Source organism: Pituophis catenifer, unplaced genomic scaffold (assembly GCF_029215685.1).
Source record: "Pituophis catenifer annectens isolate HBS135680 unplaced genomic scaffold, rPitCat1.0.hap2 SCAF_2, whole genome shotgun sequence".
NCBI classification, from domain to species: domain Eukaryota; kingdom Metazoa; phylum Chordata; class Lepidosauria; order Squamata; family Colubridae; genus Pituophis; species Pituophis catenifer.
Window position 1 is genome coordinate 35772246 of NW_027256882.1, and position 72089 is coordinate 35844334.

Below are 72089 nucleotides of genomic sequence, written 5' to 3' on the forward strand. Positions count from 1 at the left end.
CATCATCATAATCGTTATAATCATATATACATAAACATATATGCGATAATATCAATTGTTATTGAAAAGTATACTATCTTCCATTATAGTATCGATTACATAACCATCAAAATATTTACTGTGTTTCCCCGAAAATAAGACTCTGTCTTATATTTTTTGAACCCTGAAATAAGCACTTGGTCTTATTTTTGGGGAGGTCTTATTCTTTTGGGGCATGTGGAGCAAGACGGGGGTCCTCTTGCCGTCTTACCTGATTTCCAGCTCTGTCTCCTTAACCCTAACAGAGGAAATGGCGGGGACCGGTTTCGCATGTGGTTTAATATTTTTGGGGAGGCCCTTACTTTAGTGCATACGCTCAAAAGCCTGATTGGGCTTATTATCCGGGGAGGTCTTATTTTAGGGGAAACAGGGTACTCATCAGCTTTTCTTTCTCATGTAGTCCATATTTCACATAAATCCATTCTCTAACCTCTGAATCTGTCACTTAACCATTTATAGAATAGTTCCCATGTCATACACAGTCACTCATGCCCTCGTCACCTCTCGCCTTGACTACTGCAATGCTCTCTACATGGGGCTCCCCTTGAGGAGCACCCGGAGGCTCCAACTAGTCCAGAACGCAGCAGCGTGGGTAGTGACGGGAGCAGCATGGCGCTCCCATGTAACACCACTCCTGCGCGAGCTGCACTGGCTCCCAGTGGTCTTCCGGGTGCACTTCAAGGTGTTGGTTATCACCTTTAAAGCGCTCCATGGCATAGGGCCTAGCTATCTTCGAGACCACCTGCTGCCACCGACAACCTCCCATCGACCCGTGCACTCCCACAGAGAGGGCCTCCTCGGGGTGCCATCAGCCAAACAGTGCAGGCTGGTGACCCCCAGGGGGAGGGCCTTCTCTGTGGGGGCACCTACCCTCTGGAATCAATTGCCTCCAGAGATAAGGAGAATCCAAGACCTCAGTGCCTTCCGCCATGCCCTTAAAACCTTCCTTTTCCAGCAAGCCGGGCTGGCCTAATTTTTTAAGTGTTTTTAAGTGTTTTGTTTATTGTTTTTAATTAATGGGGCCAAATTTATATATATATATTTTAACTGTATTTTAATATTTGTACTTGATGTTTTTACTTGGCTGTTCACCGCCCTGAGTCCTCAGGGAGAAGGGCGGTATACAAATTCAAAATAAAATAAAAATAAAATAAAATAAAATAAAATATTCCAAGTCTTCTTTTCCTTTGATTTTTAGGGTTAACCTATCCATTTCTGTTCATTCCAGATTTTTTTTTTTTTATCATAATGTCATCTGTAGGGGTTTCTGGATTTTTCCAGTATTGTGCATATACAATCCTGGCTGCTGTTAGGATATATAAAATTAAATATGTGTTACCCTTATTATAGTTTTCTGGAAGCATGCCCACTCTGCTTCATTTCTTGGTTGCCATTCAAGGGGGAGGGGGAGAGCATGGGAGGGGGGACTCAGGAATGTGGTGCCTTAGCCAGCTAGCCATAACAACTACCAGCCCATGTGAGAACCAAGGTCATGTCATAACCAAGGTCATGGACACCTGTTGAAATTGAGCGGGAACCTACATCAGGACTGATTGGCCCATATGACCTGAGAGACAAAAGGGGGTGGGGAGGTCTCATTCTTTTAACTATCCCTAAGCTTGGGAATAATTTAGAGCTAGCTTCACTGTTCTAAGTACTAATATGATGTACTCAGTGAAGGATCACTTGAACATGAGCAAAGTGTCAGAATCCTGACTTCCCTGAGTTCATTACTCAGAACGATGACAATGTAATTGTCTGGAAACAGTATGGAAGTACTTCCAATATCTCAGGGGCTGCCACAAAGAAGAGGAAGTCAAGTTATTCTCTAAAACACCTGAGGGCAAGACAAGAAGCAATGGGTGGAAACTAATCAAGGAGAGAAGCAACTTAGAACTATGGAGAAATTTCCTGACAGTTAGAACAATTAATTAGTGGAACAACTTGCCTCCAGAAGTTGTGAATGCTCCAACACTGGAAGTTTTGAAGAAGATGTTGGATAACCATTTGTCTGAAGTGTACAGTGTCCTGCCTAAGCAGGGGGTTGGACTAGAAGATCTCCAAGGTCTCTTCCAACTCTGTTATTCTATTCTACTTTGCTCCCTCTCCAGTATGATTTTTTTCAATTTCCTAGTCTAGCATACAGCCCTAGTTTTTTCTGCTAACATCCTGTTCAAGTAGTTTCCATGCTTGGTTCTGACACATCAGTATTTCCATCTTCCGGGGTAGCTAAAGCACTACTAATTTCTTTGGTACTCTCAGAATTGTTCCACTAAGAAAGAACCTGGACTGTCATTAGACCAATGAGAACTGCTTTGTCTGGGATGTCCCCAGATTTTCTGTTTGCAAAACCTGAACCTGGTCTTCTGAAGATCGCATGGTGGTATATACTGTCCTGTTGTCATTTCCCTAATAGGACTGAAAAGACAATGGCTTTTTTCTCTTTCTCCTTTCAGTTTCGATTCAACAGCATGCTTCCTAACACTTCTTGGCTATTGCCCATTGATCATTTTTGACTTCATAAATATTTCTTGATCTATTTTATAACCATGCAACTTAGGCCTTGATCAAGTACAGTAAAAAGATATTTTGAAATACAATCACAACATAACCCAGGTTATGCTTTTGCAGCTCATCAACTCCTACATATAAATCAGTACATCAGATTCATGTTCTTCTATGAAGCAATTGACCATCTGCAGGGTTGATCCAAGCAAGATATGTAACTAACATACTACTTAATTTATGTTTCAAAAAATGTTTTTGGAATGTGTGGGTATAGGAACACAGCCGAGAAGCCAAAGTTCCAGCAGCAATGTTTATTGCAGATAATGATTCAGTAAAACCAACATGCAATTTCCGACTGACAGCCCCTTTTAAAAGAAAACTGTCAGTCTTTAACCAATAACTTTAAAATATGTCCCACATTTGTGTGGCAGAAGAAAAGCCTCTGCTCACACCTGCGCAGACATAACAGTTTTAGAGGAGGTTCCTAGATGCAATGAGTGTTGGTTTCATTAGTGCATACTAATCAGGTGTACTGTATTTAGACCTGTTCAGCACACATCATTGTCCATGGGGTCACCTTCCCAGATTTTCTTTACCCCTTCACCTTCAGCCATTGTTGATATTGCACTAAATTAGCATCATCTTTTGGTTCCCCTACTTACAAGTCAGTACAAGCAGGGGTGAAATCCAGCAGGTTCTGACAGGTTCTGGAGAACCGGTAGCGGAGATTTTGAGTAGTTCGGAGACCCAGAAAATACCACCTCTGGCTGGCCCAAGAGTGGGGTGGGAATGGAGATTTTGCAATATCCATTCCCCCAGGAGTGGGGAGGGAATGTAAATTTTGCAGTATCCTTCCCCTGGAGTGGGGTGGGAATGGAAATTTTGCAGTATCCTTCCCCTGGAGTGGGATGGGAATGGAGATTTTGCAGTATCCTTTGGGGTCCGTAGCTGGGGCAGAACATATCCTTCCCCCAGGAGTGGGGAGGGAATGGGGATTTTGCAATGTCCTTCTCCTGCCACTCCCACCAAGCCACGCTCACAGAACCAGTAGTAAAAAAATTTGAATTTCACCATTGAGTAAAAGGCCATTTTTCTGATTAATTCACTAAAGGCAAGCCAATAGAAATTAAGCAAAACACAAAATAAAATCTAAGGCATCGCAGCACCATCCAGGGAATTTTTAAAGCAAATCTTATCTTTAACCTTGAAGACCAATAATCTTCCCCATTTAGAAAGATAGAGGTAAACATTTCACAGAGTTCTCTGATGAATTTTTTAAAAATAACTTATGGAGATAACCATTCTGGAGTATTCAGCCTTCATGGAAGAAGATTGTCTCATGCACAGTAGAGAGGATAAGAAATTCTAATGTCCCTACTGGCTAGTTAAAAAGTGTTCATATTGCAGGCTTTAGAATCTCAGGAATAAGTTTACAAAGTAGAAGACAAACTTTCCTAAATTCCCATCCTGTCTCTTAAATCAGAACTATGCCCTTGTGTCATGCAAAATTGTTTTTTTTTTCAATTGCACACCTGTTACAACAACAATTCCCAATTCCCCTTCTAATCATCAAAATTATGGTTATTTATTCTATTTTGAACAAAGTTTATGGGATTCCCATCATTACCATTAGTTGTAAACTGACGTGAGGGAAATGGGATATTCAACAACTGAAAATCTGACATGTAACCATCTTGGGCTCTTCTGAAAGCAGGATGTGGTAGAATTGGGCAGGGACTGTGCCAGTCTGAAACTGCAGGTTCATCTACCTTGATTTGAGGCCAAACTGGACCATCTTCACTGCAGTTGTGTGCTCTTTTGTGAGATCTGAGATCCAACTCCCTGCCAAAGACAGAACTATACATGCCAAATGCTGTTGCTGCAAATACAGTTTTTTCTGTTTCAACTCCTGTCCAAATTTCCCTGTGCCACGATGCTGACCAAATGCCCGTTGAACGTGATAACAGAAGAAAAGAAGTTTAATTACTACAAGCCAGGATACTACCTGATTAGTGGAATAACATCAGGAATGATTTCTCAACTCTATCCATATGTTTTCTCCAAGCCGCCAACCCACCGATTGAAAACGTAATTTTCTCCATGTACAGGATTCTGGTGATTTTACATGTTCTAATGTATTTTTTTTCCAGGAATACTTTCCATTCACCAATTCCTCATCTTGGGAAAGGCAGGTCATTGTTGTTTCTCCCAATTTGCTTTAGGAAAAGGCTCCTGGAGCACATGATGGTTTTGCAAAAATTAAGCATGCAAAGTTCCTTTTAAGTTCCTCCACATAAGTCAGCCTCAACGCTGGGCAGCCCTGGCAAAATGCTTCCAAGATGACTTTTGCCTAGGTGGGGTTCTGCTTTTTCCCAAAATTATTACTGTGGAGAGTCAGAAAATAATCTATTTTTATTTATAAATCATAGATATATAGTGGCATATCTCACAATCAAATGACCCAATACCTTTGAGCAGAGGGAGACCTCTTTAGATTATTTCCCACCATCTCCTTTCTTCTATGTCGTACTCTATCCTACCTTTACAATCATTCATTCCATCCTATGCCTTTTACCTGTTTTCTAAGCTTTTGTGACTTCTATTTCATTTTTTGGTGTTTTTTTTTAAAAAGAATACCTTTTGAAAACCAAATTCAGGGAGAACCTTATATGATAAGCTAATGGTTTAGCTACAGTGGATCACATTAAAGATTCCTCAGTAGAGTGCAGTAATTCCAAAGCCATCAATATCCTGTAGCAAAACAATATTTGAGACTAAAGGTGGCTTGTTGAGAAGTAGATCACCTCCACTTGCTCAAGAGCTAATTCAGCATTTGAAACCAGAATTAGTCACCTCCTGGGTGGTATAATGGGAAGAAATAATATAATAGAATGATGACAAATAGCTAGCTATACTTGATAACATCCCCTTTTAGCATTCTGGAGGACTGTGAATTCCTGGCTCTTTTCCCAAACGGGATAAGAATGGAGGATTTTCTTTGTGAGGATATCTGGTTTGGCTTTGAGGGGAAGGGTATTTTCTTTTAACTAATATGGGTTGTTGTGAGACTGCTAGAGTCATAGATGGGCCTGTAAGCCCTGTAAATAAGTAAGCAAATAAAATAAACAAATGTTTGGTTTTTCCAAAGTTTATTTAAACAGATTGAATCAATTTTTCACTTTCTTTTACTAGTTTTCCCAACTGAGTTAGTAAACGTATATGGATGATTTTCCTAACCACCACCACCCAGTCATAATTTGGAGAAAATTATACTTAGGATCAGCTCTGGTGATTTTGGTAGCAAGACTTCTGATCCTGATACACCAAGTTTACTATAACTCTTTGTTTGGTGTTTGGAAGAAGCTCCTATTGGAATCCATTGGAGTGTTCTTCTAATAGAAATCTCCAAAGATGTCTATCACATGCAAAAGGCAAGGGGAAAAAATGATTCAAGGGTTTCCTATTTTTTAACTGAGCGATGAGTGTCTGATTATTGTTCCAGCATTGCACTATATAGATATAAATCTGCAGTAAATTTGGCCTGCCTTTATGAATTGATAAATGAAATCCAAATTAAAGATGATGAACTCTGAATATCTGTTATGTTGCAGTGAGTTGACCAGCTTCTACCACATCCTGCCCTTTCTCTTGACTGTTCGTGAGATCAACCAGAATCCAAAGCTCTTACCCAACATCACCCTGGGTTACAGCATCTATGAGAACTTTTTTAATGCAAGAATGCTGTATGAGGCCATGCTGGATTTGCTGTCTACAGGGCAGGAGAATGTCCCAAACTACAGATGTGGAAGACGAAGGAATCTGCTAGCTGTTCTTGAAGTGATGGATTCTGAACGGTTTGATCATCTTTCTACTGTCTTGAGCATCTATAAAATTCCACAGGTACGAATGTAATAGGGACTTAATAGCAATAGCAATAGCACTTAGACTTATATACCACTTCACAGTGCTTTTACAGCCCTCTCAAAGTGATTTACAGTGTCAGCATATTGCCCCCAACAATCTGGGTCCTCATTTTACCAACCTCAGAAGGATGGAAGGCTGAGTCAACCTTGAGCCTGGTGAGATTTGAACTGTCAAGTTGCAGGTAGCCGGCAGGCAGCAGAAGTAGCCTGCAGTATTGCATTCTAACTACTGTGCCACCACAGCTCCTTAATTCTAGATTAGCTCAGAAAAGAAGTACTCACAAAAACACACAAATAACTTTAAATGCAGAGGGTAGATATTAAAAGACCTGAAAGTCAGAAAGTACTATTTCTTTTACTCCATTCCACAACATGGCTTGGAAACCAAGATTTGGCTTTGGGACTTTTCCTCTTCTACCATTGAAGACTCTTTCTATAAATAGCAAGTAGATGAACTTAGGTCTCTTAGTAGAATGTTCATTAAAGTTGGGGAAAGGATGGAGAAATGTTAAGGCACACAAATGCTTGAAGAAAAGAACAGCTAGAATCTAACCTGTTACAAGAATTGATGTTTGTTGAAAAGCCTATAATAGGTGTACAAAGCAGTGTACTTCTGTCCACTTTGTTAAATGGAAGTGTGAGGGGAGTTTGTCACAAGTATATTAAAATGAGTTGGAGGCCATGGCTGTTGGGAATTTTGTAAAATGGGTACGTCAAACCAGAAGAAAGAGAGTCAAGAATGTATGAGTGTTGAATAACTGAGTTTGAAATTAAAAAAGTTACTGACCAAAACAAAACAGGTGATTTTGGTCATAAAATTATAGAATAAAAAAGATAAAGATCTTTAGACCATAGACCATAGAGATCTTCTAGTCCAATCTCCTGCCCAGAGACTGAATCTTCAGATCAGTGGAGACAAAGGACTGTCCAATTTCTCCTTGAAAATTTCCAGTGATAGAGCTCAAGAAAGTAGGTTAGTGCAGCACTGAATCACTCTCATAGTCAGGAAATTCCTTATTTTTTTTTTAAACAAAAGTATTGGTCTGAGGATCAAATTGCAAAATAAAGATATGAAGGAAAAGTGAATGGGTCAAGAAAGACCCTGGAACAGCTTACAACACATCCAGACAGCAGCATTAACATGCTTCCTTTTGTCCACATGACAACTCAAAGGACGTCACCATAAACTTATTTTCTGCTATCATGAACTAGAGCTTATCACAATGCCAGCATCCTTGGGTTCTTTAGAATGAAGTTATTAAATATGCATCTGCAAATCAGATGTCTGAGTCTATTATTATTAACCAATTAAATGGTTTATTAATACATTTTTGAAATGAGGGGACCTGCATGCTCTCTGAGCTTGGTTGTTTTCTTGCAGACATTTCATTATTCAACGTACTGATGAATGTTACTTAGTTTGGGTAATGAAGCATCTGCAAGAAAACAACCAAGTTCAGAGACCACCAAGGATTCCTCATTTCAATTCTGAGCTACCAATATGCTCCTTTATTGGTAAATCTTTCAAATCACTGATATAAAACTAATGAAATAATATTCAAATACTGTACTAAATTATAAAGCAATCAAATATCTATGAGAAATAAACTCGTTTGTCTATTCATTGAAAGAAAAGTTTCATGAGTGGCATCATATGGATTGGGATTCTGATTGAAAACTGAAATTCTGCATTTAGCCATAACTAGCAATCTGAGTGGGATCTCTCTCTCTCCCTCTCCCGCTCTCTCTCTCTCTCTCTCTGTCTTTCTCTCTCTCTCCCTCTCCCGCTCTCTCTTTCTCTCTGTCTGTCTCTCTCTGGCTCTCTGTCTCTCTCTCTCTTTCTCTCTCTCTCTCTCTCTCTCTCTCTCTCTCTCTCTCTCTCTCTCTGTGTGTGTGTGTGTGTGTCTGTGTCTCTCTCTCTGTGTCTCTCTTTCTCTCGTTCTCTCTCTCTCTCTCTCTGTCTGTCTTTCTCTCTCTGTGTGTGTCTCTCTCTCTGCGTCTCTGTCTCTGTCTCTGTCTCTCTGTCTCTGTCTTTCTCTTTCTCGCTCTCTTGGTGTCTCTGTCTCTGTCTCTCTCTCTCTCACTCTCTCTCTGTAATTGTGTATGTGTGTCCCCCTGGGAAAGCAGGTGAGTTTTCTGTTCAAAAGTATTAAGATGTTCTTATCTACTTGGATCACTTGCTGACTATCTATATGTGGATCACCCATAGAGTGTTAGGGCAAATGTGAGCCTTAGTTGTTGGCAGCAGAATTGCCCCACTGCATCCACTCCATCCCCCAGAATTAGTTGCATGGGTAGGGTTTCACCAGAAGGATGTACTTGCATGAGGGTCATCCATAAGGATCACTGACAAATTAGAGAGAGCTCTCTAGCATCAAAGGGAGTGAACTGGACAAGAGATGAGAACACCAAGGGAGTTCACAAGTTTCATGTAGGTATTGTTTTCTGTAAACTTCTCTCAGCAGTGAGGAAAGGCTCTTACATTTAAACGTCTGATTTTTATCATTAAAAGTGATACAGACTACCAATATCTTCTCTTTCATCTTAGATCAACTATGGTGCTATCAGTCATGTTCCTGAGAAAAATCATTTTCCTTTTTTCTACCGGGTGACCCCCAAAAAAGAACCTCCTAACTCAGCCATTGTCCAGCTGCTCCTTCATTTCCGATGGACGTGGATTGGCCTCTTTTCTCAGGATAATGAAAGAGGAGAAAACTTTAAAAGAAGCTTGGAAACTCTAGCTGTAAAAAACGGGGTTTGCATTGTCCTCTCAGAAACTATCCCTGCAGCAAATATGGATATAAGCTTCGGAAAAATGTTTATGAAAAAAAAAAGGCAAAAGCTTTTTTTTCTTATCAACAGTCAAATAAAAATTATAGTCTGGCAACTGGATTTTCAGGACACAGTAATTCTATCAGGATTAATACAAACCTCTGGAAAGAAGAATGCATTTGTTGGGGGGAAAGTGTGGATTGCAACAACTTTGACAGATATAAGTATAACGATGTTTTACTACACGGTGGATCTCCAACATAAACACGCTTTGTTTTCCTTCCTCACCCAGACGAAGGCAAGGAAACAATATCATGAATTTAATTCATATTCTTCTGCTCTCTTTCAATTTGGAAAGGAAGCCTTCCAGTGTTCCTACACAAAGGCTGTGAAGTCTAAGAAAGTTTGGGAAAGATGCAAAGAAAAAGAGAACTGGGAATTCCCACTCCATGATGTGGTTGCAAGGATGCAGACTGAGGATGCCACGGCTATTTCCAAAGCAATCCAAGCGGTGTCCTTGGTCCTCAATGCGGTCTCTTTCTCCCAACAGAGTAAAAGAAGGATGCATGTTGGAGACCATCAGTCATCCCAGATTGTACAGCCATGGCAAGTAAGACTTGTTCTTCAATTTCTCGATATTAAATTGGAAGTAGAGAGGGGTGATAGATCTTCACGGGATGCTATAATGAAAGCGATACCTCCATATTGTCAGAGCAATTTCCCCATTTACCAATTAAATAAGCATCAGGATGCTTCATCCATCCTCTGCTTTCATCCCCATGATAGCAAATGCTAGTGTTGTCTAGTTGTCAAGCCAAGGAGTTAATCGTAACTTTGTATTTTGGAGTAAAAGTTTCCTGCTTAAAAGATGCCATCACAACAAAAAAAGATGTAAATCAATGTCGGCTCCCAGCATCTTCTGGAGGCAATAAAAAGCTCATCCACATATATCCTCTACTACCACTGATGCCTCAATAGTTAGTCTTTGAGAGAGACAACTTTCAAAGTTGAGAAAGAGGACTGAGAAAAAAAGGAGAGAAAACAAGAAACAGCAGACCATGAGACAATTGATGGAGGCAGAAAAGGAGACCAGTGAGAAATAGGCCATAGAGATAAGGAGCAAAAGAGTGAATAAGAGTGTGAGATACTAAGCCAAATAGCAGCCGGAAGGGAAAAAAATAAAAAACATGTGAACAAGAAAATCCTACAAGAAAGATAATCTAAACATTATCTGTGAAATGAACATATTCCAGAAAAAGTGGGCCAGAAGACCTGTTGTTTCTGGCTTTCAGAGTGGGGCGTGAGGGGAATTTCCCACTAAACAAGCAGTGAGAAAGACTTAATCTAATACACAAGTCATGTTCTGACAGGTTGTTACACTTTAGAGTCTCCTTCATTGCCATTTTTCCTTCCTGCCGCACACTAGTCTATGCATGTTTCCTTCCCCCAGATGTTGTGATCGAAAAGGGAAGGGTGATGGGTGCACTGACAGAGTCACTGAAGAAGATAGCACAATTCATATTAGAATAGAATAACAGAGTTGGAAGGGACCTTGGAGGTCTTCTAGTCCAACCCCCTGCTTAAGTAGGAAACCCTATACCACTTCAGAGAAATGGTTATCCAACATCTTCTTAAAAACTTCCAGTGTTGGCGCATTCACAACTTCTGGAGGCAAGTTGTTCCACTGATTAATTGTTCAAAATGTCATGAAATTTCTCCTTAGTTCTAAGTTGCTTCTCTCCTTGATTAGTTTCCACCCATTGCTTCTTGTCCTGCTCTCAGGTGCTTTGGAGAATAGCTTGACTCCCTCTTTTTTGTGGCAGCCCCTGAGATATTGGAAGACTGCTATCATGTCACCCCTAGTCCTTCTTTTCATTAAACTAGACATACCCAGTTCCTGCAAAAGTTCTTCATATGTTTTAGCCTCCGGCCCCCTAATTATCTTTGTTGCTCTTCTCTGCACTCTTTCTAGAGTCTCCACATCTTTTTTACATCGTAGTGACCAAAACTGGATGCAGTATTCCAAGTGTGGCCTTAGCAAGGCATTATAAAGTGGTATTAACACTTCACGTGATCTTGATTCTATCCCTCTGTTTATGCAGCCTAGAACTGTGTTGGCTTTTTTGGCAGACAGAACAGATGGCCAAACTGATGCCACAAAGTCAAAATGGAGTCAATGATCCAAACAATAAAATTCAGGGCATCAGTGGTTTTGCTGATACAAGGAGGGGTGACAAGAAACCTGTATCTTCTTTAGCACTAATCTCTATGTTCCCAGGTTCTGGGGTCTGTCCTTCCCAACCAAGTTCATTCTGTATTTTATCTCTTTGGATTTGCTTTGTTGCTCCAATTCATAAAACCTCTGATATTTGCACAATGGCCCAAAGGTCATCTCTTGTACCCTTCTCTGTTTTTTGCTAGGCTTGCCATGTTCAGAGCTGTGTCATCTGAAGGCCAGGGAGGGAACTGAAATGGGATGCAATGTGTAAGACATTTACAGTAGATTTGATCTCCAGAAATGAACCATTTCAGAGAATAGGAAACAGAGGGTATGATTTCCTGTTGTCTGAGTTACACACACATATAAACACACATAAGCTGGATCTTTCTAAAAAAAGTAAGGCTGAGCGTCAAAGAATTGAGGCCTTTGAACTATGTTGCTGAAGAAGACTCCTGTGAGTCCCTTGGACTGCAAGGCGATCAAACCGGTCAGTCCTAGAGGAGATCAACCCTGACTGCTCTTTAGAAAGCCAGATCCTGAAGATGAAACTCAAATACTTTGGCCACCTAATGAGAAGGAAGGACTCACTGGAGAAAAGCCTAATGCAGGGAAAGATTGAGGGCAAAAGAAGAAGGGGACGACAGACAATGAGGTGGCTGGATGGAGGCACTGAAGCGGTCAGGGTGAGCCTAAATGGTCACTGGGGGATGGTAGAGGACAGGAAGGCCTGGAGGAATGTTGTCCATGGGGTCGCGAAGGGTCAGACATGACTTCGCAACTAACAACAACAACAAAGCATAAGAGGTCAAAAAAGTCTCATACAGTATCATAGAAAAACTTGGATCTGATGATTTTCAATTAACTCTTGAAAGTTCAGCATTATGTAATTTTGTTTTTAATTGTTGCTGTTAAGATTGTGGTGCTAAACTATAGTTTTGTAGGACAATCTAATGATTCTTTCAAGAAAGTAGAAGATGCAGTATATCTGAAAAAGATCTGGTACTCCATAGAAAAGTAGGGACAGAAGCTTAAAATCTGGAATCATCCTCTTGCAGGCCAAAGAAGTTGAAGTTGAATTATTCAGAGCTTTGCCGGTCCAGAATTATAATCACAGAATCATTGAATAAGGACTCAGTGTGCACATGTGATTTTCTTTGTCATTGCAGCTTCATCAGTTCATGAGAAACTTCCAGCTTCAGAATATTTCCAGGGATGGAGTCTATTTGGATGAAAATGGAGTTCCTGCTGCTGACTTTCATATCATCCACTGGACAGTTTTTCCTAACAAGTCTACTGCTGGGGTGGAAGTTGGGAGTGTAGAAAGAGACGCCTCCTCAGAAATCAAGGTCTCCATCAATCAGAGTGCTATCCAATGGCCAACATCATTTAATAAGGTAGCTGATGCTGCTCGGTTTTGAGTCTTTTATTTACCTCAACATATGAAGACTTTTCTGCTCAGAAATAATTCTCAGTGAGATAACCTCCAGATAAGGGAACCTAAAGTCCCATTAACTCATTAGCTTTCATGTGTCTTTAAGTGTGTTTCGGTACTTATCACAACCCACTATACCACAAATTGTGTTGGGGTCTTTACTGTCTTCATTATTGAACTGCAATATGGCAATATAATTAATAGAATAGTATAGAATTCTTTATTGGCCATGTGTGATTGGACACACAAGGAATTTGTCTTGGTGCATACGCTTTCAGTGTACATAAAAGAAAAAATACGTTTGTCAAGAATCATAAGGTACAACACTTAATGATAGTCATAGGGAACAAATAAGCAATCAAATCATATTAGGAAACAGTCAATACAAATCGTAAGGATACAAGCAACAAGGTTACAGTCATAAGTGGAGGAGATGGGTGATAGGAACAATGAGAAGATTAATAGTTGTGCAGACTTAGTAAATAGTTTGACAGTGTTGAGGGAATTATTTGTTTAGCAAGTTGATGGTGATAATAGCCTATCATACAATCTTACTTTCAATAAGAGAAAATTCAGATGTTAAAGAGAGCAGTCCACTGAATTGCACAAAAGAAAATGCCAGGTTGAGAAAATGATGGGTAAATGGTGGCAGTTAAAAAAAAAAGGCCATTCATAATACAATGTTCAGCTCCAGGAGAGAAACATAGGGACTTTTGCAGAGATAACAAAAGTCAGAGTGTTAGGATGGGGTTGAGGGTTGCTCCCGAACCATGAACCAGCTCACAAGCAAACACAGTAGGACTGAAATAAAAGTAGCAGAGGAGTCTTGTATAAAAATATACTTTACTTCAAAACGTTTAAAAAAACACTGTATCTTTAAAAAAGGCATATTAACAACAAAGTCTTATCTTGGTTAAATGAAGCCAGGCCATCTCCCTAAATTCCTCTCCACAATACCAAAACAGTCCATAGGAAAAAACTAACATGACATTAAACAGCTTCGGTGTCGATACATCATCGAGGTGGTAGAAGGGCAGCAGCGTAAGCTTCACAGCTAAAAGTCACCTGTGAAAAACAATTCAATCAGTAAACGTGGCTTGAAGCTCCTGGGAGGGAAACTGTCCAGCTCTCCCTCCGATCGTAGCTCCAACAGCAGCAACAATTCAGATGTTGGCTTGCGTGCTTCAACTCAGCAAAAGGCAAGCTGAAATTGGAGACTTCAAAGGGCTCCCAGCTATCTCAACTCACAGTTGCAGCTAGCTCCATGGGAGTATCTTTACACAGCTCTTCGGCTCCTTTTCTGCTGCTATCTCTGCTGCAGCCATCAGGGCTCCTTAGTTGAGTTCTCCTCCCTTCTGCAGCTCTGCTCTGGGCTCTGCATCCAGGTGCTTCAGCACTGGCTCTGCATCTAGGCCTAAACTGCATCTAGGCCCAAATAGCAAGCAGAAAGGTCGGTGCTTATATGGGGAGTTAACCTGCAATTAACTAGGGCGGGGAAGGCTTGCAGTTAATTCAAACAGGAGATGGCTTGATTGGATCCATACTGTTTGTGACTGATCAAGTAGCCACAGCAATTTTGAAAACACTCGTGACACAGAGTGTGGGGATTTCCTGCTCAAGCAAAGAGGGAGAGAATGACAGAAGATACATCATTCCCATATGTGCCCTGAGGAGAAACATCTTTTACAATGGAACCACTCTCCTTTGAATGGAGAAAAAGACAAAGGGAATATTTCTGGATTGAAAACAGAGATTGAACCAGAAAGAGAATCACCTTTATTTGCTGCTGGCACACAAAGTCCTTTTTCCATAAGGTTCATGTTAAATGGTGGCTGCAATAGCTAGAAAGGAAAGTAACTGCTGTGCCAACTACTCCTTGGCTGAATTGGCTCACTGTGCTACCTGGTTACCAAAAACCAGTTCCCTGAAATAAAACCAGTGGTGGGATTCAGCCGGTTAGGGCCAGTTTGGGCAAACCGGTACTTAAATTGCTGGCTGGCCCTGGCCTTCCCCACCCCTTCCAGGAGTCCTCATGCAACCCATTTTGGCTCCTAGGTGGCTGCAGGGAGGCCTACTAGGCCCAAAATGGGCACGGGAGGGGGGTGCAGTGCGTGCTCCCTGCAGCCCGTTTTTGCTCCCAGGGGGGTACAGAAGGCTGAAGCGCTGTCTGTCACACCCCCTGGCCATGCCCACCATGGCCACAACCACCTAGCCGGTCATTAGGGCAGAGAACCGGTTGTTAAATTATTTGAATCCCACCAGTGAATAAAACCCACTCCACCCCAATTCATAGGTTGCCCTAAATGATCTTTATGTTTAGATGGTGCCTTCTTCTAGATGTTCAGAAAGTTGTTATCCAGGATATGCCAAACTTGTGAGGAAGGGAGCACCAATTTGCTGCTATGACTGTTCTCTGTGTATGGAAGGAACATTCTCTATGCAAGAAGGTAGGTAGCTCTGGGGGTAAGAGTGAAATTGAGGGTGCAATCAATATACACTCTTGTTTTTCTGGGCAACATTTATTAAAGATGTTTACTTTCCTGCCAGCTGTAGATCTAATTAGGAGCACAGTAACTTCATCATTCTACAAAGCAATAAAAATTAAATTTCTTGACAGAATCCACAGATGTTTCAAGGATTGGGTACCATCCTCCAAGTTTGTGTGATGATGTGGCTATTAAAATATATAATGAAAGGGATTATATCACCCACACTCTATACAATCCCCCCTCCCATTTTCCCGCAGGCCTGAAGGCCCAACAATAAAAGATGGCTTCCAGGTCTGACAATCTTCTTACCTGGTTTCAGGAAAGAAGACAAATTTTATGAGAGTTGATAATCTCATTGGTCCCTCAGTCTTTAAAACAAACAATGATTATTTCTAACTAATGTTGGAACCTACAAATTCTTCAGGGAAGAAATACTGAAATATTTCCAGCCGTAGGCCAGACTTGGTGAGCTAAGAGCCACACTCCATAATGAAAATGGAGTGAAAACATAAACTTTATTCCACTTAAATTAGACATGAATATTTTGAGTTAGTATAATTTGAGTTTGCACAATCAACAACTTTGTTGCACTTCCTAGAACAACCAAGTGAATGAACTTGATATAAGAGCCCTTGTCATTATCAAATATGCAAATAAACAATACAACTGTATATGTTCCAATATAACTGAATTAATTAAAGGCAAAGATCCAGATCCTCTCTCACGTTTAAAAACATATTTTATATAGTGTAGTAGTAGTAGTGATTGATTTCAGTTGTGATTTTCATGATTCTACAGCTGCAGAACTAGATAGGTGATTTTTTTTTCCAGATGCAGCCCATTGTGAAAAGTGTCCAGATGACCAGTATTCCAATAAGAAGCGAGATCAGTGTGTCTCCAAAAGTATAAGCTTCTTATCCTATCAAGAATTATTGGGATTCATTTTGGCTTTCTTTGCCATTGCTTTGTCCCTAACCACTGCCTTTATTCTGGGAATCTTCATGAAATACTGAGATACTCCCATAGTCAAAGCTAACAACCGGGACCTCACCTACACTCTCCTGATCTCCCTCATGCTTTCTTTCTTGACCTCCCTTCTGTTTATTGGTCATCCCAACAAAGTGACTTGCCTTCTTCGACAAGTCACCTTCAGTTTCGTTTTCTCAGTTGCCGTCTCTTCCTTGCTGGCAAAAACTGTTATGGTGGTAGTTGCATTTCTGGCCACAAAGCCAGGAAGCAGGATGAGAAAATGGCTAGGGAAAACTCTGGCCAACTCCATTGTCTTGTGCTGTTCTGGGTTTCAAGTGGGAATCTGCATGATATGGCTAGGAATCTCACCCCCATTCCCAGATTCTGACTTTCATTCCCAAGCAAGATACATCCTGCTGCAATGCAATGAAGGCTCAGTCACCATGTTCTATTCTGTCCTTGGCTATATGGGCTTTTTGGCTGTGATCTGTTTCGTGGTGGCTTTCTTGGCCCGAAAGCTTCCAGGGACTTTCAATGAAGCTAAATGGATCACCTTCAGCATGCTGGTCTTTTGCAGTGTTTGGATCTCCTTTGTCCCCACTTATCTGAGCACCAAAGGGAAATACATGGTGGCCGTGCAGATCTTCTCCATCCTGGCCTCCAGCCTGGGCTTACTGGTCTGCATCTTTGTCCCTAAATGCTACATCATTATTCTAAGATCTGAACTGAACACCAAGGAACATCTAATGCAAAAAAAAGAATGAGGGCTCCCAATTTTTTTGTACTGCTGTTTTATTGCTTATTTGTATTATAACATAATATGCCTTGGTGGTAATCTTCTTTTTAGATATTCAAAACAATCTTTGTCAATGTGGGTTCTGAATTTTAATGGGTTCCTACAGGCAGTCCTCCATTAGCAACTACATATACAACGACTATTCAAATTTGGGATTGTGTTGAACAAGTTACCACTTGTTCCACTTCATGGAACTTATGACTGGTTGTCAAAGTCAGTGGTCCTCAACCATTCCAGCTTGGCAGCCCAGCCTGGCGCAGGGAGGGGTATGTGAGTGGCAGATGCACGTGTGTGTACACAGCTCTATTTCTGCAAGTGGCGCTCATGTGTGCCCTCCACTCACATGAATGGTGCTTGCACTCATGCGTGCAGCCCCACTCACACAAGCAGAGGGCACTTGTGCTCGCACATGAAGCTCCACTTGCATAAGTGCAAGCACCATTTGCTCATGAGAGTGGAACTTCATGTGCGAGCAAAAGCATCCTTTGCTCACGTGAGTGAAGCTTCATGTGCTCATGCTTGCCCATCTCTCCTGCGGACCAATAATGGGAATTCCAGTAAGCCCACGGTGACATGATTACGATCTGGTGCTAGGCAAGTAGTTCTCCCTTACCATGGTTAAAACATCCTGCAGTCACATGATAAACATTAGCAAGTTTCCCTGCTGGCTTTCCATAAGCAAAGTCAATAGGGCAGATGGCAGGGAAGCTTCCAAGTTAGTCTCACCACATTTTCCCCCAAGAAGTTTCACTATGGGATACAAAATCCACAGATCTTGGACTCCATAATGTACACTTGGGATGCAACATCCCATTATTTGCCCAGTTGCACTTGTGCCTCAAAGAAGCACTCCTTCCCCAGCTCACATGCACTTGTATTGTGCCACAGCAACCTGTCCTCAGCCTGCATGCACTCATGCTTCACTTCACCACCTTTTCCCCAGCTGGCACAGTATTCCCATCCCACCTCACTTCGTAGCACTCAACCACTCACCTGCCTGATTACAAGCCACACAGGACTTATGAGTTTCTGCCAGCTTCTTGCAAGAAAGAAGTTGCAAGCTGCTGACGTTTGAATTATTTCCTTAATAACCAACAATTCTCACTTAACAACAGCAATGAATACTGCTAAGATTGCCTTCACTAAGCAATTTAATCACAGGACATAATACATGATGATCACATCACTTAGAGACAGAAAATCTGGCCCAATTGCTATTGTTAAGCAATAACTACCTATAATGAGACTGAGGAAGTAATCTTCAGAATTCATCTTCTTTGAAACAATTGCATTAAAAGCACATGGTGAACTTATATAAGTTGTCACGCAAATGGTGACAACTGGTACAGACAAACTGTCACTGGGAAATTTTCATAATCTAGTTTTTAGATGAGTTGAACATCAGTTGCTAATGATGATGACTATGATGACTCTCAATCATCCAGTTCACGGTTCTCCTAAAGGTGCTTTTTCGAGAGGCAACTGGACTTTCTGGTTTTTCTTTGAAATTTTGCTTCTCACCCAAGAAGATTCTTCAGCTCTGATCTGAATCTGATCTCATAGCCAAAACATCTGTTCTCCTTTGTTATTCTCACAGTAAGCAAGAGAAATCCTACATCCAAGTTAAGCCAAACTGTACATAAATACTGTACATACATGCATGCATACTTCATATACCTGGGAACCAAAGATGTGTGACTCTTGCAAAGGAATGGCAGGATTTTCCTGATGTGTTGTAAGGCAATCTTCTGATGGACATGGTGTGTATGGGACACCACATAATTAGAGAATATATTATATTATATTAGAGTAGAGTAGAATAGAATAGAATAGAATAGAATAGAATAGAATAGAATAGAATAGAATAGAATAGAATAGAATAACAGAGTTGGAAGGGACCTTGGAGGTCTTCTAGTCCAACCCTCTGCTTAGGCAGGAAACCGTATACCATTTTATTCTTGTTGAGTTCATTCTTGTTGAGTGCTGGGTTCTGGACACTTTGATTTGGTAAACAATTGGAGGGAGGAAATGTTTCTTATCTTTGCAGATAACCTAGAAGTGGCTAGGATAGATTCAAAACTACAATGACAGAAATGATAATTAGGACAATCTAGAATCCTGATTTAGCATAATGAGTGAAACCGATCAGTATGTGAATAAAAATACATTGAAATTGCTTTCTTTTTCCAATGCTTTCTCAATATCCAAAGAGAGATAGTGTAGAGGGCAGAGGTAATGGCATTGAGAGACCATTACCACGACAAGGTCAGAGAAAAATAGCACTGACTTATATGATGTAGCTTTCCTAATCTGTAATAAACTGAAAGGTTGACTGACAAAAAGACAAAGACAAAGAAAAGAGACATGCACAAAAATAAATTCATATATTTACTAGCTGTACCCGACCACGCATTGCTGTGGCCCAGTCTGGTGCTTCCGCTGGGCTAAAAGAGCAAAGCAGAAGTTCCAAACTCTCCATGAACATTTGGTGGGCGTGGCCAACTCAATGTCACTCACTTTAATCAGTCACATGACAGACCCCGAGCCACGCCTACCCAGCTGGTGATTAGGGCAGAGAACCGGTTGCTAAAAAACAATGGGAACCACAAAATCCTCCCTCTCTGTCTCCCCCTCTCTCTTTGTATCTCTCTATGTTTCTCCCCCTCCCCCATCTATATCTCTCTATGTCTCTCTCTCTCCCCCTTCTGTATCTCTCTATGTCTCTCTCTCTCTCCCTCTCTCTGTATCTCTATGTTTCTCTCTCCCCCCTGTATCTTTCTGTCTCTCTCCCCCCTCTGTATCTCTCTATGTCTCTCCCTCTCTCCCTCTCTCTGTATCTCTCTATGTCTCCCTCTCCCCGCTCTGTATCTCTCTATGTCTCTCCCTCTCTCCCTCTCTCTGTATCTCTCTATGTCTCCCTCTCCCCCCTCTGTATCTCTCTATGTCTCTCTCTCTCTCCCCCCTCTGTATCTCTCTCTGTGTCTCTCTCTCCCCCTCTCTCTGTATCTCTATGTCTCTCTCTCCCCCCTCTCTGTATATATATATATATTTAATTTGATTTATATGCCGCCCTTCTCTGGAGACTCAGGGCGGCTTACAATGCGTTAAGCATCTCTGTCTCTCTCTCTCCCCCACCCTCTCTCTCTGTCTCTCTCTCTCCCACCCTCTCTTTCTGTATCTCTGTATGTGTCTCTCTCTCCCCCACCCATCTCTCTGTATTTCTCTATGTCTCTCTCTCCCTCTCTCTCTGTTTATCTCTGTCTCTGGCTCGGCCTCTTCTGCATCCCCCGCCATCACCCTTATCTTTTCAGGCCAGGCCTTCGCAGCTCTCTGCACCACAGCAGAAACTCGGGGGGCCCCTCCGTCCTCCTTACACAGATGTTCTCTGGGGGCTCGATGGGGAGACGCATAGCGGGGAAGGGAAGGGAGGGAGGGAGGGGGTGTGGCGGGGGTTCAAGGCTGGTTTGGGGCTTCCTGCCCAAAGGAAGAAAGCGGCAAAGCCAGGAGCCATGCCCCATGGACCCCTGATGCACAGTTCTCCTCCCCTGCCTGCCAAGGGCAGGGGAATGATTAAATCCCCCGCTCTTCCAGGCGAAATGAAGGAGGGCCGGCCATCCTCCCTCCTGCCTGTTTCCGCCCCCCAAAGCCTCCCCAGAGCCCCTTTTCTGCCAGAGGGTGAAATTTTTGTGTAGGCTCCATGAACTGCTAGAGCCCCAAGAGCGGCTGGTGAGAGGGATGGGCAGCAGTGGTGGGCGAGGCTAGTTTGCGGGGTGGCCGGGGGAGGGGGAGGTCAGAGCCAGGCTCGGGTGGGCCCCGGCCAGCCCTAGAAGCACCAGCTGCAAGGACTTCCCGGCGGGGAGCTGGCTGCCTACCTGCCGAGCCTGGTGGCAGGATATGGCCCTTGGGTGTCTTTGCCTTCCAAATGCGCAGTTTCTTGGAAGCAATATGGAGAGTCTAAATATAAGGAGCAGAAATCTGTTGAGCGTAATCAGGACTGGGAGGCTGCCATGTTGGTCCAGCAGATGGCGCTGTTTTTCAATGTTTGTCAATGTCTTTCAATGTTTTCCAATGTTTTTCATGTTTTTACCTGTCACAGGTGTGACATGTATATAATATACATATATAAAAACATGCCCATAGTCGAATGAAATGTTGTGTCAAAATTTGAAAGCAATCGGTGAAGAACTTTCGGAGATGTGCGGTTATGTACAAACGGACATTTACATTTTTATTTATATAGATAGTAAAGGTATAGGTGGGTATAGGTAAAGATTTCCCCTGTCAGTCATGACCAATCCATGAGGCGGTGCTCATCTTTGATTCATAAATAAAGAGCCTTTATCTGAAGATACTTCCATGGTCATGTGGCTGGCATGACTATGCACTGAAGATGCACAAAACATTGTTACTTTCCCACTGAAGTGGTACCTATTTATCTACTTGCATTTACATGCTTTTGAATTGCTAGGTTGGCAGGACATACAGAGAGACACACAGACACTGTATGTACAGTATATGGAAATGGAAATAGAAATGGACATGGATAAAAAACAAGAACCAATTTTAATACTCATAAGCACATCTTCATTGTCACACCATGTCTACATGATTTCCTCTCCAATCATTCAGAGTTGTACATATTTTTCTTTTGATTGAAGACTGTCAACAATAATGATTAATTTATTCAAAGGGATGGAGAAAAAAATTAAAGTCACTCCAATGTTCATGTTGATATTTTATCTATTCTCAATATATAGAATGTTATATGTCTCTCTGTTTTTCTTGATCTCTCCTCTCTCTCCCTCTCTCAGATTATCTATCTATCTATCTATCTATCTATCTATCTATCTATCTATCTCATTTATCTAACTATGAATGATCTTACATCATCAAGCCAGAAGAGATCAATCAAATATATACAGTATTTGAAATTAACTATTTTTTAAAAAACAAAGTCAGAACATCACCCCAGAAAATAAAATATAACACCAGCACACCAACCTATATAGTAATAAAAACACACATCATCATTAGCCATAGCCTTTAATTTAATCCAAAACCATATCAGAACATCTCTGGTAACAGTTTATCTGGCCTGGCCTCAGAAATTTTATTAAGGTAATAATATGAACTCAGATTATGACAATTGAAAGATATGATTATTTCACATAGTTTGAGTTGTTTTAGCAACTTTACTACTAAATTATTGCAATTCAAAATTCTCATGGAATGAAAAAAGGTAAGTGACAACACATAAAACATTACTTCAAAGTATGTGATTTTATGCTGCATGTAAACTGTACAAAAATAAACACCAGCAAAAGGAGACTTAATGATTTTTTATCATCAGATGTTCTTTGGTGTTCATGTCAGGTCTGAGGATAATAATGTAGCATTTGGGGATAAAGATGCAGCCCAGTAAACCCAGGCCAGAGGCCAGGATGGAGAAGATCTGCACGGCTACCATGTATTTCCCCTTGGTGCTCAGGTATGTGGGAACAAAGGAGATCCAAACGCTACAAAAAACCAACATGCTGAAGGTGATCAGTTTGGCTTCATTAAAAGCCCCTGGCAGATTTCGAGCCAGAAATGCCACCAAGAAACAGATGGCAGCCAAAAAACCCATGTAGCCAAGAGCAGAGTAGAACATGGTGACAGAGCCTTCATTGCACTGCAGCAGGATGTGTTCTGGTTGGGAATGAAAGTCAGAATCTGGGAATGGGGGAAAGACTCCCAGCCACATCATACAGAGGCCTACTTGAATACCAGAGCAGGATAAAACAATAGAGTTGGCCAGACTCTTCCCCAGCCATTTCCTCATGCTGCTGCCTGGCTTTGTGGCTAGAAAGGCTACCACCACCATGACAGTCTTGGCCAGCAAGGAAGACACAGCAACTGAGAAAACAACACTGAAAATGGTTTGTCGAAGGAGACAGGTCATTTTCACTGGGCAACCGATAAATAGAAGGGAAGTCAAGAAAGAAAGCAGGAGTGAAACCAGGAGGATGTAGGTGAGTTCACAGTTGTTGGCTTTGACTATGGGAGTGTCTCGGTATTTCATGAAGATTCCCAGAATAAAGGCGGTGGTTAGGGACAAAGCGATGGCAAAGAGAGCCAGGATGAGTCCCAACAATTCTTGATAGGATAAGAAGCTTATATTTTTGGGGACACACTGATCTCGCTTCTTATTGGAATACTGGTCATCTGGACACTTTTCACAATGGGCTGCATCTGAGAAAAAAAATGATTATCATGAATCTGTTTCTGCAGCTGTAGGAGCATGAAAACCACATCAGAAATCAAATACTTCATTTTCAAAGAATAATATAATATTTCTGCCTAGGGATATTCATATTACACAACATTAGTTAAAATAAACAAAACTGTCTTTTTAAAGCTGAAAATGAATGTGATTATCAGTTCTCAAATCTTCTTTCCCAAAACCAAGCAAGAAAGTAACAACTCAATAGAAATCAGCAACCTTTCATTATATATTTTAATGCTCACAACATCATCCAAATTTGGCAATAGTGCCCAATCTTTGTAGTTTGTGGATGCCTTCAAGAAATTTAATGTTTTCTTGCTTCTTGATCAAATACACCAACCCCCCCCCCAAAAAAAATAACAAGATAGAATATTGATTGTATCTTGATTTTTTTTTTTTTTGGAGCCACCTACTGTACCTTCTTGCCCAGTGAATGTTCCTTCCATACACAGAGAACAGTCATAGCAGCAAACTGGGGCTCCCTCTCTCACAAGCTTGGCATAACCTGGGGAGCAACTTTCTGTACATCTTGAATAAGGCACCACCTAAACATAAAAAGAAAATTAGTCAGGGTAATATTTATTTATTTTTATTTATTTTTCAAATTTATATGCCGCTCTTCTCCCATAGGACTCAGGGCAGCTCACAAAATAAAAACAACACAACAATCCAAATAGTAAAACTAGTCAATTTAAAATCCCCAGACAATTAAAAACCCCCACGGTTATTAGTTATTTTTTAAAAAAAACTGTCTTTTTAAAGGCTGAAGATGAATGTGATTATCAGCTCTCAAAACTTGTCCTCTTTCCCAAAACCAAGCAAGAAAGTAACAACTCAATAGAAATCAGCAACCTTTCATTATTTATTTATTTATTTATTTATTTATTTATTTATTTATTTAATTATTTAGTCAGATTTATATGCCGTCCTTCTCCTGTAGGACTTGGGGCGGCTCACAACAATAGAAAAAACCCGACAATAAGTAAAAATTAGATAGTATTAAAACCAAATTAAAAATACCCAAATACCCAAATTAAAATCTGTGGCAGATCAAGGAATTTGCTGAAAAAGCCATGTCTTCAGCTCGGCACGGAAAGTGCGGAGGTCAGGGGCCATCCAGAGCCCGGTGGGTAACCCATTCCAGAGGGTCGGTGCGACCACAGAGAACGCTCTCATCCTGGGGGCCGCCAGCTGACATTGTCTGGCCGACGGCACCCGGAGGTGGGCAGTCCTATGTGAGCGCACTGGGTGGTGGGAGGCCGGTAGGAGGTGGTCCTGCAAGTACCCCGGGCCCATGCCATGAAGGGCTTTATAGGTAAGTACCAGCACCTTGAAGCGGATCCGAAGGGCCACCGGCAGCCAGGGCAGCTCGCGCAGGAGAGGTGTTACATGGGAGTAGCGGGAAGCTCCTGTAACAACCCGTGCGTCCTCATTCTGGACCAGCTGGAGCTTCTGGGTGCACCCCAAGGACAGCCCCATGTAGAGGGCATTGCAGTAATCCAACCGAGAAATGATGAGAGCATGAGTGACTGTACGGAGGGCATCCCTGTCTAGGAAAGTGCGTAACTGGCTCACCAGGCAAACCTGTGCAAAAGCCCCCCTTGTCACGGCCATCAGATGATCCACCAAGGACAGCCATGAGTCAAGGGCGATGCCAAGATTACAAACCCTTTCAGAGGGAGTAAGCAGCTCCCTCCCCATCGGAAGTGATGGGGATGCTAGATCATGAGATAACAGTAACCACAGCCACTCAATCTTGGAGGGGTTGAGTCTGAGCCTGTTCCTGCCCATCCAGACCCGTACTGCCTCCAGGCACTTATACATCACAGAGAGAGCATCCCTGAATTGATCCGGGGTGGAGATGTACAGTTGGGTATCATCAGCATATTGATGATACCTCACCCCAAAGCTGCAAATAATCTCACCCAGCGGTTTCATGTAGATATTAAAGAGCAGGGGGGAGAGAACCGACCCCTGCAGCACCCCACAAATGAGGGGCCTCGGGGAGGATCTCTGATCCCCCGTCCAAACAAACTGCGTATGGTCCGAGAGGTAGGAGGAGAACCACTGTAGAACAGTGCCCCCCACCCCCAATCCCCCAGAGCCGTCGCAGTAGGATACCATGGTCGATGGTATTGAAAGCCACTGAGAGGTCAAGTAGCACCAGAATGGAGGAATAACTCCCATCCTGGGCCTGTCAGAGATCATTCACCAGGGCAACCAATGCCATTTCCGTGCTGTGTCCGCACCTGAAACCTGATTGGTACGGGTCCAGATAATATATGAATATATATTATATTACTAATATATGAATTAAACGGATTTACTGAAATCAACTGGCTTCCAGAAGTTCAAGAGCACATTGAGCAAAATCAGTCAAGAAGTAGTGGCATGAACTTTAATTACTCTATTTGCAAGGGCAAGTGAAAGGTCATCCTCTTTCTCTATCAATCTCCATTGTAGATCCCAAAACAGACTCATTGCCTCATTCTTTTTTCCAAAGGAAAGTAGTTCCATTGCAAAAGGTTTTTCTCCTTAGGGCATGTATGAGAATGCTATAACAGGAAATCTCCAAAATCTAGGTTCCTCTAGAGTCCGTATCTTTCTCTCCTACAACTGATTATTATATCATCATCTTTAAATGACTTTTTAAGCAACCCTCACTTTCCTTGCCACATTCTTAATAATATCTTTCTCTTATGCAATTCAGAGGGCTAAACCCTTCTTTTTCTGGATTTTTCTCCCAAAGGTGCTTTTTCAAAAGACAACTGATCTTTGTTTTCCCTTGAAGACATTTTGCTTCCCATTCCAGAAACTTCTTCACTTTTGACTGAATGGTGAAGTATGGAAGGATTTATATTCTTTCCAGTCATCTGGTCGTTAGCAGTCTTTCTGAAAGTTGTTGAGGCCGCTTAGAATTTATCTCTGCCCTCAGGGTCACGTGAATTGTGCAAATGGGTGCGGAACCTTCCTGCAATTGCTGAATCTATATCCTATTTACAACATAGTCTTTTCAGCAGTTCCAAATCTTTCCATCCTCCAACATTCAGTCAGAACTGAAGAAGCTTCTTGGATGAGAAGTGAAACTTCTTGAAGGGAAAACAAAGTCCAGGTGCCTTTTGAAAAAGCACCTTTGGCACAACCGTGACCTGGATGACTGAGAATCTCCATAGACATTCTGGATTATCTCTTACTGTAAACAAGATAATTTGATGTACTATAAATTATGGCAACATTTTCCAGTTTAATAATGTAGATTGCAAATTCCGCAATACAATGCAGCATGTTCCAGTATGTGATAGATTATTTGTAAAACCTCTAAAGTAAAATGATATCTAATAAATTAATGAGGCTTTATGTTCTCTTATTTGGAATTTATCTCAATTGGTCTCAATAAGAATTATTTCTGAGCAGATGGAGATAAATAGATGAGCAAAATCCAAGCAGCCTCAACTACTTTGTTAAATAAAGTTGGCCATTGGACAGCATTTTGATTGACAGAAATCTTGACTTCTGAGGAGGCTTGTCTTTCTATATTCCCAATTTTCACCGCCACATGTGATTTGTTCAAAATGGATGTCCACTGCATGATGTCAAAGTCACCAACAGGAACCCCATTTTCATCAAAAGAAATCCCATCTCTTGAAATATTGTGATGTTGGAAATTTCTCAGGAACCTATGAAGCTGCAGAAACATAGAAAAAACATGACAATTTGAGCCTTTATTCAATTTTTTTCTTGCCAATAATCTGGATTGGAGGTACTCTGAATAAATCAACCTTTTCAAATCACCACTGCAGTCTGAAACAGATCAATTCAGCATTTCATGGGAAACTTCTTTCAGACATTCTCCAGGAATTTACAGCTCTTTTTCAAATATTTATCTCACTTACCTTGAAAACATGGTGTTGTGGTCCGCCAGCAGCCTGGGGAGCTGGCAGGTGAGTCAGACAGCGATGAGTCTGAGGAAGAAAATGGGCCAGTCTTGGAGGCTGGGGAAGGCCCTGATGAGGGCTTTGCGTTGGAGGCAGAGATGAGGCCAGGGCCATCTGGGAGTGAGGTGAGGACTCCAGAGCCTCCATAGACTGATAGTAGTGAGGCAGAGGAACAAGAGGAGCCTGTTCCTAATGCACACATGAGAAGAGCTGCCAGAAGGCAAGAGCAGCTCAAGCAAAGATGACAACTCGGGAGTAGGGCCAAGAGATTATTGGCCCCTTCCATAAGGCTTAAAACAGACCAGCAAAGGCATTTGGGCTTTGCCGGAAAACAACATTGGTAGCTTCGTCTTCTTCATCTACATCTTGCATTTATTTTCTCCGAGCGATTGCGTGCCCCGGTCCCCTTAGCTCTTCCCGTTCCCCAGGCTGTTTAGAGTCTCAGCGCCCGAGTCTCCGGCTGATGTTATGTAATGCCAGGTCTGTAGTAAATAAAGCCCCCCTCATTTGCGATCTTATTCAGGAGGGGGGAGCGGACCTGGCAGGTATCACGGAGACCTGGTTGGGCCATGAGGGGGGAGTTCCCCTCGTGGAGATGTGCCCATCAGGCTTCCGTGCATTTCATCAGCCGAGAGCTCAGGGCAGGGGCGGGGGGGGGTGGCGGTCATTTTAAAAGAAGGTCTTGATCTGAGGGAGACCACTGTACCTCAGATAGCCGGATGTGAGTCCCTTTTTGTGAAGTGGGGTCGTGGGGTGCAGATGGGTCTGTTGATCACGTACCTGACTCCCTGCCACGTGGCAACGACCCTGCCCGAACTCCTCAATGTTATAGCCGAGGTGGCGGCTGATACCCCCAGACTTGTGGTCATGGGGGATTTCAACCTGCCATCTATCGGTGAGACATCTGAGGTAGCTCGGGAGTTCATGGCTTCCATGACAGCCATGGACCTGACCCAAGTAATTCACGGCCCTACTCATATGGGGGGACACACTCTGGACTTAGTTTTTATCTCTGGTCAGTGGTTGAGTGGCCTTGATATAGGGGATGTAGATATTGAACCCTTGTCATGGTCTGACCACTCGCTCCTCCGACTTGACTTTCTGACCGCCGTACCCCGTCGCAGGGAGGCGGAACCGACCAGGTGGTTCCGCCCCAGGCGCCTGATGGACCCTGATAGGTTCCAGATGGAGCTTGGGCCATTTCCTGAGACTCTAGCTCATGACTCGGCTGATGACCTGGTGGCCGCCTGGGATAGTGCGGCTGCTGGGGCTTTGGACCGGGTTGTGCCTTTGCGGCCTCTGACCCGGCACCGAACTCACTTAGCTCCTTGGTTCTCCGAGGAGCTGAGGGAGATGAAGCGCCGGAAAAGACGCCTAGAGAGCGGTTGGAGGGCCAGTCGTTCCGAGTCTGACTTGACACTGGTAAGGTCTCATATTAAGACCTACCTAGTGGCGATAAAAGCGGCGAAATCTAGCTATTTTGCCGCTCTTATCGCGTCATCAGATAACCGCCCAGCCGCCCTGTTTAGGGTGACCCGCTCCCTCCTCCATCTGGGAGCGCGGGAGGACCCCTTGCAGGGCCGAGCTGAGGATTTTGTACAGTATCTGGATGATAAAATAACTCAGATTCGGGAAGACTTGGCCGCCGACTGGGTTAGTTCAGACGAGATGACTGAGGCAGGCCTTGAGAGTGTTATCTGGGAGGAGTTCGATCCTGTGGCTCCCGAGGACGTGGACAGGATCTTGGGGCAGCTGAACGCAACCACATGTTTATTGGACCCGTGTCCCTCCTGGTTGGTGCTGGCTTCCCGGGAGGTTACACGAGGCTGGCTCCAGGGGATTATTAACGCTTCTTTGAGTGAGGGTGTCCTGCCGCCCGCCTTGAAAGAGGCGGTGGTGAGGCCTCTCCTCAAGAAGCCATCCCTGGATCCGGCTGTTTTGGCTAACTATCGTCCAGTCTCCAACCTTCGCTTTATTGCGAAGGTTGTTGAGAGTGTGGTGGCGCGACAGCTTCCCCAGTACCTGGATGAAGCTGTCTATCTGGATCCGCTCCAGTCCGGCTTCAGACCTGGGTACAGCACGGAAACGGCATTGGTCGCATTGGTGGATGATCTCTGGAGGGCCCGGGATAGGGGTTCTTCCTCTATCCTGGTCCTATTAGACCTCTCAGCGGCTTTTGATACCATCGACCATGGTATCATGTTGCGCCGGCTGGAGGGATTGGGAGTGGGGGGCACCGTTTTGCGGTGGTTCTCCTCCTATCTCTCCGACCGGTCGCAATCCGTGTTGACAGGGGGGCAGCGGTCGACCCCAAGGCACCTTGTTTGTGGGGTGCCGCAAGGGTCGGTCCTCTCGCCCCTCCTGTTCAACATTTATGTGAATCCGCTGGGTGAGATCATCCGTGGTTTTGGGGTGGAGTTCCATCAGTACGCTGATGATACTCAGCTGTACATTTCCACCCCAGACCATCCCAATGATGCCTTGGAAGTGATGTCCCAGTGCCTGGAGGCCGTGCGGGTCTGGATGGGGAGAAACAGGCTTCGACTCAACCCTTCCAAGACCGAGTGGCTGTGGCTGCCGGCGTCGCTGGTTATTGGGGGCGAATCATTGGCCCCCACGGAGAGGGCCCGCAACTTGGGTGTCCTCCTGGATGCGCGGCTGTCTTTAGAAGGGCATATGACAGCCGTGGCCAGGGGGGCTTTTTGTCAGGTTCGCCTGATACACCAGTTGCGCCCCTTTCTGGACCGGGACTCCCTACGCACGGTCACTCAAGCACTCATCACTTCTCGTCTGGACTATTGTAACGCTCTCTACATGGGGCTCCCCTTGGGGTACACCCGGAGGCTCCAACTGGTGCAGAATGCGGCTGCGCGGGGGATTATGGGAGCGACGGGGCGCTCCCATGTGACTCCTCTCCCGCGCGAGCTGCATTGGCTTCCGGTGGACTTCCGGGTGCGCTTCAAGGTGTTGGTGATCACCTTTAAAGCGCTCCATGGCTTAGGGCCAGGGTACTTACGGGACCGCCTTCTGCCACCAATAGCCTCCCACCGGCCGGTTCGCTCCCACAAAGAGGGCCTCCTCAGGGTGCCGTTGGCCAGACAATGCCGGCTGACGACCCCCAGGAGGAGAGCCTTCTCTGTGGTGGCACCTACCCTATGGAACAATCTACCCCCAGAGATACGAGTGATCTCCGACCTTCGGATTTTTCGTCGGGCCCTAAAAACTCATTTTTTCCAGTTAGCCGGTCTGTCTTGATTTTAGGGTTAGTTTTAAAATTTTAATATTGATTTTAATTGACAAGTTTTAAATTATGGGCCAGATTTATAAATTATTTTAACTCTATTTTTAAACTGTGATGTTTTGTATAGATGTTTTTATCTTGGCTGTTCACCGCCCTGAGTCCGAAAGGAGAAGGGCAGTATAGAAATTTGAATAAATAAATAAATAAATAAATATTTTTGTATCTGTGACTTCTGAATGTTTGCCAAGAAAGGCCTCTGGCAGTTTGCCTAATTGGATCAAGGTTTGCAATAGGACTGAGGAATTTGTGTTGGGAGGAATTTGCTTTAATTTAGTTGAATGATGCTGGGAATGAAGTAATTCTCAGCTGTTTGAATAAAGTTTATTTATTTTTTCATTGACTGATTTTCCTACTACTTACTTGGGCCTGGGTCACAATACATGGTATAGATAACACCACCACCATCAGGTGGCTTTGTAACTGTCTGACAAATTATATTCAACATGTAATCCTCTGGGGAACCTCATCCACATGGAGGGAAGTAAGCAATGGGGTACCCCAGGCTTCCATTTTAGGCCCAGCACTCTTCAATATCTTCAAAAAAGATCGAGGCAAGGGAATTGAAGGGGAACTCATCAAATTTGCAGATGACACTAAACTGGCAGGAATAGCCAACACTCCAGAAGAGAAGCTCAAGATCCAAAAAGATCTTGACAAATTGAACATGGGCCCCTACATAACAACATGAAATTCAACATAGATAAAAGTAAGGTTTTACATTTAGGCAAGGAAAACCAACATTATAGGTATAGACTATGTGAAACGTAGCTTAATGCCAGTAACTGTGAGAAGGATCTTGGAGTCCTAGTGGACAATTACTTAAATTGACAGAGTCCCTTGGGAGTTGGGCAGCATAAAAATGCGACAAATAAATAAATAAATAAAAATATGAGCCAGCAATGTGTGGCAGCAGACAAAAATGCCAATGCAATCCTAGGCTGCGTTAATAAAGGGATAGAATCAAAATCACCTGAAGTTCTAATATCGCTTTACAAAGCCTTAGTAAGACCACATTTAGAATACTGCATCCAGTTCTGATCAACACAATATACAAAAGATATTGAAACTCTGGAAAGACTGTAGAGATGAGCAACAAAAATGATTAGGTGGCTGGAGGCTAAAACATAACAAGAACAGTTACAGGAATTTGGTATGTCTAGTCTAAGGAAAAGACGGACTGGGGAGAAATGATATCACTTTTCTAATATTTAAGGGGTTCCTACAAAGATGAGGGGGTCAAAACATTTCCTAAAGCACCAATAGGCAAGACAAGAAACAATGCTTGGAAACTAACGAAGGAGAGAAGCAACCTAGAACTAAAGAGAAATTTCCTAACGGTGAGAGCAATCAACCAATGGAATAGCTTGCCTTCAGAAGTTGTGAGTGCTTTCAAAAAGAGATCTGGGCAACCATTTGTCTGAAATGGTATAGGGCCTTTTTCTCTTCGTATGCCAAAAGTGCTCGCACACGTGATAGCATGTGTATGTGCTGGCACCCATAATGCAATGCATGACCCCACTGCACATGCGTGCACGACCCCCCACCATGCCCCCCAGACATGCGCATGAGCATGCACCCCTCGCCCCCTGCGGATGCATGTAAGGGATGGGATTCAAAAATGTTAGTAACCTGCACCACAGGTGGGGGGGGCATTTTTGCCCTCCCCAGGCTCCGGAGGCTTTCCTCAAGCCTCTGGAAGGGTGAAAACAGCCTCCCCTGGATTCCAAAAGCCCTCTGGAGGCTGGAAACGGGCCAGTTTTTGGACTTCTGGTACTTCCGGTAGGCCTTTTTTTCACCCTCCCCAGGCTCCGGAGGCTTTCCTTGAGCCTCTGGGAGGGTTGAAATGGCCTCCCCTGGGCTCCAGACAGCCTCCAGGGCTAGAAAAGGGGCCATTTCCACACTTCCAGAAAGCATGTACCACACCTCCCCTGTGTTCCTCCCACCCCCTACACTCAACCCCATCCCCCATTCATGCGCACACAATCCCCACATCCTGCGCATCCCAAAAATCAGGTGGCCGGCAGGAGGCCATCATGGGTACAGGATCTCCTGCTTGATTAGTGGGTTGGACTAGAAAACCTCTGAGGTCCTTTCAAAATCTTTTATGTTCTATGTTTTGCTGCTTCACCATCACAGCCCCATCTGAGGCAAGACCATTTGCAGATATGGGAAAACTTGCAATGGGAAAAGGTGGAGAATACAATTTTGCCATCAGTCCTGATCAAGATGAAGTTATCGGAGTGTAACTTTGGGCTAGGAATGTAACAAAAGTTGCATAGTGATGTTATCTCTTTCAAAGAATAGCTACGGAAGCACATCCATTAGTTCAGGAGATGTTTTGTTGTCCTCAAAAGATGCTTTGATTTATATCTTGTTGCTATGTTAGAAACTTTTAGCCAGCAAAATTCAATCTTAATTCAGAACAAACCATCCAGCTGAACTCCTTAGCTTGGAGACTAGATCACTTTTTGATCGCAATAAAAGGTTGAGGATTGCTGGAATATTCTGATGCTTGTTTAGTTTTGAAAATTACGTTGTCATCATAGAGCTATTTCTGTCACAAAAGCATCCCAAACTAGCACAGGTTTTTTAACTTTGGAAGATTTTTCTCTATCATCTCTCTCTAACTCACTGTCAGGGTTCCAAGTATTATGGCCATAGCAGACAGGACTCTGAGGCAAGCAGGTTCCTCAAATATTAGTTTTATTGGACATATCTCATAGGCATAGGGTGGTGAAAACTGACTCTAAATCTTCACTAAAATGTGGATAGAAAGGGAATATTTTTCAATATAATAGTGGCAAAATTAAAAGTTAGAAACGGGAGGGAAACTAGAGAGAGGGGAATTAATGGAATACACATCTTTATATAATAAGGTGAAGTAATAATAAGAGGGGAAATCAGAACGTGTACGATGGTACTATTAAAAATGTTTGAATTATATGGTGATTGGCATAAAAATAACATATTGAAATGTTTAATGATTAAATAATGGAAGATTATAATTTAACATGAATGTAAGCCTGTTAAATATAATAAATATGATTATTAATATTTTATTTGTAGTAAAAGAAATGACACTTAATAATAACATATTGAAATATGGAATAACTAATAGTGTAAGATTATAATTCAACAAAAATATGTGTACTATTACCAGAACTATATAAACAAGGGGTCACCAACATTTAGGACCTCAGGGACCACTAAAGTCATAATTTTAAATCCCACAGACCACTAATATGAATTAGTGACAGGATGGAGTCCTTCAGGCACTTAGCTTGGCTGCTTGTTAGTGGAGAGAAGTGCCCGGGGTCAACCCTAGCTCTGCTGTCCATTGCAGCTAAGAATCTCAAATACGGCCAAGAATTAATGTTTTTCTTGTGGCCAGCCTGGGCATTTGATCAGCCCCCTGCAAACTCTGTCTCTCAAGAAGCCCATCTAAAGTTTGCGTGCCACTCACAGAAGCGGCTGGTTTCCAAGGGAGGGAGGGAAGGGCTGGAGCTACTAAACAGGTGACCAAGCTAAGTGTCTGAAGGATCTCATCCCATCAGTGAATGGGATTAATTGCTTTGGCGGGCCGCAGAGGCCATAGTTTGAGGATCCCTAATTTAGTGCAATATAAAAAAATGCAAAAAATTTTCTGTGGACCACAAAAATTTTCTCACGGAGAACTGGTGGTCCAAGGACCACCAGTTGGTGATTGCTGATATAAACTATATAAATTATAGTAAATATGATGAATATTACTTTATTTGTAGTAAAATGTAAATCACTCAGGTGCCACACTGTTCACACATTGATATGTTTGTAAAAAATTAAAAAGAAATAAATAAAAAACTTGAAAAAAAGGAAAAAAAAACATTTAGAGTGGGTTTAATGCCAGGGTTCCGAATAATACACCCATAGCAAACAGGACTCTGAGGCAAGCAGGTTCCTCAAATATCAGTTTTATTGGACAAATCATATAGGCATAGGCTGGTGAAAACTGACTCTAAATGTTCCCACAGTTTTCACCTAATTAAAACTAAAAGTTTTTCTCCTCTTTCCAAACAATTAGTCACATGGTCCAATCAAGGTGCCATCCGGTTGCCTGGTGACTTCACTCATCCTCTTGCCAGCCATCGGTGGAAATGTTCTTGGTTCCCAGGAGAAAATATTTTATTTTGGCTACAAAACTCCAGCTATCTCTATTTCCCCCTCCCTATCCCTCAGCTCCAGTGTGGCAACATTGAAACATCAAAATGGCCTCGGTCAGGTCAGCTTCAGGGTTGACACTCACTCTCAAATACCACAAACTGGGCAACTGCTCTTTGGAATATCTCACCCCTTTCTACATCTAATTTAATATTGAGGAATTGGAAGGGGAGAATCAATGGAACTCCAAAGGAGAAGACTTACCTGCCATGCCTGTACAATCTGGGATGGTTGATGGTCTCCATCTTGCATTCTCCTCTTACTCCGCTGGGAGGAGGAGGCAGCACTGAGGACCCAGGCCACAATTTGAATTATTTGGGAAATACTGGAGGAGTCCTGAGACAGGATTGATGCAATCACATCATGGGGTGGGAATTCCCAATTCTCTTTTTCTCTGCATTTTTTCCAAACTTTCTTAGATAACACAGGACTTGAATAAGAACATTGGAACACTTCCTTTCCATATGATAAGAACATAGATGCATAAGAACTAATGTCATTATACTGAGTCCTTCTCTTTGTCTGGATGAGGAAGGAAAACAAAGCATATTTATTTTGGAGATCAACCCAGAGGTAAAAAATACCTACACTTGAAGCTGTCAAAGTTGTTGCAATCCACACCCTTCCCACAATGGATTTATTAGTCGTATCAATCATTTGTATTATTTTTGCTAACATCCCTGAGGCTTGAAAATCCAGTTGGCATACTATAATTTTTATTTGACTCTTGATAAGAGAAATGAACATTTTTCTTTTTTCTTGCATGAGAGTTTCTCCAGCACTTGTCTTCAAATTTGGTTCTGGGACGGTTCCTGAGAGGACAACGCATATCCCATTTTTTAGAGCAAGAACTTCCAAGCTTCTTTTGAATTTTTCTCCTCTTTCATTGTCCTGAGAAAGGAGGCCGATCCACGTCCATTGGAACTGCAGGAGCAGCTGAACGATTGCTGAGTAAGGAGGTTCTTGGTTTGGGGTCATCCGATATGAAAAAGGAAAATGATGATTTTGCTCAGCCATCTGGTTGATGACACTATAGTTGATCTAAGATGAAAGAAACAGTATTGGTAGTTTGTACCAGTTTTAATGATAAAAGTCAGATGGTAAATCTAAGGACCTTTCCACACTGCTGAGAGACACTTCAAATGATAACTGCACGAATTTTGCTAGTTCCCTTGATGTTCTGTCCTGTTGTCTTGTATGCTCCCTTTGAAACCAAGGAGCTCTGAATTATCTGTGGGTGATGTTCATTGGTGGTCCTCACAGAGCACACCCTTCTGGTCACATTAGAACTCTGTGGGTTACCCATCCACTCAGTCAATTAGTCAATCAGAATAGAGCTGGAAAGTCTTGTAGTCCAACCACGTGTGTGTGTGTGTGTGTGTGTGTGTGTGTGTGTGTGTGTTTCTGTGAGCGCATGCTTTGTGTATGTATGCAGCATTCAAAATACACCAATTTCAAGCTGTACAGCTTATCTTCTAAGGCAGCCCCAGTAAGTAAAACAGCTGAAGTGCAGAAATCCACCATGCCATGCAATCAGTTGATTTGAGAAAAATGGAAATATAGGACAGGATAGGGCGGGTGCGGCTGAGGAGGGACAACTGATCGCTGGATCTACCGATTTGCTTGAACTGGTCCAAACCGGCAGCAGCCCACCACTTTATGTATACATATATACTTTGTGAATTTAGAATTATTTCAAGTGGCATGCATAGCCATATCAGTGGGCACGTGAGCTCAGCTCCGGCGCGCATGCACCACTGGCAAGCTGATTTTCGGACCTCCTGGGATCACCAGAAGTAGGGAAAAAGGCTGTTTCCTGCTTCCGGAGGAACTCAGTTGGTGGTGGGGAAGGCCCCTTTTTTGCTGTCCCCACCTCCAGAACCTTTCTAGGAGTCTGGGGAGAGTGAAAATGGCCTCCCCCAGGAGGCCCTCTGGAGGCCAGAAACGGCCCTTTGTCAACTTCCGGTGGGACACCCTACCCCACCCCACTCCTGGCACACGATGGCAAAGTTCTGGACTACCCGCACCCTATGGGCCTTCCGGAAAGCGGTGAAGTCCTGGCTTTTCCAGCAGGCCTGGGGCCATTGATCTCGCCTTTGTAATCTTGCAAGATCCTGCCATGAATTGTGTGCATGGGCTTTTAATGTTTTTAAATGTTTTTATAATGTTTTTTAATAATTTTTCTATGTTCATTGTTCGCATTATTTTTGCTGTAAGCCACCCAGAGTCCCTTATGAGTTGGGCGGCATAGAAATGAGAAAAATTAAATTAAATTAAATTAAATTAAATTAAATTAAATTAAATTAAATTAAATTAAATTAAATTAAATTAAATTAAATTAAATTAAAAAGGTTAGCCATCACTGGTATATAGAGACAGACACACACATATACATACACACATCAGGGGTGGGTTTTTCTTACCTTTACTACTGGTTCGCAACGGGATCGTGAGTGCGTGCTTGCTTCGCTCGCGCACGCGCCTTGCTTCTGCACATGCGCAGATCACTTCTCATGACATCAGGGCCAGTGGGCGGAGCTGACTGACACACACCCATATACATACATATACGTGTATGTGTGTGTATATTTATATGTAGCATATACCTACATGTTTGTGGATATGTGTGTGTGTGTGTGTGTGTGTGTGTGTGTGTGTGTGTGTGTAAGTCTTGGTGTATTCGGGTCTTTTCCTGTGTAAGATTGAGAGTATTTTGGCAACATTTCGGCAGAATCTTATCTTCCATCAACAGGCCTATGCAAGGGTTCTTTAACAGCAACAGCCGTTTCTCAGGCAACACAGCTGGGATCGTCAGAGGCTTTTCAAAGCATTTTTTAAAAAACCTCTCTGACGATCCCAGCTGAGTTGCCTGATCGTCAGATTTTTTTTAAAAGCCTATCTGACGATCAGGCAACTCAGCTGGGATCATCAGAGAGGCTTTTAAAGCATTTTTTTCTGCAACCTCTTCAGTGGAAGAGGTGGTTAAAAAAATGCTTTGAAAAGCCTCTGACGATCCCAGCTGTGTTGCCTGATCGGCAGAGGCTTTTCAAAGCATTTCTTTTACCACCTCTTCCACTGAAGAGGTTGCAGAAAAAAATGCTTTGAAAAGCCTCTGACATCCCATCAGAGGCTTTTTTTTTTACTTTTAAAAGAATTTTTTCAGCAGAAGAAGTTGTAGAAAAAAAATGTTTTTAAAAGTCTAAAAAAGCCTCTGGTGATCGTGCGGCTCAGCTGGGCATAGTGGGGGGGGGGCACAGGGATTTTTTCTACTGGTTCTCCGAACCACCCGCCGCCATCGCTACTGGATCAGGTGATCCGGTCCGAACTGGGAGCATTTCACCCCTGACACATACACACACACAAACACACACACACACATATACTTTGTGAATTAAAAATTCTTTCAGCTTTTCTAATATTTACTCTCTGACTTTCAATTTATTTGGAGAAATATATACAAGTGCTGCCTTCTAGGCAAATCTGAACATTTTACAACACAGAATTTATTTCATTTGGCTTTATACCTGTGGAAATTTATAGATGCTCAAAACATTGGAAATATGATCAAAGAGTTCAGAATCCATCTCTTCAAGAATCGCCAGCAGGTTCTTTTCCCTTCCACATCTGTAGTTTGGGATGTTCTCCTGCCCTGTAGACAGCACATCCAGCATGGCCTCATATGTCATTCTTGCACTGAAAAAGTTCTCATAGATGTTGTAGCCCAGGGTGATGTTGGGTAAGAGCCTTGAATTCTGGTTGACTTCACGAACAGCCAATAAGAAGGGCAGAATGTAGTAGAAGTTGTTTGTACTGCAACATAAGAAATTTCATCATCTTTTTTTTGCTCTATATCAACAAGTTATGTGATCAACTTAAAAGCAATTTAGTTTGTATTTTCATGAAGATAATCAACTTCTCATTATTCATGTCAAAGTTCTGATGGATGTCCTAATTAAATCATGAGCCTTGAGCCAAGCTTCAAAAGAAATCCAATTATTTATTAGGAGTTTCATGTCGGCACGTTCCCAAGTGAAGCCATCTCTGATGCCACATAAGTTACGCCCCAATCATGATCCTGTTTCCTCCTTCCCCCCAGGGTGTGTCATCAATCATATTCGTCAATGGAGCAATTTTGCCGGTTGTAGAGATTACTCTTCTCCAGCTGCTGTGGTAACCCTAGAATACCGACTTGAGAGAGATCAGTTGTTGTGGCTCCATCCTTCGAGCCTATCTTCTCGGAGGAAGAAGGCTCCAAACATGAAGGAGAGGAGACAGCCAGGCCTCCCTCTCCAGGACCCTCCTCTCTGGCAATGCCTCAGGTGTCTCCCGAAGGAGAAGAGATTGGTCAGGAGCCAGGTGTTTCCAAGCCGTCGGATAGTGACGAAGAAACATTGTGGTTGGACCCACGCCAGCGTCGGAGAGACAAGCATGCACAGCAGAAAAGGAGGTGTGCCAGAGATTAAGCTGAGTCACTGGACCACACCCCACAGGCTATAAAAAGGAGTGTGGTGGCCATTTGGACTCTGTGACGGACAAAGATAAATCTCTGGCGAGTCACTTTGCACCTTTGGACACAACGCCTATTTGCTGTGGATTTAATTACAAACTGGACTATTCAAACTGTGTGTATTTTTGTCTGTGTTATTGGAGTAAAAGATCTTGGCAGGCAGCTACGGAGTTGCTGCCAAGTTCCTTATCACTGACGTTGAGTGTTTGAAGAGTTTATTTAACCCTCGGCTGGCTGGTTGGGTGCGTGTGTGGGACGGGGGCAGAACATCAGTCTGGGGTGTTCATCTGTCTTTGGCTGCCGTGCTGTTTTGTCGGTTTCCCAACCACCTTGCCTATGGCAACTTGAGAGCAGGCCAGGGATACTTTGCGAGTTGACATTTCAATTAAATTATGTCAGGATCAAAGAAATCCTATCAAAATCACCAGAACTGATTCTGCCTATCATTTTTCCACATTACGACTTGGGAGGAAAAAATGAGGAAAATTATTCTTATAGTTCAGTAGTCGGGTAAGGAAAACAGTTACAATAGTAAGAAACCTCCAGACCTTCTTCTACTCAAAAAGAAAGTGTGAAGGTTTCTTACTATTGTAACTGTTTCAATCTGCTTAGAATAAACTTTTTGCAAAACCAAAGCATTTATTTTATTTACTTACCTATTTACAAAGCTAATATATCACTCATATCAATTCACAAAAATCCATAAAATGTAATTAAAATCATACCACTCAGGTGTGAACTAAATCATATCACTGAAGAATATACAGTAGAGGTGACAAATAGATTTAAGGAATTAGATCTGACAGAGACAGAGTGCCTGAAGAACTATGAACGGAGGTTCACAACATTGTACAAGAGGTAGCAACTAAAACCACCCCAAAGAAAAATTAATGCAAGAAAGCAAAATGGCTGTCAGAGGAAGCTTTGCAAATAGCTGAGGAAAGAAGGGAAGCGAAAGCCAAGGGAGAAAGAGAATGATAAACCCAATTGAATGCAGAATTCCAGAGAATAGCTAGAAGAGATAAGAATACCTTCTTAAATGAACAGGGCAAAGAAATAGAAGAAAAGACCAGAGATCTCTTCAAGAAAATTGGAGATATGAAGGAAATGTTTCATTCAAAGATGGGCATGATAAAGGAGCAAAATGGCAGGGACCTAACAGATTAAGAAGAGGTGGCAAAATTACACAGAAGAACTATACAAGATCGATATCTTCCCAGTCCTCAAGAATGCTAATAAGGGATGCTACCAAGTGTACATGTATAGGTTGTGCTCATATGATATGATTTGTTCCTTTTATATTTATTTTATTTTATTTATTTATTTATTTGATTTGATTTGATTTATATACCGCCCTACTCCCGAAGGACTCAGGGCAGTGAACAGGCATAAGATAAAACACATAAAATACAAAAATTTAAGAGCAGAAATAAAATCGAATTAAAACAATTTAGCCAAAGACAAATTTAAAACCCCAAATTTAAGAACAGATTAAAATTTACTTTTTAAAAGGGAAAAAGGGAAAGGTTAGGCCAGACCAGCCTGATGGAATAAAAAGGTCTTGAGAGCGTGGCGGAAGGTACACAGATCTGGGATCCTCCCTATCTCCGGGGGGAGCTCATTCCAGATAGTGGTGCCCCCACAGAGAAGGCTCTCCCCCTGGGGGGCCGCCAGCCAACATTGTTTGGCCGACGGCACCTGGAGGAGTCCCTCTCTGTGAGAGCGTACTGGCTGGCGGGAGGCCGTTGGCGGCAGCAGACGGTCCCGTAAATAACCAGGTCCTAAGTCATCGAGTGCTCTAAAGGTGGTAACCAAAACCTTGAAGTCCACCGGGAGCCAGTGCAGTTCGCGCAGGAGAGGTGTTACATGGGAGTGCCACATCACTCCCATAACCACCCGCGCAGCCACACTCTGCACCAGTTGGAGTCTCCGGGTGCTCCTCATGGGGAGCCCCATGTAGAGAGCATTACAGTAGTCCAGGCGGGAAGTGATGAGGGCATGAGTGGCCGTGTTTAAGGAGTCCCGATCCAGAAAGGGATGCAACTGGTGAATCAGTGAACCTGATGGAAAATCCTCCCAGTCATGGCCATCAAATGCTCTTCTAAAGACAGCCGTCAATCCAGGAGGACGCCCAAGTTGCGAGCCCTCTCCGTGGGGGCCAGCGATTCAAATAGTCAGTGATGGCACCAACTGACTATATCAGGACGTTGGAAACCACAGCCACTCAGTCTTGGACGGGTTGAGCCTGAGCCTGTTTCTCCGCATCCAGATTCACACAGCCTCCAGGCACTGGGACATCACTTCAAGGGCATCGTTGGGGTGGTCCGGGGTGGAGATGAACAGCTGAGTATCATCAGTGTACTGGTGGTACTTCACCCGAAAACCACGGATGATCTCGCCCAGCGGCTTTACATAAATGTTGAACAGAAGGGGCGAGAGGACCAGCCCTTGTGGCACCCCACATATGAGGCACCTCAGGGTCGACCTCTGCCCCCCTGCCAACACAGACTGCGACCGGTTGGAGAGAAAGGAGGAGAACCACTGCAACACAGTGCCCCCCACCCCTAACTCTTCCAACCGGTGCAGCATGATACTATGGTCGATGGTATCAAAAGCCGCTGAGAGATCTAATAGGACCAGGAGAGAGGAGCAACTCCTGTCATGAGCCCTCCAGAGGTCATCAATCAACACGACCAATGCTGTTTCCGTGCTGTACCCAGGCCTGAAGCCCGACTGGAACGGATCCAGATATGCTGTTTCATCCAGGTGCTGGAGGAGCTGTCGCGCAACCACACTCTCAACAACTTTCACCACAAAGCAAAGATTGGAGACTGGACGATAATTAGACAACACTGCCAGGTCCAGGGAAGGCTTCATGAGGAGAGGCCTCACCACCACCTCTTTCAAGGTGGCGGGGAAGTCACCCTCACCCAATGAAGCATTTATAATCTCTTGGAGACAGCCTCGTGTCACCTCCCGGGAAGCCAGCACTAACCAGGAGGGACATGGGTCCAACAAACATGTGGTCACGTTCAGTCTACCCAGAATCCTGTCCATGTCATCAGGAGTCACAGGATCAAACTCATCCCAGATAACATTCTCAAGACCTGCCCCAGTCATCCCCCCTGAATCTACCCAGTCAGAGTCCAGATCTTCCCGAATCTGAGTGATTTTGTCATGCAGATACTGTACAAAAGCCTCAGCTCTACCCTTCAAGGGGTCCTCCCATGCTCCCTGGTGGAGCAAGGAGCAGGTCACCCTAAACAGGGTGGCCGGGCGATTATCTGATGATGCAATAAGAGCAGCAAAATAATTACACTTTGCTGCTTTTATTGCCACTAGGTCATTCTTAATATGAGATCTTACCAGTGTCCGGTCAGATTCAGAAAGGCTGGCCCTCCAACTGCTCTCTAGGCATCTTTTCTGGCACTTCATCTCCCTCAGCTCCTCAGTAAACCAAGGAGCCAGATGAGATCGGTGCTGGGTCAGAGGCTGCAAAGGCACGACCCGATCCAGAGCTCCAGTGGCCGTCCTATCCCAGGTGGCCACTAGGTCTCCAGTTGAGGCGTGTGCCAGAGCCTCAGGGAATGGCCCAAGCTCCATCTGGAACCTGTCAGGTTCCATCAGGCAGCTGGGGTGGAACCATCTTACCGGCTCCGCCTCCCTGCGGCAGGGTGCAGTGGTTCAAAGATCAAGGCGAAGGAGAGAGTGATCTGACCATGACAAGGGCTCGGTGACTATATCCCCTATCTCAAGATCACTCAACCACTGTCCAGAGACAAAAACCAGGTCCAGCGTGTTTCCCCCCATGTGGGTAGGGCCATGAATTAGCTGGGTCAGGTCCATAGCTGTCATGGAAGCCATGTACTCCTGAGCCACATCAGACGTCTCACCCACGGATGGTAGGTTAAAATCCCCCATGACCATAAGTCTAGGGGTATCAACCACCACTGCAGTGATGACGTTGAGTAGCTCAGGCAGGGCTGCTGCCATGTGGCAGGGAGCCAGGTACGTGATCAGCAAACTCATCTTTACCCCATGACCCCACTTCACAAGGAGGGACTCACAGCCAGCCGTCTGAGGAACAGTGGCCTCCCTCGGTCTAAGACCTTCTTTAATGATAACTGCTACCCCCCACCCCTCCCCTGTGACTTTGGCTGATGAAATGTGTGGAAACCTGGTGGGCACATTTCAACGAGGGGAACCCCCCCTTCCTGGCCCAACCAGGTCTCCGTAATACCTGCCAGGTCTGCTCCCCCCTCCTGAACAAGATCACAAATGAGGGGAGCCATATTTACTACAGATCTGGCATTGCACAGCATCAGCCGAAGGCCCGGGCCCTGAGGGTCTGTGCAACCTGGAGAATGGGTGGAGCCTTGGGGGCCAGAGCACGCTACCACTCGTAGACAGCGATATGGCCCCCTGCTCCCACCGTTTCTGCCCCTCCCACTCACAGGATTGATGTTAGAAACACTATCCGGATAAGCTCTGACCCCACCCCTTGACTCCGGGCCCCCTGGAAAGGAATAACTGTTGGATTCAAGTGCTAGATTAGCAAGTGGTATTACCTATCTGAAGATGGGTATCTCTTTAGCAAGTCTTCTTTAGACCAAGATATTTGCTGCAAAATACTTGTGGCTTCCATAAGAAAGCCTAAGCGCCAAAGAATTGAGGCCTTTGAACTATGGTGCTGGAGAAGACTCCTGCGAGTCGCTTGGACTGCAAGGCAATCAAACCAGTCAGTCCTAGAGGAGATCAACCCTGACTGCTCTTTAGAAGGTCAGATCCTGAAGATGAAACTCAAATACTTTGGCCACCTAATGAGAAGGAAGGACTCACTGGAGAAGAGCCTAATGCTGGGAACGATTGAGGGAAAAAGAAGAACGGGAGGCAGAGAATGAGGTGGCTGGATGGAGTCACTGAAGTAGTCGACGTGAGCATAAATAAACTATGGGGGATAGTAGGGGACAGGAAGGCCTGGAGGAACGTTGTCCATAGGGTCACAATGGGCTGGACACAACTTTGCAACAACAATATTCATGGCTTTAGATTTATTGTCCTCTATTCTACAGTTAACTACAGTTAATGTGATTCCTCTGTGACTAAACATTAACTTATCCCATAAAGTCTCTCCCCTCCTTGAATTTGGTTTTTAAAAAGTATTCCTTTTATTTAAACCAAAAGGAAAAGGGAAGCCACAAAAGTGGCAAAAGTTTTAAAGGGTGGAAAGAAAGAGCGGAGAGGGTGGTAGGAATTATAGAGTAAATGTAAGGAAGGGGAAGAAACAGTGGGGAGAAATACCCCCACATTCAATCACTTTATTGGGAGTTACTGTTTAAATATTGTTAATAAATAAATAAAATAGATATGAATAAATAGGTTGCTGACTCTCCACAGTCCCAAGGTAATCATTTTGAAACTAGGCAGAACCCATCCAGGCAAGATTCATTGTGGGACAGTGTTTTCAGTGTCCAGTGTTGCCCAGTGTTGAGACTGACACTTGTGGAAGAACTTAAAAAGAAACTTTGCCAACTCAGGTTTTACAAAATCATCAGGTTCCCTAAGAGCCTTTTCTCTAAAGCAAATTGGGATGAGCAATAATGACTTGCCTTTCTCAAGGTGAGGAATAGGGGAAAGGAAATCATTCCTAGAAAAGACATTGGAGGTATGTGGTTGGAGAAGATGACACAGAAACATATCAGTTTAAAACCTGAACTATTCCTGTTGGGGATTCTACCAGAAGTTTATAATAAAGAAAATATTTACTTGATTATTCATGTATTAATTGCAGCTAGAATTGTATTTGCACAAAACGGAAAAGTGAAGTGATCCCTACGGATGAAAATATGATTAAGAAAATATTAGAATGTGCAGAAATGAATAGATTAACACTTGCAATCAAAGGAAAAGAAGAATCTGATTATTACAATATATGGGAGTTATTCTATCAATGGTTAGAGAATAAATATGAAAGCAATGTATTATAAAGGCAAATAAATTAAGAAGAGAAATGTTATAAGAGTAGGTATGTTAAATATTAGTAGTAATGTAAGAATAGACGCAAATAACAAATATGGTGGTAAATTTAATTTAAAAAATTATATATATACAATGTATATATAAAAACAAAAGACATTGGAGCAGGTAAAATCAATCACCAGAACCCTTGGACGAGCTGACAATTACCTTTCCAGTTGGTGGGTTGGAGTCTTGGAGAATGAAAACTGGGACAATATAGATATGATTCCAGACATTATTCCCGTAATCCAGTAGTCTCCTGGCTTGTAGTAATGGAACCACTCCTTTTCTTCTATTATCACCTTAAATGGACATTTCATCAGCATATTGGCACAGGGAATTTGAGACAGAAACTGAAGCAGAAAAAGCTGTATATGCAGCAGCAGCAACATTTGACATACAGTATACTGCAGGAGATCCTTCCTAGAGTTTTTTCTTCAGCACAGAGCTAAATCTCAGAGATCACAAAAAGACCACAAGTACAGTGAAGAAGGTCCAGTTTGCCCCCAGATTTGGAAGAGCTATCTGCAATTTCAGACTGCTACAGTATTTGCCCAGCTTTTCCTCAAACTCTGATCTCATCACAGGAGGCTGTTACAAATCAGATTATCACATGCTGTCTATCCTATTTGTTGTCACATTGATTGGCAACTAATTGTGGTGGTGGAAATCTCATGAACCTTGTTCAAAGGAGAATAAATAATCATGATTTTAATAATTAAAAGGGGAATTGGGAACGAGCCTTGGCCATAAAAGTGTGCCGTTAGAGAAAAGAGTTTTCTTTGACTCAGGAGAATAATCCTAATTTGAGAGTTGAGAAAGGAACAATTCAGGGAAGTTTGATTGTTTTTAGTCTCCAAACTTATTCTTGAGATTCTAAAGATTAAAATGTGGAAAAACAGTTCAACACTCTTGAAGTAGGCAGTGGGCCATTATAATTCCTTCTTATTTTTTCTGGTGTGGATGAGGCCATCTTCTTCAATGAAGGTTTGATACTCCAGAATTGTTAACTCCAGTTTATGACATATTGAACAACCTATTGTTGTTGATGATGAGCCACGGTGATTCAGTGGTTAAGTGCAGTACTGCAGGCTACTTCTGCTGATCACTGGCTGCCAGCAGTTTGGCAGATTGAATCTCACCAGGCTCAAGGTTGACTCAAACTTCCATTCTTTCCAGTTTGGTAAAATGTGGACCCAGATTGTTGAGGGCAAATATGCTGACTCTGTAAACTGCTTAGAGAGGGCTGTAAAGCACTATGAAGCAGTATATATGTCTATTACTATTGGAGGCCCCTGTTAAATGTCTTGTATCTTTCAAAATATAGAAGAGAGTATCAGTCTTCATGGATACAAAGAAGATCTCGTCCAAATTCCCTGGGGCATTAATCTAAAACAATGGCCCATTACTGACTTCTTCACGATAGCAATAGCAATAGCAGACTTATATAACACTTCACAGTGGTTTTACAGCCCTGTCTAAGCAGATTACAGAGTCAGCCTATTGCCCCCAACAATCTGGGTCCTCGTTTGACTGACCTCGGAAGGACGGAAGGCTGAGTCAACCTTGAACCGGTGAGAATCAAACTGCCAAATTGCGGGTAGCCAGAAGGCAGCAGAATAGCCTGCAATACTGAATTCTGACCACTGTGCTTTCTCCTCCTCCTGATGTGGTGACATTTGCTGTCTCTTACATAAGGTATCTAGTAGGGAACCAAGAGATGATCCTATATGAGTACATTTCCACAATGGCTGAAGGTGAAGGGCTAAATAAAATTTGAGGACCTGAGCCCAGGGTCTTTGCTATAGGGCAGTGGTGGTGAACCTTTTACTCATCGAGTGACAAAACATGAAAAAACATGTTTAATGAATAGAATAGAATAGAGTAGAGTAGAGTAGAGTAGAGTAGAGTAGAATAGAACAGAACAGAACAGAACAGAGTAGAGTAGAGTAGAGTAGAGTAGAGTAGAGCAGAGCAGAACAGAACAGAACAGAACAGAACAGAACAGAACAGAACAGAATAGAATAGAAGAGTTGGAAGGGACCTTGGAGGTCTTCTAGTCCAACTCTCTGCTTAGGCAGGTAACCGTATACCATTTTATTCTTGTTGAGTTCATTCTTGTTGAGTGCTGGGTTCTGGACACTTCGATTTGGTAAACAATTGGAGAGAGGAAATGTTTCTCATTTTTGCAGATAACCTAAAGTGGCTAGATAGATTCGACACTACAATGACAGAAATCACAGACCATTACCAAGACAACGTCAGATAAAAGCAGTACTGAATTATATGATATAGCTTTCCTAATCTGTAATACACTGAAGGGCTGACTGACAAAAAGACAAAGACAAAGAAGACACATGCACAAAAACAAATTTATATATTTATAGGTAAAGGTTTAGGTGGATATAGGTAAAGATTTCCCCTATCAGTCATGACCAACCCAAGGGGTGGTGCTCATCTTTGATTCACAAAATGAAGAGCCTTTATCTGAAGTTGCTTCCATGGTCATTTGGCTGGCATGACTATGCACTGAAGATGCACAAAACATTGTTGCTTTCCCACTGAAGTGGTACCTATTTATCTACTTGCATTTACATGCTTTTGAAGGGTTAGGTTGGCAGGACACACACAGAGACACACAGACACTGTATGTGTATGTACACTGTATATACACTGTACACTGTATGTAGAAATGGATATGGATATGGATAAAAAGAGGAATCAATTTTAATACTCATAAGCACATCTTCATTGTCACAGCATGTCTACATGATTTCTCCCCCAAATCATTCAGAGTTGTACATATTTTTCTTTTGATTGAAGACTGTCAAAAACAATAATTTGTCTCATTGATTTATTCAAAGGGATGGAGAAAAAAAATTAAAGTTGCTTCAATGTTCATATTGATATTTTATCTGTTCTTAATATGTAAAATATTATCTGTCTCTCTATTGTTCTCTTTCTTGATCTCTCCCATCCATATCTATCTATCTATCTATCTATCTATCTATCTATCTATCTATCTATCTATCTATCTATCATCTCATTTATCTAAGTATGAATGATTTTACATTATCAAGCCAGAAGAGATCAATCAAATATATACAGTATTTGAAATTAACTATTTTTTAAAACAAAGTCAGAACATCACCGCAGAAAATAAAATATAACACCAGCACACCAACCTATATAGTAACAAAAACAAATGTCATCATTAGCCATAGTCTTTAATTTAATCTAAAACCATATCAGAACATCTCTGGTCACAGTTTATCTGGCCTTTTTTCAGAAATTTTATTTATGTCATAAGCAGATTAGAACAATTGAAGGATATGATTATTTCAGATAGTTTGAGTTGTTTTAGCAACTTTACTACTCAATTATTATAATTCAAAATTCACATGGAATGAAGAAAGATAAGCAACAACACATAAAACATTACTTCAAAGTATGTGATTTTATGCTGCATGTAAACTGTAGAAAAATAAATACCAACTCAAGGAGACTTAATGATTTTTTATCCTCAGATGTTCTTTGGTGTTCAAGGCAGGTCTCAGGATAATAATGTAGCATTTGGGGATAAAGATGCAGCCCAGTAAACCCAGACCAGAGGCCAGGATGGAGAAGATCTGCACGGCAACCATGTATTTCCCCTTGGTGCTCAGATAGGTGGGAACAAAGGAGATCCAAACACTACAAAAAACCAACATGCTGAAGGTGATCAGTTTGGCTTCATTAAAAGCCCCTGGCAGATTTCGAGCCAGAAATGCCACCAAGAAACAGATGGCAGCCAAAAAACCCATGTAGCCAAGAGCAGAGTAGAACATGGTGACAGAGCCTTCATTGCACTGCAGCAGGATGTGTTCTGGTTGGGAATGAAAGTCAGAATCTGGGAATGGGGGAAAGACTCCCAGCCACATCATACAGAGGCCAACTTGAATACCAGAGCAGGATAAAACAATAGAGTTGGCCAGACTCTTCCCCAGCCATTTCCTCATGGTGCTGCCTGGCTTTGTGGCCAGAAAGGCCACCACCACCATGACAGTCTTGGCCAGCAAGGAAGACACAGCAACTGAGAAAACAATACTGAAAATGGTTTGTCGAAGGAGACAGGTCATTTTCACGGGGCAACCGATGAATAGAAGGGAAGTCAAGAAAGAAAGCAGGAGTGAAACCAGGAGGATGTAGGTGAGTTCACAGTTGTTGGCTTTGACTATGGGAGTGTCTCGGTATTTCATGAAGATTCCCAGAATAAAGGTGGTGGTTAGGGACAAAGCGATGGCAAAGAGAGCCAGGATGAGTCCCAACAATTCTTCATAGGATAAGAAGCTTATATTTTTGGGGACACACTGATCTCGCTTCTTATTGGAATACTGGTCATCTGGACACTTTTCACAATGGGCTGCATCTGAGAAAAAAAATGGTTAGCATGAATCTGTTTCTGCAGCTGTAGGAGCACGAAAACTGCATCAGAAATCAAATACTTCATTTTCAAGGAATAATATAATATTTCTCCCCAGGGATATCCATACGATACTACATTAGTTAACACTCTTTTTAAAGGCTGAAGATGAATGTGATTATCAGTTCTCAAAACTTCTTTCCTAAAACAAAGCAAGAAAGTAACAACTCAATAGAAATCAGCAACCTTTCATTATTTATTTTAATGCTCAAATCATCATCCAAATTTGGCAATAGTGCCCAATATTTGAAGTTATTATTATTATTTTATTATTATTATTATTTGTTCAACTTGTATGCCACCTTTCTTCAAAGACTCAAGGCGGCTTACAATGCATTTAAAAAGTTTGTGGATGCCTTTAAGAAATGTAATGTTTTTCTTACTTATTTATCAAACACTCCCCCAAAAAACAACATAGTATATTTATTGTATCTTGATTTTTTTTTTGGAGCCACCTACTGTACCTTCTTGCCCAGAGAATGTTCCTTCCATACACAGAGAACAGTCGTAGCAGCAAACTGGGGCTCCCTCTCTCACAAGCTTGGCATAACCTGGGGAGCAACTTTCTGTACATCTTGAATAAGGCACCATCTAAACATAAACAGAAAAATTAGTCAGGGTAATATATGAATTAGAAGGATTTACTGAAATCAAGTGGCTTCCAGAAGCTCAGGAGCACATTGAGCAAAATCAGTCAAGAAGTAATGGCATGAACTTTAATTACTCTACTTGCAAGGGGCAAATGAAAGGTCATTCTCTTTAGTTTCAGAGCTTTAGAACAATTATCCTAAGACCCGCCGAGGCTCCTTCCTTGTTGCTCACACAGCAAATACTGTTTCAGTTTCCGAACAGCCCTCAACTCTCTCACACACCAACAGGACACTATCCAGATGAATACGGATAGATGCTGGTAGCCAGAGGCAGATTTTTTTTTCTTATTTCCTCCTCCAAAATTAAGGTTCATCTTATACTCTGAAAAATACGGTATATATTTTTTCTCCTTCTTTGCTTTCTCAGGAAATCTCCAATATCTAGCTTTCTTTAGAGTCCCTATCTTTCTCTCCTACAACTGATCATTGTATCATCATATGTAAATGAGTTTTTTAGCAACCCTCATTTCCTTCACCACATTCTTAGTGATATCTTTTTCTTATGCAATTCAGTGGACTAAATCCTTCATATTCTGGATTTTTCTCCCAAAGGTGCTTTTTCAAAAGACCACTAATCTTTGTTTTCCCTTGAAGATGTTCCACTTCTCATTCCAGAAGCTTCTTCAGTTCTGACTGAATGGTGAAGTATGGAAGGATTTATATTCCTTACAGTCATCTGGTCGTTAGCAGTCTTTCTGAAAGTTGTTGAGGCCACTTAGAATTTATCTGTGCCCCCATGAATAGTGCAAATGGGTGTGGAATCTTCCTGCAATTGCTGAATCTATATCCTGTTTACAACACAGTCTTCTCAGCAATTCCAAGTCTTTCCATCCTCCACCATTCAGTCAGAACTGAAGAAGCTTCTTAGATGAGAAGTGAAACATCTTCAAGGGATAACAAAGTCCAGGTGCCTTTTGAAAAAGCACCTTTGGCACAACCATGACCTGGATGACTGAGAATCTCCATAGACATTCTGGATTTTCTCTTACTGAAAACAAGATAATTTGATGTACTATAAATTATGGCAACCTATCCCAGTTTAATAATGTAGATTGCAAATTCCGCAATACAATGCAGCAGGTTACAGTGTGTGATAGATTATTGTAAAATCTCTAAAGTAAAATGATATCTAATAAATTAATGAGGCTTTAAATTCTCTTATTTGGAAGTTATCTCAATTGGTCTCAATAAGAATTATTTCTGAGCAGATGGAGATAAATAGAAGAGCAAAATCCAAGCAGCCTCAACTACTTTGTTAAATAAAGTTGGCCATTGGACGGCACTTTGATTGACAGAAATCTTGACTTCCGAGGAGGCTTGTTTTTCTACATTCCCAATTTTCATCCCCGCAACTGATTTGTTCAAAACGGATGTCCACTGCATGATATCAAAGTCACCAACAGGAACTCCATTTTCATCAAAAGAAATCCCATCTCTGGAAATATTGTGATGTTGGAAATTTCTCAGGAACCTATGAAGCTGCAGAAACATAGAAAAAAATCCATTACAGTTTGAGCTTTTATTCAATTTCTTTTTCTTGTTATTATTCTGGATTGGAGGTACTCTGAATATTTCAACCTCTTCAAATCATCACTGCAGTCTGAAACAGATTGATTCAACATTTCATGGGAAGCTTCTTTCAGTCATACTCCAGGAATTTACAGCTCTTTTTCAAATACCATATATTTCGGAGTATAAGATGCACATTTTCATAAGATGAAAATGTCTATGCATCTTATAGACCAAATATTGCTGAAGCCTCACCCACCTGGCTATTTTTGGTCTCCACACACCCCATTTTCAGCCTTTATTCAGCGTTTTTGCGGCCTATTTTGGCCCATTTTCGACCTTTCTTCAGGCTCTTTTTGAGGCTTCTTTCAGCCTGCTTTAAATGCTTCTTGGGGGGATGAAAAAAGCCTCAAAAACGGGACAAGAAAAGCCCCCAAAATAGGCTGGAAAAAGGCTGGAAAAGAGCCAAAAAAAGGGCCAAAAAAAAAAAAAAGAAAGAAGAAGAACTGCACAGGGGCCAAAAACTTTTTTTTTCCTTTTCTAAATTAATGTGCGTCTTATAGTAAGGTGACCAGATTTTAACATTGGTAAAGAGGGACATTGTGGGCGTGGCTTATTTTGTGGGCGTGGCTAGCTGGTCATGTGACCGGGTGGGCGTGGCTAGCTGGTCATGTGACCGGGTGGCCATGGCTATGTGTATAGGGTAAGGTGAACAGATTTTAACATTGGTAAGAGGGACACCATTGTGGGCGTGGCTTATTGTGTGGGCATGGCTTGGAGGCCATGTGACTGGGTGGGCGTGGCTAGCTGGTCATGTGACCGGGTGGCCATGGCTATGTGTATAGGGACTACTCAGAGGGCTGGAAAGTCATTTCTGACAGGTCCTCACACTTTTGACTGGTCCTCACACTTATGACCATCCTCACATTTATGCCCATGCAGCATTCTTAACAACCATGTCACTCATTTCACAACTGCTTCTCTTCACCATGATGACAAGATAGGGCAAAAATGTAAAATGTGAGGACAGTCGTAAGTTCGAGGACTGGTCAAAAGTGCGAGGACCAGTCAAAAATAACTTTTTCAGCCCTCTGAGTAGTCCATATGCACAAAAGGACTAACCAGAGGGCTGAAAAAAGTCATTTCTGACAGGTCCTCACACTTTTGACTGGTCCTCACACTTATGACCATCCTCACATTTATACCCGTGCAGCATTCTTAACAACCATGTCACTCATTTCACAACTGCTTCTCTTCACCATGATGACAAAATAGGGCAAAAATGTAAAATGTGAGGACAGTCGTAAGTTCGAGGACTGGTCAAAAGTGCGAGGACCAGTCAAAAATAACTTTTTCAGCCCTCTGAGTAGTCCATATGCATAAAAGGATACAGTAATTGAGAGGGATGAAGGAAGGGAAGGGAAATTAGAGTAGGAGTGACGGTTAAGAGAGGGAGGAAGAGAGGAGGAGAAGGAGAAAGGAAGAGGAAGTAGGGAGGAGAAGAAGAGGGGGGGAAGAGAAAGTAAGAAGGAAAGAAAAGAGAGGTGGTAGGTTTGAGGAGAAAGATTGCTGTACAATAAAAAAGATGAAAGGGAAGAAAGCCAACCCCAAACAAATATAAAGATATTAAGATAAAGAATGAATTGTTAAACTTTAAAGAATAAAAGAGAACAAATATGAATAAATAGCAATAATTAGAAACACACATACATACAATGTATTTTCTTTGAACAGAATATTTGGCTGGTTCACAAATTTAAACAGTGTTTAGTCATTTCAATTAAATTTACAATTTCTATATTTCCTTTTTGCCATATTTATTCCTCATCTATTTTTTTAAAAAAACAATATTACCCTTCATCCTCATCTCTAATCTTAATCAAATTCAATTTTTCCCTTCTATTCTATTTTATACCCCTTCCCATTGTCATCTATTTTTATATCCATCCTCACATTGGTTAATTATGTAATTATGTAATACAGTTGTTTAATACAAATTCAACATTTTAATATAAATCAATTAGTTATCTAACTATCTTTTTTGTATATTAATCAATATGAACATGAATATTCCAATTATTTCCATGCAATCCAATTTCTTACAAATCAATTAATTATACTTACCAATAATAATAAACCAAATAATTTCCCCCATATATTCCTCCAAACCACAACTTAACCATTTCTGCTTTCAACATAGTATACAATTAATAATATCTCAATTATTACAATTCCCTAGTTAAAAAGAGCTTTTTTTTCTTTTGTGTTTTAAAATCTTGAACTCTCCTCTTTTGCCCTAAATAATTTTCCATTGTTTGCACTTACCTTTTTTGGTGAGGAAATGGAAAATAAATCTGCTGCCTAATTTTCCAACGTTGCAAGCAAACCGCAAAGCCAACAGCCTGTTTTACTTTCACTTTCGTTTTGAGCTTGGTTTGCACAAAGAGAAAAAAAAACCTGCTGAGCAATTTAGCAAGAGCAGAGCCCTGTGCAAATCAGCTGAGAGGGGGAAGCCGAGCTAATTAACATAGGGCGGCCCTTTGAAGCCCCGCGGCAAGAGTTTAAACAGGTTTTTTCCCTCCAGCCATCAGCGGGGATTCAGGAGGCAGCCGGGAACCAGGAGGCAGAATGAAAAATCGGGACTTTTTTAAAACGCCGCGGGACGCAGGACAAATTGCTCAAAAGCGGGACTGTCCCGCCAAAAGCGGGACGTCTGGTCACCTTATCTTATAGTCCAAAAAATATGGTATTTATCTCACATTCTTGAAAACATAATATAGATAACATCACCAACAGGTGGCTTTGTAACTGTGTGACAAATTATATTCAACATTTAGTCCTCTGGGGATCCTCATCCACATGGAGAGAAAGAAGTATTGGGGTACCCCACGCTTCCATTTTAGGCCCAGCACTCATCAACATCTTCAAACAAGATCTAGGTGAGGGAATTGAAGGGGAATTGATCAAATTTGAAGATGACACTAAGCTGGCAGCTTGTCTTTTGCCCCCAAAAGACAAGCTCAAAATCCAAAAAGATCTTGACAAATTGAACATGGGCCCCTAACTAACCAAATGAAATTCAACATAGATAAAAGTAAGGTTTTACACTTAGGCAGGGAAAACCAACAGTGTAGGTACAGACTATTTGAAACTTGGCTTATTGCCAGTAACTGTGAGAAGGATCTTGGAGTCCTAGTGAACAATTACTTAAATATGAGCCAACAATGTGGGCAGCAGACAAAAATGCCAATGCAATCCTAGGCTGCGTTAATAAAGAGATAGAATTAAGATTACATGAAGTTCTAATATCACTTTACAAAGCCTTAGTAAGACCACATTTAGAATACTGCATCCAGTTCTAGTCAACACTATGTACAAAAGATATTGAAACTCTGGAAAGGCTGTAGAGATGAGCAACAAAAATGATTAGGGGGCTGGAGGCTAAAACTTAAAAAGGACAGTTACTGGAATTTGGTATGTCTAGTCCAGTGGTGTATTGCCCCCAGTTTGCACTAGTTCTATAGAACCGGTAGTAAAATTGGCAGGAGGCTCCGCCCACCGACCCCAACATCATCAAAACACTTCTGTGCATGCATGGACCTATGCTACAGTTCAATCTTGTTACAGGAGAGATAATTATGGGATATATGTGATGGAACAGAGTTTTGATAAAATATTATTGGGAGAGGACCATAAATACATAACCAAAATGTATGCACAATTGCTTGAGCGAATGATAGGAGAGGAGGTTGTAAAAGACACTATGATTGCCTGGGGGAGGAATTTTGGGTACTCGATTCTTTTAGATAAATGGCAACAAATGTGGGGGGAAAATATTAAAATGACTATGGCAACGTCTTTCAAGGAAAATGCATATAAAATGTTGAAATAGGTGGCACCTCCCACCAGCAAGAATTGCTAAAATGTTTCTGGGTGCATCAGAGTTATGTTGGAAATGTGGGAAAACCAGAGATACGTATTTCCATCAATGGTGGACTTCTATAATGGCAAAGAAGTATTGGAGAAGGATTAAGAATTGGATTAAGGAAATTACTAATGTGGACCTCCAATGGAAACCTGAGATATATTTACTAGGTATTCGCCCAGAGGGGCTGAGTAAGAAAAAAATGTTATCTCACTCTACATATTTTAGTCGCAGCTAGAATAGTGTTTGCCCAACAGTGGAAAGAAAAAGAGATACCGGCTAGTGCCCAAATGATAAATAAAGTATTAGAGTGCGCTGAGGTGGACAGAATGATGTACATGTTGAAAGAAAAAGAGGATTCTGAATTTTTTCAAAGTTGGGACAGTTGGTATCAGTGGTTGAATAAAAGGATTGAGATGAAATGAGGGCCTAAGTCAATATGAGGAGAGATATACTTATCTAGATTGAAAGATAATTGTATGAAAACCATATTTGGGGATTACTTACTCCATTCTGTGTTGTGGGCATAATTACTTATTAATGAGGGCAGGAATATTATCTGCCGGGATAGACGTGTTTGTATGTTTAGTGTTATGAATGGGGGAGGGAGGGAGGGGAATGTATGGTTTTTCTTTTTATGTATAATCAATGTTTTTGTCTTATGTTGACTTTAACTTGGAAAAAATAATAAAATTCATTTTTTTTAAAAAAGAAGCTTCTGCGTATGTGTAGAAGAGCGCACTCGAGCGAGTGAAGTAAGCGCATGCATGCGGCCCCACTGCGAACCGGTAGTAAAGGTAAGTAGAACCCACCCCTGGTCTAGTCTAAGGAAATGAAGGATTGGGGAGAAATGATACCACTTTTCTAATATTTGAGGGGCTCAAATATTAACATCTTTGATATTAATGAAGGGGTCAAAACATTTCCCAAAGCACCAATAGGCAAGACAAGAAACAATGGTTGGAAACTAACGAATAAGAGAAGCAACCTAGAACTAAAGAGAAATTTCCTAACGGTGAGGGCAATCAACCAATGGAAGAGCTTGCCTTCAGAAGTTGTGAGTGCTCCATCATCAGAGGCTTTCAAAAAGAGACATGGGCAACCATATGTCTGAAATGGTATAGGGTCTCCTGCTTGATTGGTGGGTTGAACTAGAAAAGCTTCTGAGTTCCCTTCAAACTCTGACTATTCTATGTTTTATGTTCTATATTTTCTTGCTTCACTATCACAGCCCATCTGAGGCAAGATTATTTGCAGATAAGGGAAAGCTTGTAATGGGAGAAGATGGAGAATACAATTTTGCCATCAGTCCTGGTCAAGATGAAATTAGAGGAGTTTAACTTTGGGCTAGGAATGTGACAAAAGTTGCATAGTGATGTTATCTCTTTCAAAGAATAGCTATGGAAGCATATCCATTAGTTCAGGAGATGTGTGGATGAACCTTTTGTTGCCCCCAGAAGATCCTTTGATTTATACCTTGTTGCTATGTTAGAAACTTTTAGCCAACAAAATTCAGTCTTAATCCAGAACAAAAAATCCATCTGAACTCCTTAGGTTGGAGATCACTTTGTGATCACAATAAAAGGTTGAGGATTGCTTGAATATTCTGATGCTTGTTTAGTTTTGAAAATTACGCTGTCACCATAGAGCTATTTCTATCACCAAAGCATCCCAAAGTAGCACAGGTTGTTTAACTTTGGAAGATTTTTCTCTATCATCTCTCTCTAACTCACTGTCAGGGTTCCAAGTATTATGGCCATAGCAGACAGGACTCTGAGGCAAGCAGGTTCCTCAAATATCAGTTTTATTGGACATATCTCATAGGCATAGGATGGTGAAAACTGACTCTAAATCTTCACTAAAATGTAGATAGAAAGGGAATATTTTTCAATATAATAGTGGGAAAATTAAAAGTTAGAAAGGGGACGGAAACTAGAGAGAGGGGAATTAATGGAATAGACATCTTTATATAATAAGGTGAAGTAATAATAAGAGGGGAAATCAGAATGTGAACGATGGTACTATTAAGAATGTTTGAATGATATGGTGATTGGCATAAAAATAACATATTGAAATATTGAATAATTAAATAATGGAAGATTATAATTTAACATAAATATATGTATTACTCTTAGAACCATATAAGCCTGTTAAAAGTAACAAATATGATTATTAATATTTTATTTGTAGTAAAAGGAATGACACTCAGAATATGGTGATTGGCATAAAAACAACATACAGAAATATGGAATAGCTAATAATGTGAAATTATAATTCAACAAAAATATGTGTACTATTTGATTTGTACCAAAATGTAAGTCACTCAGGTTCCACACTGTTCACACATTGATATGTTTCTAAAAAATTAAAAAATAAAAAACTTGAAAAAAGGAAAAAACATTTAGAGACTGTTTAATGTCAGGGTTCCAAGTAATACGCCCATAGCAAACAGGACTCTGAGGCAAGCAGTTTCATCAAATATCAGTTTTATTAGACATACTGTATCATATAAGCATAGGCTGGTGAAAGCTGACTCTAAATGTTCCCACAGTTTTCACCTAATTAAAAGTAAAAGTTTTCCTCCTCTTTCCAATCAATCAGTCACATGGTCCAATCAAGGTGTCATCCGGTTGCCTGGTGACTTCACTCATCCTCCCTCTGGCCATCGGTGGGAATGTCCTTGGTTCCCAGGAGAAAATATTTTATTTTGGCTACAAAACCCCAGCTATCTCTATTCCCCCCTCCCTCTCTATCCCTCAGCTCCAATGTGGCAGCACTGAAGCCTCCAAGATGGCCTCGGTCAGATCTGCTTCACGATTGAGACACACTCTCAAATTCCACAAACTGGGCAACTGCTCTTTGGAATATCTCACCCCTTTCTACATCTAATTTAATTTTGAGGAATTAGAAGGGGAGAATCAATGGAACCTCAAGGGAGAAGACTTACCTGCCATGGCTGTACAATCTGGGATGGTTGATTGTCTCCAACTTGCATTCTCCTATTATTCCATTGGGAGGAAGAGGCAGCACTGAGGACCCAGGCCACAATTTGAATTATTTGGGAAATACTGGAGGAATCCAGAGACAGTATTCTTGCAATCACATCATGGGGTGGGAATTCCCAATTCTCTTTTTCTCTGCATTTTTTCCAAACTTTCTTAGATAACACAGGACTTGAATAAGAACATTGGAACGCTTCCTTTCCATACAATATGACCGTAGATGCATAAGAGTTAATGTCATCATACTGAGTCCTTCTCTTTGTCTGGATGAGGAAGGAAAACAAAGCATATTTATTTTGGAGATCAACCAAGAGATCAAAAGTACTTACACTTAAAGCTGTCAAAGTTGTTGCAATCCACACCCTTCCCACAATGGATGTATCCATCGTTTGTATTATTACTGCTAAGATTCCCGAGGCCTGAAAATCCAGTTGGCATACTATAATTTTTATTTGACTCTTGATTAGAGAAAGAAATGTTTTCCTTTTTTCTTGCATGAGAGCTTCTCCAGCACTTATATGCATATTTCCTTCTGGGACGGTTCCTGAGAGAACAATGCAAATCCCATTTTTTAGAGCAAGAACTTCCAAGCGTCTTTTGAATTTTTCTCCTCTTTCATTGTCCTGAGAAAGGACGCCGATCCACGTCCATTGGAACTGCAGGAGCAGCTGGATGATTGCTGAGTCAGGAGGTTCTTGGTTTGGGGTCATCCGATATGAAAAAGGAAAACGATGATTTTGCTCAGCCATCTGGTTGATGACACTGTAGTTGATCTAAGATGAAAGAAAAGGTATTGGTAGTTTGTACCAGTTTTAATGATAAAAGTCAGGTGGTAAATCTAAGGACCTTTCCACACTGCTGAGAGACACTTCAAATGATAACTGCATGAATTTTGCTAGTTCCCTTGATGTTCTGTCCTGTTGTCTTGTATGCTCCCTTTGAAACCAGGGAGCTCTGAATTATCTGTGGGTGATGTTCATTGGTGGTCATCATAGAGTACACCCTTCTGGTCAAATTATAACTCTGTGGGTCACCCATCCTCTCAATCAATTAATCAATCAGAATAGAGTTGGAAAGTCTTCTAGCCCAACCACATATGTGTTTGTGTGTCTGTGTTTCTGTGAGCATGTGCTTTGTGTGCTTGTGCAGCATTCAAAATACACCAATTTTACAGCTTACCTTCTAGGGCACAGTAAGTAAAACAGCTGAGGCACGGAAATCCACCATGCCACGCAAATCATCTGAGCTGAGAAACGTGGAATTATAGGACAGGATAGAATGGGGGAGGTGACATGGACAGGGACAAATGATTTCCAGAACTATTGGTTCGCTAGAACTGGCCTGAACCGGCAGCAGCCCAGCACTGAATGTATATAAAGACACACACACATACACACACACACATACATATACATGTGTGTGTATCTATGTGTGTGTGTGTATATAGCATATACATACATGTGTGTGTATACACATACACACACAGACACACAAACATATATATGTATATACACACAGACATACTTTGTGAATTAAAAAAATATTTAATCTCTTCTAATATTTATTCTCTGACTTTCAATTTATTTGGAGAAATATATACAACTGCTGCCTTCTAGGCAAATCTGAACATTTTACAACACAGAATTAATTTCATTTGGCTTTATACCTGTGGAAATTTATAGATGCTCAAGACATTGGAAATATGATCAAAGAGTTCAGAATCCATCTCTTCAAGAATTGCCAGCAGGTTCTTTTGTCTACCACATCTGTAGTTTGGGATGTTCTCCTGTCCTGTAGACAGCACATCCAGCATGGCCTCATATGTCATTCTTGCACTGAAAAAGTTCTGATAGATGTTATAGCCCAGGGTGATGTTGGGTAAGAGCCTTGAATTCTGGTTGACTTCATGAACAGCCAACAAGAAGGGCAGAATGTAGTAGAAGTTGTTCTCACTGCAACATAAGAAATTTCATCATTTTTTTTTGCTCTACATCAATGATTCATTTGATCAACTTAAAAGCAATTGCGTTCTTTTTGCCGATGATGTAAAATTACTCAATTCTACAGATCGGTTGTTTTGCAAAGTGTCCAATCTTCAAGAAAATTGGAGATATGAAGGGAATGTTTCATGCAAAGATGGGCATGATAAAGGACCAAAATGGCAGGGACCAAACAGAGGCAGAAGAGATTAAGAAGAGGTGGCAAAATTATACAGAAGAATTATACAAGATCCATATCTTCCCAGTCCTCAAGAATGCTAATAAGGGATGCTACCAGGTGTAGATGTATAGGTTGTGATCATACGATATGATTTCTTCCTGTTATATCACCCTGGAGAGGACTAACAGTTGGATTCAAGTGCTAGATTAGCAAGTGGTATTACCTATCTGAAGATGGATATCTCTTCACCAAGTCTTCTTTAGACCTAGAGATTAGCTGCAAAATATTCATGGCTTCCATAAGAAAGGCTAAGTGCCAAAGAATTGAGGCCTTTGAACTATGGTGCTGGAGAAGACTCCTGCGAGTCCCTTGGACTGCAAGGCAATCAAACTGGTCAGTCCTAGAGGAGATCAACCCTGACTGCTCTTTAGAAGGCCAAATCCTGAAGATGAAACTCAAATACTTTGGCCACCTAATGGGAAGGAAGGACTCACTGGGGAAGAACCTAATGCTGGGAACAATTGAGGGCAAGAGAAGAAGGGGACAGCAGAGAATGAGGTGGCTGGATGGAGTCACTGAAGCAGTAGGAGTGAGATTAAATGGACTCTGGGGAATGGTAGAGGACAGGAAGGCCTGGAGGAACTTTGTCCATGGGGTTGCAATGGGCTGGACACGACTTTGCAACAACAACTTTCATGGCTTTAGAAGTGGTCAGCTGACGCCGCGGCAGCACGGACGGGGATTTCTGAGTTCCCGAAACCCCCGCCGACAGCCTGATTTCAGACAATCCTTCCGGGACCCCGCAGTTTAGTTTTGACTGCAGTAGTGGATTGCACATCCCTGTGATCTCAGGGGTACCACAGATCTCCTGATTGATCCAAGGAAAGCTCTTTTTCTGGTGTTGGGGTAACAGCCATTAATGGCTGCCAAGGCTGGGGCAGCTTGAAGAGCGAAAGTGACAGCGTATCGGATCAGTGAGAGCTTTCAATTTCTAAATAATACAGAGAACACCCCAAAGGGAAATGGTTTTGAAGATTGCATCTAGGATGAAATAAGTGGTGAATCTAAAGAAGGGGATTTTTTTTTCTTTTTACCCTATTTGGCTATTTAGCTAAAGGAGTTAATTGCTTAATTGCTTCACTTTCACTATTGACTGATACCAGGACTGAATTGAAAGAGAGAAGTTTAGTAGGACTTGCAATCTTTGTCTGCTTTTTTTCTTTAAAGAGAAGAATTGATGGATATTGGCTGGAATATTTGAATGGATTTGAAATTTTTCTTTCTTTTCTTTCTTTTAAAACTTGCAAAATCTTTTTTTTCCCTTTTTCTTATTTTTATTTTTTATCTTTTTGGACTTTTATTTTTTATTTTTCTTTTTTATCCTTTCTTGCTTTTGGATCCCTTTTTTTGCTTTTTCTGTTTTTCTTTTTTTTTCTCTTTTCCTTTTTAACATTTAAAGGATTATGGTTTGGAAGAACCAGAAGAGCTTGATTTGACCAATTTTTTTGTCTTTTTTCTGTTCTTGTTTTTTCCTCTTTTACTTTTTCTCCCCTCCCTCCCCTCTTTTTTGGATTTTTTTTCTTTTCCCCCCCTCCTTTTTCCCTTTTTTTCCTTCACTTGATTGGATTACAAAATGAGCAGAAAAGTAGCAACAGTGAGATCTGCTGCAACTACACCCGCATCATCACCATCTAGTGGGCAAAGATCTATTCAGACAATGTTGCAACAAGAAAAAGACAAAGATAAAGAATCGCCAATACAAACAATTTTACAAACAGTACAAAGAATGGAACAACAACTGACTAAAGTGGAACAACAAGTATCTAAGATAGACGAAAAAGTCCAAAGGATGGAACAACAGCTACTTAAGACAGATGAAAAAGTGGACAATATCCAGCAAACAATGGTGAATTATGAAGAGAGACTGTCAAAATTAGAGAAGAAGGAAGATCAAAAAGAAGAGAAAATGAAAGAAATTGAGATAGATTGAGAGATGTGGAGCTAGAAGCAAGTGGACTAATCGGATGGGAAATAGACAAAGCAGAATTTTATTTAAGATTTCAAAATGTGGAAGAAGAAAAGGAGAAAACCTTGCAGATGTGATGATTGGGTTACTGGCTGAAGCCTTAGAAACTACTAAAGAGAAGATGTTGGAAGGAGTTGACGAGATTTACCGAGTTTACACTAGATACGCAATACGTAATAAACTCCCAAGAGAGGTACATATAAGATTCACTAAGAAATCAATTAAAGCACAAATTCTCCAGGCAGCAAGAGAAAAAACTTTGAAATACAAAGAAAAAGAAGTGGTGGTTTTGAGACAAACACCAAAGAAAGTTAGAGAGCTGAGAAGAGAGTACCAGTTTTTGATGAAAATTTTGATGCAAAAAGGAATTAACTACAGATGGTTGACCCCAGAAGGACTAACTTTTGTATGGCAACTTCAACGATACAGACTGAACACAATTGATAAAGCGAGAGCTTTCTATGATCAATTTCTTAGAGAAAAAGAAATGGAAATGCAATTCGAAACCCAACCTGTAGCTCCAATAAAATTTACAGAGGAAGAATTGGCAATGCTCGAGTCAACAGAGGGAGCAGTTGGGGGAGTTATTCAACAAAAGGAACAATGTGAAGTAAGATTTACTAGAGCAATAAAACCTACATAAAAAGTATGAATATGGAAGAAAGGAAAGTAATTTCAATAAATATAAATGGACTTAATTTGGCTATTAAAAGAAAGAAAGTATTCCACAAATTAGAGAAACTAAAAGCTAATTTGCTTACAAGAAGTACATATTAAAAAACAACACAAATACTTATTGACACACCTAAAGAGACATCGATACAAAACCGCTGGGATACAATGAAGGCATATGCCAGAGGACTAATCATAGACTACACAAGGAAAAGGAATGCAAAAAAGGGCTAACTTCGAAATAATTAACCAATGATTACAAAACGTTCGAAAAGGAACTCCAGAAAGATCCACATAAGAATGATATTAAAATCAAAATGGATACAATAAAGCATAAAATGGATCTACTGGAGAAAGAAGAATTGGCTCAAAAAATAAGAAGTGCCAAACAAAACTACTTTGAAAATGCAAATAAACCAGGCAGATGGTTACCTTATAAATTGAAAAAGGAAAGAGAATCGAGGAAAATAACACACCTAGTCGATGCACAAGGGCAAAGTAAATTTGGACATAAAGAGATGGGGAAGATAATACAAGAGTTTTACAGACAACTATATAAAAGAGAGACGATAGAGGAGGAAAAAGTGCTAAAGTATCTACAAGAAGCAAAACTACCTCAGATTTGTAAAGACGTGGAGGAGACGTTGGAAAGAAACATAACGATGATGGAGTTAACAGAAGCAATCAAGAAGCAAAAGAATGGTAAGGCGCCAGGGCCAGACGGTCTATCAGTTGAATATTACAGGACGCTACAAGAATCTTTGACCCTTCCACTATTGGAGGTGATGAATGAAGTGATGACAAAGAAGGTAATACCTAAATCATGGACTGAGATGTATATTACATTGATTCACAAAGAAGACACAGACCTACAACAAATCAAAAACTATAGGCCTATATCCTTGCTAAACTCAGATTACAAAATTTTTGCATTAATATTGGCAGAAAGGCTTAAGAGATATTTGAACAACTTTATACATGTGGATAAAAATGGATTCTTACCAAAAAGACAAATTAGAGATAACATAAGAATAATTTTGGACCCTTTAGACTATTATGAAGCACATCCTGAAAAACAGATGGCTTTGGTATTTTTAGATGCACAAAAAGCTTTTGATAATGTTAATTTGCGATTTATGATACTCCAAATGGAAAAGATGGGCTTTGGTAGGAAATTTATACAGGCAATTGAAGCTATTTATTTTAAACAGACGGCAAAAATAATGATAAATGGAGAATTGACTGATCCTATTGAAATAGAAAAAGGCACTAGACAAGGATGCCCGCTGTCCCCATTGTTGTTTATAATGACTTTAGAAGATTTAAATAGACGCATCAGAGAAGAACAAGAGATAAAAGGCATGAAAATCGAAAAAGAAGAATATAAACGTCAAGCCTTTGCAGATGATTTGGTTTTTATCATTGAAGAACCATTAACAACAATAAATAAATTGATATAAACTGTTGGAGAATTTGGGAAAGTAGCTGGCTTGAAAATTAATAAAGATAAAATGAAGATAATGACTAGAAATATGTTGAAAAAGCAAAAAGAAGAACCGATGGAGGTTTCAAAAATGCAGGTTACAAATAAAGTAAAATATTTGGGGATATATTTAACATTAAGGTGTAGTGCACTTAAAGAAAATAACTATAACAAGCTTAAACAACAGATAGGGCAAGACTTGGTGAAATGGGGTAATTTGCAGTTATCTTTGATTGGTAGGATCTCAACTATCAAGATGAATATTTTACCTAGAATTTTGTACCTATTTCAGACAATTCCTATCAAGTTGGGTAAGGAATTTTTTGTAGATTTAAATAAAATGATACTGAAATATATTTGGCAAGGGAAAAAGGCGAGAATAAAATTAAAACTGTTACAAGATGCTAAAGCTAGGGGTAGTTTTGGTTTGCCTAATTTTGAACTGTATTATCAAGCAGCAAGTTTAATGTGGCTTAAAGAATGGATAACTTTGAGAAATACCAGATTATTGAATTTGGAGGGACATGTTTTGTTGATGGGGTGGCACGCCTTTTTATAGTACAAAGGCACAAAAATACAAGGGTATTTTAGAAGACATCAGATATGTGAAGCTTTATGGTTGAATTGGGAGAAGGTCAAAAAACATCATTATTTGAAGATTCCAATCTAAGAACCATATAAGCCTGTTAAATTAAGATAAATTAAAAAAAATTCTTTTTATATGGAAATAACCTTGGGATTTATAGAGATATTTTGAAGAGAGGAGGGAGCACAAAAGGATGCAAACCGATCGATATACTGTCTGTAACTGTTTGGAATGATGATGTTTTTATGTTTTATTTTGTTTTAAAATAAAAAAAAATGATTGGGAAAAAAATTCATGGCTTTAGAGTTATTGTCCTATATTTTACAGTTAACTACAGTTAATGTGATTCCTCTGCGACTAAACATTAACTTATCACATAAAGTCTCTCCCATCCTTGAATTTGGTTTTTAAAAAGTATCCCTTTTATTTAAACCAAAAGGAACAGGGAAGCCACAAAAGTGGCAAAAGTGTTAAAGGGTGGAAAGAAAGAGCGGAGAGGGTGATAGGAATTATAGAGTAAATGAAAGGAAGGGAAAGAATAGAAGGGCGGAAATACCAGAGATCTCACTTTGTTCTAAGGTATCATTCAATCACTTTATTGGAAGTTACTGTTTAATTATTGTTAATAAATAAAGAAAATAAATATGAATAAACAAGTTGCTGATTCTCCACAGTACCAAGGTAGTCATTTTGAAAGCAGGCAGAACCCCATCCAGGCAAGATTCATCGTGGGACAGTGTTGGCAGTGCCCAGTGTTACCCAGTGTTAAGGCTGACACTTGTGGAAGAACTTACAAAGAAACTTTGCAAACTCAGGTTTTACAAAATCATCAGGTTCCCCAGGAGCCTTTCCTCTAAAGCAAATTGGGATGAGCAATAATGACTTGCCTTTCTCAAGGTGAGGAATAGGGGAAAGGAAATCATTCCTAGAAAAGACATTGGAGGTATGTGGTTGGAGAAGATGAACTAGCAACATATTGATTTAAAACCTGGACTATTCCAGTTGTGGATAATACCAGAAGCTTATAGTAAAGAAAATGTATACTTGATAATTCATATAATAACTGCAGCTAGAATTGTATTTGCACAAAATTGGAAAAGTGAAGAGATCCCTACGGATGAAAATATGATTAAGAAAATATTAGAATGTGCAGAAATGAATAGATAAACACTTGCAATCAAAGGAAAGGAAACATCTGATTATTATAATATATAGGAGTTATTCTATCAATGGGTGGAGAATAAATATGAAAGCAAAGTATTATAAAGACAAATAAGTTAAGAAGAGAAATGTTATAATAGTAGGTATGTTAAATATTAGTAGTAATATAAGAATAGATGCAAATAATGAATATGGTGGTAAATTTTAATTGTCATGACACAAAAATATGTACTCAGACAATACATTGTTTACTGAAAGAGCGATTCTTTGTATTAAAAGAAAATTAATTTTATATATATATATATATATTGTATATATAAAAAGAAAAGACATTGGAGCTGGTAAAATCAATCACCAGAATCCTTGGACGAGCTGACAATTACCTTTTCAGTTGGTGGGTTGGAGGCTTTGAGAATGAAAATTGGTACAATAGAGATACCATTCCACACATTATTCCCGTAATCCAGTAGTCTCCTGGCTTGTAGTAATGGAATGCCTCCTTTTCTTCTATTATCACCTTAAATGGACATTTCATCAGCATATTGGCACAGGGAATTTGACACAGAAACTGAAGCAGAAAAAGCTGGATATGCAGCAGCAGCAGCATTTGACATCCAGTATACTGCAGGAGATCCTTCCTAGAGTTCTTTCTTCAGCACAGAGTTAAATCTCAGAGATCACAGAAAGACCACAACTACAGTGAAGAAAGTCCAGTTTGCCCCCAGATTTGGAAGAGTTATCTGCAATTTCAGACTGCTACAGTATTTGCCCAGCTTTACCCCAACCTCTGATCTCATCACAGGAGGCTGTTACAAATCAGATTATCACATGCTGTTTATTCCATTTGTTGTCACATTGATTGGCCACTAATTGTGGTGGTGGAAATCTCATGAACCTTGTCCAAAGGAGAATAAATAATCATGATTTTAATAATTAGAAGGGGAATTGGGAACGAGCCTTGGCCATAAAAGTGTGCCATTGGAGAAAAGAGTTTTCTTTGACTCAGGAGAATAATCCTTTTTTTTTTTTCGTTTTAAAAACAAACTTTATTAGATTTAAAAAAATAAAATTGTATAAAACATTCACAACTTTAAAATACAATCAACAATATCAACAAACAACAAACAAATTCTATATAATGTATATAAGGACACATATATACAAAAACTTATTTTCCCTTTTTTTCCTTAATGACGGTTTATAATTATTACTTTTAATTTCTTACTAGATTTTGACTTTACCTTCTTTTCCATTGGTTTATCCCATATCTGTCCCATATCTTAAAATACTGTGAGTCTTCCTTATCTTTCAATTTCAACGTTAGTCTATCCATTTCTGCACATGTGTAATTTTTTTGAATTATTTGCTGCTCTGTTGGCAATTGATCTGTTTTCCAGACCTAGCTGCCATAATTATATGTAATATTAGGTACTATTTTTTCCTTTCTAATGTTTGGTTTAAGCATTCCTAGCAAAAAAATTTCTGGTTCTAATTCAATATCCTCCGCAATTATTTCTGATATCCAAATTTTTATTTTTATCCAATATTTCTTAATTTTTGGGCAAAGCCACCAGACATGAAAGAAGGTTCCCTGTGCTTGCTTGCATTTCCAACATGTTGGATTAAGATTTGCATACATCCTCGCCAGTCTCGCAGGGGCTAGATACCATCTGTACCACATCTTGTAGTGGTTCTCCTTATATGCTACGGATTTTGTTATTCTATAGTTGGTTTCCCATACCCTTTCCCATTCTTCCAATTGTATATTTTTGCCAATATTCCTTGCCCAAGCTATCATTTGTCCTTTAACTAAATTTTCTGCTAGGTCGAATTCTAATTTTTATTTTATTTTTATTTTATTTTGAATTTGTATACCGCCCTTCTCCCTGAGGACTCAGGGCGGTGAACAGCCAAGTAAAAACATCAAGTACAAATATTAAAATACAGTTAAAATATACATATATAAATTTGGCCCCATTAATTAAAAACAATAAACAAAACACTTAAAAACACTTAAAAAATTAGGCCAGCCCGGCTTGCTGGAAAAGGAAGGTTTTAAGGGCACGGCAGAAGGCACCGAGGTCTTGGATTCTCCTTATCTCTGGAGGCAATTGATTCCAGAGGGTAGGTGCCCCCACAGAGAAGGCTCTCCCCCTGGGGGTCACCAGCCTGCACTGTTTGGCTGATGGCACCCCGAGGAGGCCCTCTCTGTGGGAGCGCACGGGTCGATGGGAGATCGTCGGTGGCAGCAGGTGGTCTCGAAGATAGCTAGGCCCTATGCCATGGAGCGCTTTAAAGGTGATAACCAACACCTTGAAGCGCACCCGGAAGACCACCGGGAGCCAGTGCAGCTCGCGCAGGAGCGGTGTTACATGGGAGCGCCAGGCTGCTCCCGTCACTACCCGCGCTGCTGCATTCTGGACCAGTTGGAGCCTCCGGGTGCTCCTCAAGGGGAGCCCCATGTAGAGAGCATTGCAGTAGTCAAGGCGAGAGGTGACGAGGGCATGAGTGACTGTGCACAGGGAATCCCGATCAAGAAAGGGCCGCAACTGGCGGATCAGGCGAACCTGACAAAAGGTCCCCCTGGTTACAGCCGTCAGATGTTCCTCCAAGGACAGCTGCCTATCCAGGAGGACTCCCAGATTGCGAGCCCTCTCTGTGGGGGCCAACGACTCGCCCCCAATAGTCAGTGATGGAGTCAACTTACTATATCGGGATGCCGGGAGCCACAGCCACTCAGTCTTGGAAGGGTTGAGCCTGAGCCTGTTCCTCCCCATCCAGATCCGCACAGCCTCCAGGCACTGGGACATCACTTCAAGGACATCGTTGGGGTGGCCTGGGGTGGAGATGTACAGCTGGGCGTCATCAGCGTACTGGTGGTATCTCACCCCAAAGCCACGGATGATCTCGCCCAGCGGCTTCACATAAATGTTGAACAGGAGGGGCGAGAGGACCGACCCCTGAGGCACTCCACATATTAGAGGCCTTGAGGTCGACCTCTTCCCCCCTGCCAACACGAACTGCGACCGGTCGGAGAGAAAGGAGGAGAACCACCGTAATACGGTGCCCGCCATCCCCAACTCTTCCAACCGGTGCAGCATGATACCATGGTCGATGGTATCAAAAGCCGCTGAGAGGTCTAACAGGACCAGAACAGAGGAACAACCCCTGTCCCGAGCCCTCCAGAGATCATCAACCAACGCGACCAATGCCGTTTCCGTGCTGTGTCCAGGCCTGAAACCCGACTGGAACGGATCTAGATAGGATGTTTCCTCCAAGAATTGTGGAAACTGTCGCGCGACCACACTCTCAACAACCTTCGCCAGGAAGCGAAGGTTGGAGACAGGACGATAGTTGGCCAATATTGCCGGATCCAGGGACGGCTTCTTGAGGAGAGGCCTCACCACCGCTTCTTTCAAGGCGGCGGGGAAGTGACCCTCACTCAACGAAGCGTTGATAACACCCTGGAGCCAGCCTCGTGTAACCTCCCGGGAGGCTAGTACCAACCAGGAGGGACACGGGTCCAGTAAACATGTGGCCGCACTAAGTCTCCCCAAAATCCTGTCCACATCATCCGGAGTCACAGCATCAAACTCCTCCCAGGTAACATTCTCAAGACTATTCCTCGTCACCCTGCCCTGATCTACCCAGTCAGAGTCCAAATCTCCCCGGATCTGAGCGATTTTGTCATACAGGTCCGAAATCCTCCGCCCTGCCTTCCAAGGGATCCTCCCGTGCTCCCGGATGGAGCAGGGAGCGGGTTACCCTGAACAGGGCGGCCGGACGATTCCCTGATGACGCAATAGAGGTGGAAAAGTAGTTAAACTTTGCCGTCTTTATCGCCACTAGGTAGGTCTTAATATGCGACCTTACCAGTGTTCGGTCAGATTCAGCGAGACTGGCCCTCCAACCGCTCTCTAGGCGTCTTTTCCGGCGTTTCATCTCCCTCAGCTATTTGTAAATCTTTGAAATCAAATTTCCATCTTTAGTTCCTAATAATTTGTCTAGTAGGTTGGGATTTATGTCGATTCCTCCTTCCTCATTGTCTTTATTGTATCTAGTTTGTATTTGTAGGTAGGGCCACCAATCTATTTCTATGCCTTGTTCCTTGAGTTCCTGCCGTGTTTTTAATCTTCCTTGGGGATCCAGTAATTCTTTATATCTTATTAATTTATGGGGGGCTAGTGTGTTGGAGTGCGTTACCGCCTCCAATGCAGATATCCAGCTGGGAACCTTCATATAATGTTTATTTTTAATTTCGAACCAAATGCCAATCAGTGAATTTCTTATTATGTGGTTTTTAAAATGTTTATAGGTTTTGTTCCCGGTGTTCCACAAGAAGGCATGCCACCCCTTTAACAAATTGTGGCCTTCCAATTTTACTAGTCTGTAATTCTCCAAATTGACCCACTCCTTAATCCATGTTAAACCAATTGTTGTTGATGATGACCTGTGGTTGAATGTGGTATTGCAGGCTACTAGTGCTGATCACTGGTTGCCAGCAGTTTGGCAGATCGAATCTCATCAGGCTCAGGGTTGACTCAGTGAGTCTCAATGAGGACCCAGATTGTTGGGGGAAATATGCTGACTGTCTATTCTACCCTCTGCTTAGAGAGGGTAGAATAGAATAGAATAGAATAGAATAGAATAGAATAGAATAGAATAGAATAGAATAGAATAGAATACCAGAGTTGGAAGGGACCTTGGAGTTCTGTATACCATTTTATTCTTGTTGAGTTCATTCTTGTTGAGTGCTGAGTTCTGGAACCTTTGATTTGGTAAACAGTTGGAGGGAGGAAATGTTTCTCATCTTTGCAGATAACCTAGAAGTGGCTAGGATAGATTCAACACTACAATGACAGAAATCAAAATTAGGACAATCTAGAATCCTGATTTAGCATAATGAGTGAAACTGATTTAGCATAATGAGTGAATGAGTATGTGAATAAAAATACATTGCAATTGCTTTGCTTTTCCAATGCTTTCTCAATATCCAAAGAGAGATAGTGTAGAAGGCAGAGGTAATTGCATTGAGAGACCATTACCAAGACATAGTCAGATAAAAGTAGTACTGATTTATA

At 41.5% G+C, this 72089-nt stretch overlaps 2 protein-coding genes and 1 pseudogene across 2 annotated transcripts; 1 reads left to right on the forward strand and 2 right to left on the reverse strand.

Moving 5' to 3' along the window:
* Positions 1-4480: 4480 nt before the first annotated feature.
* LOC139310102 (vomeronasal type-2 receptor 26-like) lies at positions 4481-17117 on the forward strand (annotated as a pseudogene).
* Positions 17118-22478: 5361 nt separating this feature from the next.
* On the reverse strand, positions 22479-43394 carry LOC139310103 (vomeronasal type-2 receptor 26-like). The gene is made up of 6 exons (XM_070934260.1): positions 43390-43394; positions 38372-38657; positions 27308-27538; positions 24744-24998; positions 23833-23959; positions 22479-23380 (listed from the first exon to the last, which is right to left on the reverse strand). Exons 1-6 carry the CDS (start codon positions 43392-43394, stop codon positions 22479-22481), a joined length of 1806 nt encoding a protein of 601 aa, XP_070790361.1.
* Positions 43395-48878: 5484 nt separating this feature from the next.
* LOC139310104 (vomeronasal type-2 receptor 26-like) lies at positions 48879-61997 on the reverse strand. Its single transcript, XM_070934261.1, has 4 exons — positions 61939-61997; positions 60587-60872; positions 50299-50425; positions 48879-49780 (listed from the first exon to the last, which is right to left on the reverse strand). The coding sequence occupies exons 1-4, from the start codon at positions 61995-61997 to the stop codon at positions 48879-48881; spliced, it is 1374 nt and encodes a 457-aa protein (XP_070790362.1).
* Between the last annotated feature and the right edge of the window lie 10092 nt (positions 61998-72089).

Bases quoted from the DNA above. Each gene is read 5' to 3' on its own strand.
- LOC139310103 (XM_070934260.1), bottom strand. The intron at 27,539-38,371 runs GTATAAAGCCAA...TGTGTGCATTAG, and splicing joins GCATCTATAAATTTCCACAG to GAACAGGCTCCTCTTGTTCC. The intron at 23,960-24,743 runs GTGCTGGTACTT...TTTTATGTTTAG, and splicing joins CCCTTCGGATCCGCTTCAAG to GTGGTGCCTTATTCAAGATG.
- LOC139310104 (XM_070934261.1), bottom strand. From the start codon at position 61,997: ATGGCTGTTACCCCAACACCAGAAAAAGAGCTTTCCTTGGATCAATCA. The intron at 60,873-61,938 runs GTACCCCTGAGA...CTTATGTTGCAG, and splicing joins GATCAATCAGGAGATCTGTG to TGAGAACAACTTCTACTACA. The intron at 50,426-60,586 runs GTATAAAGCCAA...GTTTATGTTTAG, and splicing joins GCATCTATAAATTTCCACAG to ATGGTGCCTTATTCAAGATG.